Source organism: Dendrobates tinctorius, unplaced genomic scaffold, assembly GCF_039654945.1.
Source record: "Dendrobates tinctorius isolate UK_male_01 unplaced genomic scaffold, ASM3965494v1 ptg000015l, whole genome shotgun sequence".
Lineage (NCBI taxonomy): Eukaryota > Metazoa > Chordata > Amphibia > Anura > Dendrobatidae > Dendrobates > Dendrobates tinctorius.
Genome location: NW_027361683.1, coordinates 11,095,786 through 11,167,874, shown reverse-complemented (window position 1 = coordinate 11,167,874; position 72,089 = coordinate 11,095,786).

The window sequence follows — 72,089 nt, the reverse complement described above, 5'->3', positions numbered from 1 at the left end:
AACTGTCAAAAAACCAACCAACGTGCACAAAAACCTTCACCCAAAAAACCTCTATAATGGGGGTTTGCCTAGAAGTCCCTAATATGTTGTCTAAGCTCACACCTTCTTGGCTGCGGAGGTTGGCACCCTAGGGGGGATGTGTTTGGCACCCCTGCTCAACGTAGACTGTCCCTAGGGGCCCTGGTAAACCCTGCGCCACTATGGGATCCCGCTACCCGGATAGTAAAGGAACCCCTAACAATATACATAAATCACACCTGAGCCTAAAGAGACCCTGTACCCCGAAACTGAGATAGATTAAAAACAAAGTGAAGAAACACATTTAGGCAGATAACGGCATTCAAATGATGAGACGAGATAATCTTTCCACGCAACAGGTCTGTTAGATAAAAGATATTATATTCAAGGAAATAATCCTCCTAAATTCCACTTTTCAACAGACCTTAGACCAATCAATTTGCATGTATACGGTCAGTAGTTTGAACCCGTACCAGACAGGGTATATATATATGAGACATATGCATTATATTAGAAAGATATTCAGATGGCATCAAGGTCGCGATTGATAGATATATTTAAAGTCCTTAAAAGGGTATTACTATCATTTCACAATGTTGCATCCGGCACCCAGTGCCACAATAGATAAGTGAATATTTGCCACCATACTCAGTAGCAAGGGGACACTATCAGCCCCATTAAACCACTCCGGTTAACATCAAAAATGACCAAATGATGATTCATCAGCTGATATAGTATTGGTACTCATCTGCTAACTGTCCTTCAGAATCACCGCTTCAATGCATTTCTCCTCTCTTGGCTCATCAGGAGGCCCGATATAGCAACATCATGTGTCCTGGTGTAGAATGATATGAACGCCGATACCTAATCCCTCCATTTTAAATAGACCAACAGGAATCCTCCTTCCTGCACCACGGACCGGAAGTTCCCAAATGTGCAGTAGCACAGTGAAGAGGCATAATACGCATGTCTAAGTTGGAACGCACATTTCATCTATATTAAATATCCGGTACCTCCTTCCTGTGTCCCTGATGGGGAGTTCGCACTGCGCAGCCGCGCCAGGAGGACTGCAGTGTGCGCAAGCCCAGGATGGAGTGCATCACTTTCACTTCCTAAGTATTGCCAATTCTGCTACCGGGTGACAGCTAAGCAGTATAGCAAAAGAGTATATATTCTAATGTGCATGCCTCGGCTGGAATGCATGTAAATCACATGCGGTGTGCCGCTCCACGTGACGCGCCACATCTGGGTAGCGCTTGTGCGATGTGGCTTCTGCAATACTGCACCGAACTCATTCCTCACCATAGAAACGTAGATAACAGCACACAACAGAAGGCAAACCCCCAACACATACGTCCATAAAGGGACAATCTAATGCCCTCATAACAACAGATGCGTTCATCACAGTGCACATACTGATATAAAGAAAATACGGCACGCTAATAAATTGGCACAAATAAACTCCAACCTGTAACAGTTGATATCCATGAGCATAATCAAAATTCAATATACCATCCATCACATGATTCACAATAGATAGTAAAGAAGAGATAGAATAATTGAATTCAATTTTCTACCATATTTCATCTTATCATATCAAAAAAGTCATGGTGAATTAATCAGTTAGATGCCCTTAAGTAAAATGGAGAGATCTCAATAGTAAAATGATGCTTCACGGCAGTCTGTGAGTCCACTATCTAAATTAGTGGAACAAAGAACAAAACTTGTAAAAGCTAGCCCCCTGTAAACAGCCCAAATCAATGCCATAATGTGTGAAAAAAGGAGGAGATACAGAAAACAGGCAAAGGACATTTGTTCGCTAAAACCTTTAGGTACCAATGCCTCCATCCTAAAGATCCATTTCATGATTAATATTTCAGATTGGACTGGGACTCGAATAAAAGTGCTCAAAAACTCAAATTGTGCAACAAATGTGTTTTACACCAGGAAATTGATAAAAACACCATGATCAATCAAGCCCCAATATTTTACTAGTGACACCTGCTTATTATTGCCTCTTGTTTGATAGTTTTTAGAAACAAAAAATCCACAACAAGCCATTACAGGTTTTGTCCTTTTTCTGATCTTAAAAAAAGTAGGTCACCAAGCAAGTGCAAAGACATTGCTTTTTCCAGAAGATAAATAATAAATAAAGCTTAAAATGAAAAAAAAAAAAGAATGAGTATGCTGGCCAACCAAGAAATACACATTTCTAAGAGACTCCTAAGAGATAAATATGACCATAAACACCTTACCATTACTATCAGTATCCATGTATTTATGACATATTCTTCCTTTTCGTCAATGACTGTCAACTCTCAAGAATAAAATATGCTGAAATGTCCTAAAAAGCTCCTCTGAACATAATATTTTCTGTCCAGTCTTTGTTTGCTTGATTACCTTGGATTGTTGTCAGCAACTGTCAAAGTTACACACCCTAAATCTCTTGATTTTACAGAAGAAAAGTGGATAGGTAATATTTGGGGTGAAGGAGGCACGCTGTCGTTTTTTGCAAACCAGAAATCCCTCCTTTGTTTTGTTGATTTCAATCACACAGTGATGTAGCCGACCAAAGCGGTGTGACATTCGGTAAATAAAGAGGCTTTCATTTCGGAAAGCTTTTTCTGTGCTCCCCTTTGGAGTGAATAATTTACATGTATACGCTTTTTTTTTTCATTGAAAGCACAGTGGGACTACAGATTTCCCTGAGATTCGAGTGAAAGCCCAGGACTTAGAAAATACGAGGGAGGGGCGCACTAGATGCTTTGATTGCAGGAAAATACTTTCTCTGAGCTATTTTAAAGGAAGGGAACAAAATCTCTGTATGCACTGGATCATTTGAACCAGCCTTCCTCGGGGTCAGTTTAGAGAAGTCAACAGTTTCATTATATCTTAAAATGCTTGCTTTCTTTTGTAGGTAAAACGACAAACAAACAAGAACCTCAAAAAGAAAAAGTAAGATATTCATAGCTTGAGCACATCGGAAAAGAAATGTTTGATAGGTGAAAGCCGCAATAGAGCATATATTTATTCCTTTTTCCTTGTGATCTCCTACGTGGCACAGCTGGGACATAAAGAGTTTAATAAGCTAATTAACATCCTTAAATAAATGTTGTCACGCTTGAGGCAGAGATTGGAATATTTTTATTTTTTCTCTGGAATAATTATGATTAATATAGTTCTCTGAATTTGTAGGTTTGGTGCTTGATTCAATTCCAAGTTGGCTAACTAGATAGATACGATAGGGAGACAGACAGATGGATAGTTAGATAGACAGACAGACAGACAGACAGATAGATAGATAGATAGATAGATAGATAGATAGATAGATAGATAGATAGATAGATAGATAGATAGATAGATAGAGATAGATAGCAATAGTTTAAGGGGTTGTTCAGGACTCATGTATTGATGGCCAATCTTTAGATAATTCATCAATAACAGATCAGTGGTGGTTCAACACTTGGTGTCCCCACTGATCAACTATTTATAATTACCAGGCCGGCCAGATGTATTCTGTGTACAGAGCCATTGTAGCACAATTACAATATATTGTGAAGTATTTTCAGGCACTGGAGCTCAACTCCTATTGAAGTGATTGGGAGCCAATCTCCTGTACTGGATAATGGCCTCCAGACAGTTAGCTGTGCTGTTCCAGCTCTGCACAGTGTGTATACTAACCAGCACAGGAGCTCCAAAAAGCTGATTAGCTAGAGTGATATGTCTATCACCCACTCTGAAATCATCCAGCCTCCCTTCAATATGGGGTAGTTGTCCAATCTCCTTTGCAAAAAAGCACCCCTAAAGTATTTTGTTACCCCCACCATGCTTCCTGGTTAGAATGGTGTTCTTAGTGTTGTACTCATCATACTTCTTCCTCCAAAACAGTTGAGTGGAGTTGATTCCAAAAAGTTCTATTTTAGTCTATTTTGGTCTCATCTCTCATTGATACTGTGTCTCTGTTTGAGACTGTGGTCCCAGCTCTCTTTAAATCATTGACCACATCGTCCTGTGTAATTCTGGGCTTATTCCTTACCTTTCTCAGAATCATTCTTTCCCCATGAGGCGAGATCTTGCATGGAACCCCAGACTGAGTGGGTTGACAGTAATCTTGATGTTTTTCCATTTTCTATTATTTGTACCAGCAGTTGTTGCCTTCTCACCAAGATTGTTTCCTATTGTTTTGTAACCCATCCCAACCTTGTGCAGGTCTGCAATTTTGTCCCTGGTTTCCATAGACAGCTCTTTGGTCTTGGCTATGGTGGAGAGGTTGGAGTGTGATTGAGTGTGTGGACAGGTGTCTTTTATACAACTTACGAGTTCTAACAGGTACAATTATTACAGGTAAAGAGCGCAGAGTAGGAGGACTTCTTAAATAAAAACTAAAAGGTCTGTGAGAGCCAGAATTATTGTTGGTTAGTAGGTGATCAAATACTTAATTCATGCAATAAAATGCAATTTAATTATTTAAAAAGTATGCAATATGATTTTCTGGTTTTTATTTCTAGATTCTGTCTCTAACAGTTGAAATGTACCTACGGTAAAAGCTACAGACTTCTACAGTCTTTGCAGGTGGGAAAACTTGCAATATTGGCCATGTATCAAATACATATTTCCCTTACTGTATATGGGATCCAATTTTGGGCTCCACATTTTAAAAAGGATAATGGAAAATGAGAGTCAGATCAGTGTCATCAACTAGATTTTTACAAGGGATGCAAGGCTTCTATTAAAATGAGAGGTTATAAAAGTTGGGCTTGCTTAGCCTAGAAAAAAGAAACAACAGAAGTGATCTCATTTATATGTATAAATACGTGTGTGGTCAATGCAAAGGACTGGCACATGTTTTATTCATTCCAAGGACCATGGGACATTCATTGCATGAGGAGGAAAGGTGATTCCAGCAGCTAAATAGGACAGTTAGAGCAGACAGGCTGGGTAAAACATAATCTAGCAATAGATAATGTATAGAGAAAAGTTGGTCTATATGGATCTGTTTTATTTCCACCTATGGAAAAAATATGAAATTAAGACTTGTATAAATACTATAAATTTACAGGGAATTTCGCTAAAAATTTCCGCAATTTTACCACAAACTTGCAATAAACTTTACTCTTCACATGCCTTAAAAATCTGGACAGATATTTTGTACTATCCGAATGGGGGAAGTTGTGACTTAACGAATATTCCAAAGTGACTGTAACTGCCTATTCATGTATCCATAATCTGCTACACTATCTGGTTTATGCAGAAGTAGTTGCCTCCAATAGTATCATTATTCTTTCATAAGCTGGGTTTCATAAAACGCATTCAATATTCATGGACGCCCTTATCGTTGCCAGGCATCTGGAGCTTTCTGTTTGTTAAGTGATTGTTTCGAAATGAAGGATGAAGACTTTAGAGATCTCACTGTCCAATGATTATGACTTTTGTCTGATAGTGGTATCTTCCTACATGCGTCAGAGAGGGGATTTTTGCTAAATTCAATATCAGTGTATGGCCAACAGTGCAGGGGGAAGTGAGTGGCCAAAATTTAAAGAAACTTCATTAATGCACGCTTAGCTTTTAAATGTAACTTAGGCTAGGTTCATAGTAGCGTTTCTCAGAGCTGCAGAGGGCTGCCGATGTCCTCCGTGTAGCTCTGTCCATTGCTGCACCTCCGTCGGTCAGCTCCGCCTACGTCTGAAGGCGGCCTGCATACCTATCTTTAACATTAGGTACGCAGGCTATGCGGATGTATGCGGATGCGACTGCATGCGTCGTTTTGATGATTCAGTGAAAAAAAATCCAACTTGTTGCGTTCATCGCGGGTCTCCGCATCGTCAAAACGACACATGCGGTTGCATCTGCATATATCTGCACGACCTGCATACCTAATATTAAAGATAGGTACATAGGCCGCATGCGGCTGTAGGCGGAGCAAACTGGAGGAGGTGCGGCAATGGGCAGAGCTACACAAAGGACGTCCGCAGCCCTCCGCAGCTCTGAGAAACGCTAGTGTGAAACTAGCCTTAGCTGATTTATTCAAACCAGCAGACCGTGACCGAGGTCTATGACCTACTATCATAGAGATGCTTTCGTTCTGATAGATTTGACCTACCCATAGGTTACATAGATGATCACTTAACTGAATGCCCGGGATGGAATACATTTCCCATGTAGCAGTGATCTGGATGTGACAACTCCATCACTGAAAGAAAATCACACTAGTTAGGAAAATGTGAAGTAGGTAATGCCAATGAAGCTATTAGTCTATTGCAATTAAATTACAAATTAATATATAAAGTATTAAACAGCAATCAAGTTATTAAAATAACTGAAAAAAATATAGCAGCAACATAGTACAGAGCAGCGTACTTCAAGGAGACATAAAAAAGCTAATAAATGCACGCCACGGCTTTCATTTAGTCGTAGACTACTCATTCATTGCATAGTGTTGTAAGATTTTATCACCTCGACAGCCTGAAGCATCAATACAAGGTCTCACTCCAGCGCTTCTTTTGCTGCTTCTCAGCAGACAGACAATCAGCAAGTACGGACAATACCTTGCTAGGTTCTTTTTAGGGGGAGGTATTTAATCAATTTCGTTATAATGCAAAATTCTCTGCAATTTTACACAGCATGATCGCTGAACATTGCTCTGTAGCTCCACATGGCTGAGTCTTTAATCAGCTGCGCAATCATCAGGGAAATTAGGGAGATGAGATTTTGGATCCAGCAGTAGGGTGCCCGGAAGCTTTCAGAACACAAGGCGAGTATCTTCTACTGTATATGTATACAGTATATTTGTATAAAGATATGTATATATAACTATGGGTTATATATATATATATACATATAGTTTAGATTTGTAATTTATGTATAAAGAGAGATAAAATTCTATTTAAGGCAAAAGGTTGAAAACATTTATTCTTGTACCTAACCATATAGGTAACTCCCAAATATTGCATTATTTTCAATGAAAACACAAAAATGGGTTCACGCATATAACAAAGTCACTTACACATGGCAGTATTTTGCTCATCATATTGTATTTGTGATTCAAAACCATTAGTGGAAGATAATTTACGATGGAAAAAAAATGCCTCTTCTACGTTACAAAGCCAATGCTGATATATGGATTACAAACACTAAAGCTAATTTCTCCCTAAAATAATGCAATGTGATACAGACCTAAGGTGGTTGAGGAACAGTCCACTGTTGAACAATGAAAAAAGCAAAATTATCTGGCATTTGCGCAATTTAGTTTCATTTTTTATCAAATTGTAACAAAAATTGATATTAAAAGCTAGAAGTAAAATTGCAAGAAAATTGTTTGAAAGTAAATTTTAGGAAACCCATAGACACATACTGAAAACCTGCAGCAGAAAGCAATAGCAGCAAAAAGCTCAAATAGACCCATGAATTCAACCATAACGGGGTATCATCATCAACTATTTTACTACAATTTCCCACTGCAACTAATTATATCAGCTAGTTACACCTTCACAAATATATGAATAACCCCAAATACAAATGAATGGAAATTAAAATATTTTATTAAATTCTCTTATTAAAAAGACAAAAAGGAAAAAAACCAGCAGCAATAGACATATATAATACCAACTAGGAGTTGGAGAGGCATTGGGCACTGGTATATATAATCTTGTTTACATATTATGCACTTTAATTCAGATGTATCTGTTCACTATATTGCACTTTATGAATTGTCCTATGAGGATTGTATGTTATCAAATTGTATTTGCCCTATGTCCACCATGTAACGCCTAATGTTTATGGTATTATATATGTCTATTGCTGCTGGTTTTTTCCTTTTTGTCTTTTTAATAAGAGAATTTAATAAAATATTTTAATATTTCCATTCATTTGGATTTGTATTTGGGGTTATTCATTTATTTGTGAAGGTGTAACAAGTTGTATCATGAATATCCCCTTATGATATTTATCGGGTGGGTGATCTCACCAAGTTGTTGATATAATTATATCAACTAATAATAGATAAATATTGCAAATGATTTCATGTACATATGTGATACTGTAAATGTAAAACTACAAACACCCTAAAATATCTTACAAATATGAGTGCAAAAATAATTTTGTTAAAGATGGAATTAATAGAAAGCAGCAGGACATGAACATTATGGCCATTGGAAATGCAAAAGAAGCAGTGGCTTTACGGGTCATTTGCGCCGTATTGTTGTTGACACTGGTACTGGTGAATTCTTCCAGGGATAACAACATGCCCCAACCTTCCAGACCGAACCCTCAAATAAAGCAGACTGACCACAAATTTATCTTTGGAATAATTTTGGCCACAGCAGCCTTTTATTTATTTAAATAACAACATAATAAAAGAACTCTAAATAAATAACATTTTCTTTAAACTAGATGGGAGGAGTCCTTGAAGCTCCGAAAATCTGGTAAATACCAAATATGAAGTGAACAACCACCAAATTGTATTACCGCCAGCCGTTACCCCACTGGCTCGGGAGCACCATAACCACAAGTATACCAATGTTCACGCCACCCATCCTGGGGGATTTGACCACTTAGCCGACTTCCCCACCCCATTTCACCAGATCCCAAAATAGATTTGATTCCGAATGTAGGAAACCATAAAGCCTATGAATCCCCGTACCAATTTTTAAACCAACTCCAAGGACTCCCCCCAGCCGCCACAATGTGGGCCTTTGAACACTTCAAAGGCCCGAGACCCCACCACAATGAAAAGCCATGGCCCTTTCAATGCCATTCTGTAAACCAAGTGCCCAAATATCACCAGTACTCATCAACCCCTTTCTCCAAATCAAAATGTCTGACCACCAGACCCCCATTCCTAACAACAATCGCAGAAACCATTCTGTTAACTTTGATCCTAGCCTAAGTTTTTCCACAGACCTGGCATGTCGCCAACACTTTCACGGCACAATCTCAGACCAACCAATGGTAATCCCAGGATAAGACACCCACAACCGTAGTAAATCATGTTTCACATCCCTGACCAATTCCCTAAAAGGCCTGACCCCCAAGTCATTACCACCCACATGAAGAACCAAGATATCGGGAGCCTTGTCCAACTGAGCACTGCTCTGGAACTCATGCAGTACTGTGCACCAAGTCATCCCCCGAAAGCCAAGTCACCTGACGACTGCCGCACTCCTGGGCAAACCGAGCTGCTTGCCTTCCTTCCTCACATCGGCCCACAGTGCTCTCCAATGAACGTACGAATGGCCGAATATTCAAACAAGCAAAGGGGTAGAACCTATAATTTGGTAAAAAAAACAGACAACGTCATCAATAGGCAATCGAACATCAAGAAATTAAACCTTACCGACCCGCGTTTTGACATGCCTCCTCAGGCCTGACATAACCACGAAAACACCTCAACCGCCATCTGCCAATACGCTGAACTGCTTCAGCTCCAAGGCCACCTACCGCCGCCTCAGTTGCCGCCCCGATACGAAAGGAATGAGCATCAAAACGCAATTCATCCAAACCCAACTCTTGCAAAGCATGCCTGAAAATGGCGGTAAAATGATACCTGGACAAAAAGGAACCATCATCATGACATAACAACGGACCATCCGGGCTGGGCCGTAAAGAATGTAAATGCAATAAACAAGCCACCGGACACATTAACGAATCCTGAACTGGCCCAAAAGAACCAATGTGCCCCTGCCCTCTTGATCTGTTTTAGACCTAAGTAACCAAAACTCCACCCCACGCTCAGTGTGGACTACGTCCCTGACCAAGAGACCCCCACACAAAGATTTACTAGGCGCAACCAGTTCCCCCATCCTAAGCGCCCCAAAGAATGCCAATGAAAAAGTGAACCTAAAAAGACACCTCCAAGAAGGAATTACAACAATATTCCAAAACCTCCCCCAACTTCTCCAAAAGGCCAAACATGACCGGGCGCCTCGTATCACCCTGGCTCTTATTTCTTCGAAAGCCATTTACTGCCTGTCTGACTAAGAACAATTTTGTCAAATCCAGTTGGCCCCGCAATCTAAAACCAAAAGCAAAGGCGGCCATCATGCATGAGACTTTTGCCGAAGACAAACCTGCCAATGACCGATGTCCCAACCACGACAGCAAGGTGCCCACTTGATGCTCAGGTGGCACCGTTGTATTGCCAACTGTTTAGCAATAAGGTTCGGATACGGCTTTAAAGAAGGCACCACTTGGATATGACACAATTTTATTATACAATGATCAATTTAAATGATAAAACACCAAATTAATGGAATATATGATAATGATATAGCAATTACGGGAAATAGAAAATAGTATGATATTGCGTATACTTATATATTCAAACTACAAAGGTTTTGGTACATATACTCACATCAGAAAGAAGAAGAGAAAGAGTCATCACTAGGGGCATTTACATCATCTGTCCGGAAATACTTCAGCTGGAGAAGCGGTCAGCGAAGACAGAGAATGCTTCCTAGGATCTACACTGCGAAAAGCGTCCCCTTACACAGGTCCACAAAAGCTTCTGTTTTCAGTGACTGCTTCACCAGCTTTTATATGCTTTAAACAAAGGTTTACACGATATAATATTGTGTAAACATGAAAATACACAAGTTAGTTGCCTGATGTTCCAATCACATGACAGTGGCCAGTTATCATGAATAAATAGCATCAAACAAAACTTGCCTCTTCGGACTATTTACTCCTGTCCTAATATTAACATATGATAACAGTAAATCATACACTGGGGTATAAACCAGAACAAAGTTTCTTTCCAACAATATACTATGATCAGAACCCCAGCACAAAATATATATATATATTTCAGACTACAGTTAAAGAGATCTTTAAGATTGGATACACTATAATGGGTTTCAGATCGCCAACTATATTCCTGGTTCTACATTAGGCTTCCCCAGCCATATTTCTATGGCCTTATGTACAATAATGTGCAATTGTCTATTTGCCCGGTCCACTTTTAACCCCCATATGCTTTAAGACACAAATATCAGGTGATGCCTTGTCAATATACTCACATCATTCACTGCTCTTAAAATTCAAGTAAGTCAACAGCGTGCACAAAGGTTAATTCTTTCCAGTAATCAAGATTAACCCCTTCATCACCCAGCCTATTTTGACCTTAATGACCTGGCCATTTTTTGCAATTCTGACCAGTGTCCCTTTATGAGGTAATAACTCTGGAACGCATCCTAGCGATTCTGAGATTTTTTTTTCGTGACATATTGGGCTTCATGTTAGTGGTAAATTTAGGTCGATAATTTTTGCGTTTATTTGTGAAAAAATCAGAAATTTGGCTAAAATTTTGAAAATTTCGCAGTTTTCAAATTTTGAATTTTTATTCTGTTAAACTAGAGAGTTATGTGACACAAAATAGTTACTAAATAACATTTCCCACATGTCTACTTTACATCAGCACAATTTTGGAAGCAAAATATTTTTCTCTTAGGAAGTTATAAGGGTTAAAAGTTGACCAGTGATTTCTCATTTTTACAACAAAATTTACAAAACCATTTTTTTTAGGGACCACCTCACATTTGAAGTCACTTTGAGGGGTCTATATGGCAGAAAATACCCAAAAGTGACACCATTCTAAAAACTGAACCCCTCAAGCTACTCAAAACCACATTCAAGAAGATTATTAACCCTTCAGGTGTTTCACAGCAGCTAAAGCAATGTGGAAGGAAAAAATGGACATTTTAATTTTTCCAACACAAATTTCCTTTCAGCATCAATTTTTTCATTTTCACATGGGCAACAGGATAAAATGGGTCCTAAAATTTGTTGGGCAATTTCCCCTGAGTACACCGATACCTCATATGTGGTCATAAACCACTGTTTGGGCGCACAGCAGGGCTCAGAAGGGAAGGAGCGCCATTTGACTTTTTGAATGGAAAATATGCTGGAATATTTAGCGCTTGCCATGTTGCGTTTGGAGAGTCGCTGTGTGCCTAAACACTGGAGCTCCCCCACAAGTGACCCCATTTTGGAAACTAGACCCCCCAAGGAACTTATCTAGATGCATAGTGATCACTTTGAACCCCCAAGTGCTTCTCAAATTGATCCGTAAAAAAAAAAAAGTACTTTTTTTCACAAAAATTATATTTTAGCCTCAGTTTTTTCATTTTCACATGGGCAACAGGATAAAATAGATCCTAAAATTTGTTGGGCAATTTCTCCTGAGCACACCAATACCTCATATGTGGTCATAAACCACTGTTTGGGTGCACAGCAGGGCCCGGAAGGGAAGGAGCGCCATTTGACTTTTTGAATGGAAAATTAGCTCCAATCGTTATCGGACACCATGTCGCGTTTGGAGAGCCCCTGTGTGCCTAAACATTGGAGCTCCCCCACAAGTGACACCATTTTGGAAACTAGACCCCTTAAGGAACTTATTTAGATGTGTAGTGAGCACTTTGAACCCCCAAGTGCCTCACAAAAGTTTATAACATAGAGCAGTGAAAATAAAAAATCATTTTTTTTCCTCAAAAATGATTTTTTAGCACGCTATTTTTTATTTTCACAAGGGTAACAGGAGAAATTGGACCACAAAAGTTGTTGTCCAGATTGTCCGGAGTACGCTGGTACCCCATATGTGGGGGGGGGGCACTGTTTGGGTGCACGGCAGGGCGCAGAAGGGAATGAGCGCCATTTGACTTTTTGAAATGAAAATTAGCTCCAATCATTAGCTGTTGCCATGTCGTGTTTGGAGATCCCGTGTGCCTAAACTTTGGAGCTCCCCCACAAATGACCCCATTTTGGAAACTAGACCCCCTAAGGAACTTATCTAGATGCATAGTGAGCACTTTGAACCCCCAGGTGATTCACAGAAGTTTATAATGCAGAGCAGTGAAAATAATAAAAAATTTTTAGTCGGCAATTTTTTATTTTCACAAGGGTACCAGGATAAATTGGACCCCAAAAGTTGTTTTCCAGTTTGTCCTGAGTACGCTGGTACCCCATATGTGGGGGGACCACTGTTTGGGCACACGTCGGGGCTCGGAAGGGAAGTAGTGACATTTTGAAATGCTGACTTTGATGGCGTCATGTTACATTTGCTGAGCCCCTGTGTGCCTAAACAGTAGAAACCCCCCACAAGTGACCCCATTTTGGAAACTAGACCCCCCAAGGAACTTATCTAGATGTGTGGTGAGCACCTTGAACCCCAAGTGCTTCACAGAAGTTTATAACGCAGAGCCGTGAAAATAAAAAATCATTTTTTTCTCTAAAAAAAAATGATTTTTAGCCCGCAATTTTTTTTTCACAAGGGTAACAGGATAAATTGGACCCCAAAAGTTGTTGTCTAGTTTGTCCTGAGTACGCTGATACCCCATATGTGGGGGATGACCACTGTATGGGCACACGTCAGGGCTCGGAAGGGAAGTAGTGATGTTTTGGTATGCAGACTTTGTTGGAACGGTCTGCGGGCATCATGTTACATTTGCAGAGCCCTTGATGTACCTAAACTGTGGAAATCCCCCACAAGTGACCCCATTTTGGAAACTAGACCCCATAAGGAACTTGCCTAGATGTGTGGTGAGCACCTTGAACCCCGAAGTGCTTCACAGAAGATTGTAACGCAGAGCCATGAAAATAAAAAAAATCTTTTTTTTTCCTCAAAAAATGAATTTTAGCTCTCAATTTTTTATTTTCACAAGGGTAACAGGAGAAATTGGACCCCAAAAGTTGTTGTCCAGTTTGTCCTGAGTACGCTGGTACCCCATATGTGGGGGGGAACCACTGTTTGGGCACACGTTGGGTCTCAGCAGGGAAGTAGTGACATTTTGAAATGCTGACTTTGATGGAATGGTCTGCGGGCGTCATGTTACATTTGCTGAGCCCCTGTGTGCCTAAACAGTAGAAACCCCCCATAAGTGACCCCATTTTGGAATCTAGACCCCCAAGGAACTTATCTAGGTGTGTGGTGAGCACCTTGAACCCCCAAGTGCTTCACAGAAGTTTATAATGCAGAGCCGTGAAAATATAAAATCATTTTTTTCCCTCAAAAAAAATGATTTTTAGCCCCCAATTTTTTTTTTCACAAGGGTAACAGGATAAATTGGACCCCAAAAGTTGTTGTCCAGTTTGTCCTGAGTACGCTGATACCCCATATGTGTGGGGGAACCATTGTTTGGGCACACGTCAGGGCTCGGAATGGAAGTAGTGACGTTTTGAAATGCAGACTTTGATGGAATAGTCTGCGGTCGTCATTACGTTTGCAGAGCCCCTGATGTGCCAAAACAGTGGAAACCCCCCACAAGTGACCCCATTTTGGAAACTAGACCTTCCAAGGAACTTATGTAGATGTATGGTGAGCACTTTCAACCCCCAAGTGCTTCACAGAAGTTTATAATGCAGAGACGTGAAAATGAAAAAAACATTTTTTTTCCACAAAAATAATTTTTTAGCCCCCAATTTTTTTATTTTCCCAAGGGTAACAGGAGAAATTAGACCCCAAAAGTTGTTGTACAATTTTTCCTGAGTACGCTGATACCCCATATGTGGGGGTAAACCACTGTTTGGGCACACGTCGGGGCTTGGAAGGGAGGGAGCACCGTTTGACTTTTTGATAGCAAAATTGGCTGGAATCAAAGGTTGCACCATATCGCGTTTGGAGACCCCCTGATGTGCCTAAACAGTGGAAACCCCTCAATTCTAACTCCAACCCTAACCCCAACACACCCCTAACCCCAACACATCCCTAACCCTAATCCCAACCCTAACCATAAACCTAACCCCAACACACCCCTAACCCCAACACTAACCATAACACTAACCACAAGCCTAACCCTAATTCTAACCCTAGCCCTAATTCCAACCCTAACCCTAATTCCAACCCTAACCCTCTTTTCAACCCTAACCCTAATTCCAACCCTAACCCTCTTTCCAACCCTAACCCTCTTTCCAACCCTAACCCTAATTCCAACCCTAACCCTCTTTCCAACCCTAACCCTCTTTCCAACCCTAACCCTAACCCTCTTTCCAACCCTAACCCTCTTTCCAACCCTAACCCTAACCCTGATGGAAAATAAAAATAAAAATATTTTCTTTATTTTATTAGTTATGCCTACCTATGGGGGTGATAATCGGGGGGTTCATTTACTTTTTATTTCATTTTGATCACTGTGAGAGTGATCAAAATGAAATAATGGAATCTGCAGCCGGCAGATTCGGGCGGGCGCACTGCGCATGCACCCGCCATTTTCCAAGATGGCGGCGCCCATGAACCGGACCCGCCTGATACCGGGAGCGACAGGGGGACTTAGAAGGTGCCGGGGGCGGTGAGAGTTGGTGAGGGGGTTATTGGAAGCTGGCGGGGAGTGGAGGGAATGGGAGGGGGGGCAGATGATGACAGCGTCGGCAGATCGCCGCTGTCATTCAGTGGCGGGGGGGCGATCGCCGGTGGGGGGGTCGAATCGGTGTCTTCAGCCATGTCCGATGCTACAGCAGCATTGGCCATGGCTGGATTGTAATATATCATCAATTTTCATTGATGAAATATTACTATCGCTCTGATTGGCTGTTTCACTTTTAACAGCCAATCAGAGCGATCGTAGCCACGTGGGGGCGAAGCCACGCCCCCTGTGGTGAATTACAAAGCCCCCTGTATCTGCGGGTCAGGTAACCTTTCATTGACCCCGGTCACCCGACCCGCAGGGGGGCTTTGAATTCATGACACAGGGTATGCGTCATAGGTCGGATTGGCACCGACTTTCATGATGCATACGCTGTGTCACAGGTCGGGAAAGGGTTAAGCATTGTCTTTTGGTATACTCAACACTAAGGCTGCATCTCAATAGCCATTGTGGGTCTGACCTTATGAACCCTGGTTTTCAAGAACTGGACATGAGGCCTTCAAATGCTGACATTTCAGGTTCCTATATATCAATATACAGTAATTTCAATATGGACTCAAAATAGGCATTTTTTTATATAATTCACACTACAACCATACAAGCATTACCCTCCAGCAATCCTTCCAAGAGTCCCAAACCGCCTGACACACAGCCCAGGTCTTGGGGCTAGCGAAGCACTAATTAAGGAATCAGCAGCACGGATACCACACTCCAGAGTGCTTCTGGGCATTCCAAACCCTCGGATTCCGCCTCGGGCGCCAACACACGAAAACATTCCCACTGCGAACAAGAGAGAGAGTCAGCAATCTCATTCTTAACACCAGGAACATGAATTGCTGTTACCTTAGAGTTTACAGACAAACAGGACAAAACCAACTGGCGAAGCACCTGAGCCACCGGAGGCGAGGATGCCGAAATGCTGTTAATGGCACACACCACCCCCTTATTGTTGCAATTGAAGTGGACCCTCCTATTTTTAAACTCCTCCTTCCATAGATTGACAGCCACCAAGATCAGAAACATCTCCAATAGAGCGACATTCCTGACTAAACCAGATGAAACCCAGTCAGCCGGCCACCGCGCCGAGCACCATTGCCCATTGAAATAAGCACCAAAACTGACACCGCCAGCCGCATCTGTAAACAGCTCCAAAATATCATTGCCCACCATCTCCTCCATGATCAAGGAATGACCATTGTACTGCTCCAGAAATGAATGCCAAACTGCCAGGTTCGCCCTGTGATTTGCTGAAAGCTGTACAAAATGATGTGGTGCCCGAACGCCTGTCGTAGCACCAGCCAAACATCAAGAAAAAACTCGCCCCATCGGGATGATGAAACAGGCAAAGTTCAATTTTCCGAGCAATGACTGTAGATCCCTCAAAGTCAATTTCGTTAAATGCCTCGCCCTTGCCACCTCATGTCGTAAAGCAATTACTTTGTCTTCAGGTAAACGGAATTCCCACTTAACGGAGTCGATGGCAATACTCAGAAAACGCAGACAAGTACTCGAGCCTTCCGTCTTTTCTGGGGCCAAGGGTACATCAAACTTACCCATTACTCACTCCAACATTCTCAAAATGCTCAAACAGCGGGAAGGCTCACTTGGGCCTAAGCATAAAAAATCATCCAAATAATGGATGACTGAATCAAAACCAGAAACATCATGCACTACCCATTCCAAAAAATAACTAAACGCTTCGAAATATGCACACGACAGGGAACAGCCCATAGGCAAACAACTATCGATGTAAAACTCCCCATTCCAAAAACATCCTAACAATTTTGAGCTCTCTGGGTGAACCGGCAGCAAACGAAAGGCAGATTCAATGTCTGTCTTTGCCGTAAGAGCCCCCTTGCCACATGCCCTAACCCACCTTGCCGCTTCATCAAAAGATGTGTTAACCACCGAACAAAGTTCAGGGTCGATACCATCATTTACTGACATCCCCCGAGGGTAAGATAAATGATGTATGAACCAAAATTTATACGGCTCCTTCTTGGGCACCGCACCCACTGGTGACACCACTAGTTCTTCAAATGGAGGGGAACTAAAAGTACCTGCCATGCATTCCAGAGCAACTTCTTTTCCTAATTTCTCTGCAACCACATCCCCATGAACTATCGCCGAATGTAGATTTTTGAGAACCTGAGGAATAACAAAAGGCGGAGGGGGAATTTTAAAACCAACTGTAAAACCCGAAAGCAACAATGCTGCTTTATCCTTAACCGGGTACCTATTTAGATAGGGGACCATCTTTGCTAACATCACCGGAGTCTCCCCCTTGAGAATTAGCCCCCCCTGACTTGGGCTTTCCTTTCTTAAAGCATTTTGCATCCCCGTGTGATGCCCCCTTGCATTGGGAGCAGAGGTGCTTGAACTTACAATTGACTCCAAACCTACACTGACCGTCGTTAAACTGCCAACATAAACCTGACTTGTGACCCCCCGCCTGACCTCCGGACCCCGAAGTGGACGATTGACTGCTGGCGTGGCCGGGATATCCAGCCCCAACCTGAAAGGAATTACTAGGTCTATATGCTGCAGTGATCTTTAGCCACAGGCCTATGTCCTTCTGATCCCACCAGATTGCCGGCCTTATCGCCTTACGCTACCGAAACTGCTCATCGTAACGGAGCCAAGCCTGACCGCCATAACACCTGTGAGCTTCCCCGATGGAATCCATGTAACAGTAAAGGGAGGAACAACACTCTGGAGCCCTTTCGTCAATAACGCTCGCCAATATTGCAAAAGCCTGAAGCCAGTTAACAAACGTTTGAGGAATCAAATGCCACCTGCGCTTCTCCTCTTCATCCTTCTTACTCTAATCCTTTTACCTCTTGTCTAAATTAAACTTCTCCAAAGGAAGCAAGGAAAAGATCTCCACATACTCATCCTTCCATATCTTTTCCCGCACTTCCTTCTTTAAGTGTGCCCCCAATGGTCCCTCAAAACAGACATACACCTCCCCATGAGCCCTATCATCCAAATGGATCCGGCACTCCTTCTCTTTTTCCGTCTGTACAGACACGGACACCGGTGCTGGAAGACTAACTGAACCCACTACTGACCTGTTCGGACCAAACGCCTCCCCGGATAACGGAGCCATCCATGCCGCTAAATGCCCCGGCGCTGCCACCCCCCTTTCCAACTGACCCAGCAAATCCCACACACTTGACAACACTTCCCCTATGGACATATTCAAATCAGGCCCCGAATCACTCAAACCCCCTGCCCTCCGCCCCAATACCCTGACTTACAGTTGGGACGGGGTGCCTGCAACTGTTGAGATGCACAAAACATGGACCTATACTCACCAGGCTGCAAGGGGGCTGTGACCCCTCCAGCCGGCAGAACGGATTCCTGATGACCATCTGTCCCAACATCCGGAGGCCTCAAGCCAGAAGACAGCTCCCCAGATCTTGCGAGTTCCCCAGGCAAATGGACCAACTGGGAAGGGGAAAGCTGTACTGGACTGACAAGCAGAGTCTGTGCTGAACCGTCCGCAGCACTCAGCCCGGCATCTATGGCCCCCTGATCTCCAGTCTCATGTGTCCTTCCTGTCCCCCTTGAAGCAGTATGGCAGCCCATTGATGTAGAAGCAAGGGCTGACACTGCCCCATCAAACCGCGATGTGCCTGCGGCAGTTGTGAGTCCACAGCCCCCTCCTGGTCCCATGGGTGTCACAGGAGACCACAACACTGGAGCAACGCAGCGGCGCCCCCTGCTGACGTCAGGATTCCCATGCTGCACGGCATGTGTAGGCTTTGCCCCCCAGCCACCGCGCTGAAGGCCTAAGCATCGCCGCCGATGGCACCGGCCTGGCTATAGAATTCCTCCCAGGCCGGGGCCGGCTGGCGCGAGAATTTATCGGCACCCGGCCTGGAGGGTCCCTGGAGGGGTGACGTCGGGCAACAGCCTCTCCGGAGGCCTCGCGCGGCGAGGACGCCGCTCTCATGCAGGGGGTTCACCTGCTGGACCCGACGTCCTCAATATGCCAGTGATCTGCTCCTCCAGCCATCCTTGAGGCTGCAATGTGGCAGCAGCCCTCAGACTCTCCAGCAGTTGGTCGACCTCAGCCATGATGATGATGGAGGGACCGATTTCTGCCAGGGAGAGCGGGAAGTGGTAAGTCCCACCCCCCAACCCAGGCTTAAAAACGGCCCCCATAACACCGCCCCCTAATCAATATCCCCTATCCTCACCCCCCCATTGTCATGCCGACTTCCGCCCACGCCTGGGTGGTGGGGAGAACCCGGCTCTTGCTCCAGCCTTCACTTTTTTTATGGAGTTTTTTCCAGCAGTTTCAAGTTTATTTTTAATTTTTCTCCTTGTATATGATTAGTTTCTCCACCACATTCCGCAGGACAGTATGACCAATAGAGAAGAAATGGCTTACTTTAGCCATGAGAAAATTAAATTTATTTTATTTGACAGAAGTATCAAGTTTGTTGTTAATTATTTTTTCTCTGTTTAGGGTAGAATTTGTTTCCCAGTGCGGCATGACAATATTATTGATAACAAGAATTATGAAGAAATGGCTCCTTTTAGCAGTCAAAAAATATATTTCTTTTTATAGTAGCAGCTTAAAATTGTGTTGTTATCTTTATGCTGTGTGAGGTAGGGTTCCTTCCCAGAAGTAAAAAGACAGCATAGACATCGATGTAATAATGGCTTATTTTGGTTATAAAGATATATCCTTTTTTGTTGTTATTTTTACCATTTGCAGAATTGGCTTCCTTCACAGCAGCAGGATAGTATGGAACACGATGGACACACAGGAAAAGTCTGTCTGTAGAAATCTGTAGTAACTTCAGCAGTAGCACAGTATGGAACAGAATGGACAGGCAGTAGATGTTACACTTTTTAGTTGCAGTAGCTATACATTGTACAGAATAATGGAAATGCAAAACACAGTGGTAGTGGCAGCATTAAGAAATGCAGTATAATTGAAAGGCAGGACATATCATTTTGTATAGGTGCAGTAAAACTTGCGGTATCAACAGCATAATAAAGAACATGATGGACAGTCAGACAGCAGCTGTAACATCATTGATTAGGTAATAAATATCTATTTCCCACTGTTAGTATAGAAAACGGAGTGCAAATAACCCAGTTCGCCGGGAATGGTTCGGATCCTTGGTTCTGTTTAACTACCTGAGATTGTGCTACTAATTAATGAATTACGGTGACTCAAATAGCAATAATTCCAATCCTTACAAAAACAGAGAAAAACTTCATTAGTATAAATAACATAATAAAATACTATGGTAATACCCAACTTTGGGGTATTACATTAGCAATGGGAAATCTAATCGCTGGCAGGCAGCGCCAGGACAAGGTATTTTTGTGCCGTGGGCAGATGAAGCTGACGGTGCCCCTCCTCCACCCCGATGAACACTGAGCACCTAAAGGTACCTTTACATTTAGCGATGCACCAGCAATCCGACCAGCGATCCGACCCGGTCAGGATCGCTGGTGCATCACTAAATGATCGCTAGTGAGCTTCCACACAGGAGGATCTCACAGCGATGCAGCAGCGACGCAGCGCACGATACTCACCATTCACACACAGCGATCCTGACGTCCTCCCGCCCGCCTCCACGCGTCGCTCATCGGCCCCAGCAGGAAGTGACGACAAGAAATAGAGCCGGACATTCTCGCGCGATCAGCGATGGACAGCAGGGGAGCCAGTCGAAGGTAAGTATCACACATAGCGATATCGCTAGCGATATCGCTATAACGTCACAAAATCGGTGACGTTATAGCGATATCGATATCGCTATGTGTAAAACCCCCTGAAGTAAAGTAATGGGTCAGAGACTAAGATAAAAGGACACCTAAAGTCTCGACCCTTTTTCATGAAAAAATGCCTGCAAAAATAAAAAAAAATTATTTGATTTAGGGGTGAGGTTCAACAGGGAGTGGGGTTGTTTGGTTTCAATTAAAGTGTCCATCATTTGGTAGACACCCTAATGGAAATTAAACAGATAAAGGGATATGGATAAGTATGATTATTTTTAAAGAAGCACTGCTTCTCCACCTCCTCCCATCCACATTTATATTCTCACAATATATTGCAATCATCATTATATATCTCTGTGTATTTACAATCACTCATTTTGCCCTTCTAACCAGCTAATTCTTCCCTTTTCCACTAGGTCTATGACATCACGTGATTAACCCCTTAACCCCCAAGGGCGGTTTGCACGTTCATGACCGGGCCAATTTTTACAATTCTGACCACTGTCCCTTTATGAGGTAATAACTCTGAAACGCTTCCATGGATCCTGGTGATTCTGACACTGTTTTCTTATGACATATTGTGCTTCATGGTAGAGGTAAAATTTCATTCATATAACTTGCATTTATTTGTGAAAAAAAACGGAAATTTGGCGAAAATTTTGAAAATTTCGCAATTTTCCAACTTTGAATTTTTATGCCGTTAAATCACAGAGATACGGCACACAAAAAAACTTAATAAGTAACATTTCCCACATGTGTACTTTACATCAGCACAATTTTGGAACCCAAATTTTTTTCTGTTAGGAAGTTATAAGGGTTAAAAGTTGACCAGCGATTTCTCATTTTTGCAACACCATTTTATTTTTACGGACCACATCACATTTGAAGCCACTTTGAGGGGTCTATATGGCAGGAAATACCCAAAATTGACACCATTCTAAAAACTGCACCCCTTAAGGTGCTCAAAACCACATTCAAGAAGTTTGTTAACCCTTCAGGTGCTTCACAGGAATTTTTTGAATATTTAAAAAAAATGAACATTTAACTTTTTTTCACAAAAAAAATATTTCAGGTTCATTTTTTTTTATTTTACCAAGTGTAAAAGGAGAAATTGGACTGGAAAAGTTATTGTGCAATTTGTCCTGAGTACGCTGATACCTGATATGTGGGGGGGGAACCACTGTTTTGGCTCATGGCAGAGCTCAGAAGGGAAGGAGCGCCATTTGACTTTTTCAATGCAAAATTGGCTGGAATTCAGATCGGACGCCATGTCAAGTTTGGAGAGCCCCTGATGTACCTAAACAGTGGAAACCTTACAAGTGACCCCATTTTGGAAACTAGACCCCCCAAGGAACTTATCTAGATATGTGGTGAGAACTTTGAACCCCCAAGGGCTTCACAGAAGTTTATAACGTATAGCCATACAATTAAAAAATCATATTTTTTCCACAAACATGATCTTTTAGTCACCAATTTTTTATTTTCCCAAGGGTGCCAGAAGAAATTTGACCCCAAAAGTTGTTGTCCAATTTGTTCTGAGTACGCTGATACCCCATATGTGGGAGAAAACTACTGTATGAGCACACGTCGGGGCTCGGAAAGGAGGTTGTGACGTTTTGGAATGCAGACTTTGATAGAATGGTCTGCGGGTGTCATGTTGCTTTTGGAGAGCCCCTGATGTACCTAAACAGTGGAAACCCCCCACAAGTGACCCCATTTTGGAAACTAAACCCCTAAGGAACTTATCTAGATGTGTGGTGAGCACTTTGAACCCCCCCCCAGTGCTTCACAGATGTTTATAACAACTGGGCGTGAAAATAAAAAAATCGTATTTTTTCCACAAACATGATCACTTAGTCCCCATTTTTTATTTTCCCAAGGGTAACAGGAGAAATTGGACCCCAAAAGTTGTTTTGCAATTTGATCTGAGTACGCTGATACCCCATATGTGGGAGAAAACTACTGTATGGGCACACGTCGGGGCTCGGAAGCAAAGTAGTGACGTTTTGGAATGCAGACTTTTTTGGAATGCTCTGTGGGTGTCATGTTGCCTTTGGAGAGCTCCTAATGTTCCTAAACAGTGGAAACTCCCCACAAGCGATACCATTTGGGAACGAGAGCCCCTAAGGAATTTATCTAGATGTGTGGTGAGCACTTTGAACCCCCAAGGGCTTCACAGAAGTTTATAATGCCCGGGCATGAAAATAAAAAAAATCATATTTTTTCCACAAACATGATCATTTAGTCCCCAATTTTTTTATTTTCCCAAGGGTAGCAGGAGAAATTGGACCCCAAAAGTTGTTGTCCAATTTGTCCTGAGTACGCTGATACCTCATATGTGGGAGAAAACTACTGTATGTGCACACGTCGGGGCTCGGAAGGGAAGTAGTGACGTTTTGGAATGCAGACTTTGATTGAATGGTCTGCGGGTGTCACGTGCGTTTGGAGAGCCCCTGATGTACCTAAACTATTGAAACTCCCCACAAGGGACCCCATTTTGGAAACTAGACCCCCCACGGAACTTATCTAGATGTGTGGTGAGCACTTTGAACCCCCAAGTGCTTCACAGAAGTTTATAACGCCTGGGCGTGAAAATAAAAAAAACATTTTTATCCACAAAAATGATATTTTTGCCCTCAATTTTTTATTTTCCTAAGGGTAACAGGAGAAATTGGACCCCAAAAGTTGTTTTGCAATTTGTCCTGAGTACGCTGATACCCTATATGTGGTGGTTAATCACTGTTTGGGTGAATGGCAGAGCTTGGAAGGGAAGGAGCACCATTTGACTTTTTCAACGCAGAATTGGCTGGAATTGAGATCAGACGCCATGTTGCATTTGGAGAGCACCTGATGTGCCCAAACAGTGGAAACCCCCCAATTATAACTCCAACCCTAACCCCAACACACCCTAACCCTTGCCCTAACTATACCCTAGCCCTAACCCTAGCCCTAACCCTAACCCTAATGGTAAAATGGAAATAAATACATTTTCTTTTAATTTTATTATTTTTCCCTAACTAAGGGGGTGATAACGGGGGGTTTGATTTACTATTTATAGCAGGTTATTATTTTTGGCAGCTGTTGCATGCTAAAAGACACTTTTTATTGTAAAAATAGTTTTTGCATCACCACATATTGAGAGCTATAATTTTTCCATATTTTGACTCACAGAGTCATGGGAGGTCTTATTTTTTGCAGGACGTGTTGACGTTTTTATTGGCATCATTTTCGGGCACGTTACATCTTTTGATCGCTTTTTATTCTGATTCTTGTGACGCAGAATGAATAAAAACCAGCGTTTCATGAATTTCTTTTGGGTGGGTGCGTTTATCAATTTTACCGCAGGCGGAACGGTGTAAAGTACTTTTATTCCTCGGGTCAGTACGGTTACAGTGATACCTCATTTAGGTCGTTTTTTTATGTTTTGTCGGTTTTATGCAATGAAAACAATTTTATATAAAAAATAATTATTTTTGCATCGCTTTATTCTGCGAGCTATAACTTTTTTATTTTTTTGCTGATGATGCTGTATGGTGGCTCATTTTTTGTGGGACAAGATGACGTTTTCAGCGGTACCATGTATATTTATATGCGTCTTTTTGATTGCGCGTTATTGCACTTTTTGTTTGGCGGTATGATAATAAATCATTATTTTTTGCTTCGTTTTTTATTTTTATTTTTTAAGGGGTTCGCTAAAGGGGTTAATTAATGGGACAGTTTTATAGGGCGGGTCGTTACGGACGCGGCGATACCAAATATGTGTACTTTTATTGTTTTTTTTTATTTATTTACAAAAAATGAATTTATTAGGGAATATTTTTTTTTTTTTTATTTAGCGATTTTTTTAAAATTATTTTTACACTTTTTTCTAACTTTATTACATTGTCCCAGGGGGGACATAGCTGTCATGTGACAGATCGCTGATCTGTCACATCACAGATCTCTGTGACAGATCAGCGATCTGTCACAGGCACTGCACAAGGCTTCCCCCTTGCCTGTGCTTTGCAGGCATGAGGAAGCCAGCTCCCTGCAGGCCCCCGAAGGTCCCCGTCGCCATCTTGGATTCGGGACCTGCAGGGATGGAGCCCCCCACAGCAGCGCTGCACATTGCGCTGCTGTGGGGGGCTCAGGGAAGCACGGAAGTTGCCCCCTCCCTGCCGATGCTTCCCTTTAACCCCCAGTACACCGCGATCGTGTTTGATCACGGTGTGCAAGGGGTTAACGTGTCGGGGCGGTCCATGACCGCCCCTGACACATTGTGCCGGGTGTCAGCTGTGATAATCAGCTGACACCTGGCCGCGATCAGCGGCGCTCACCACGTGGGCGCCGCTGATCGCTGTGACGTACTATCCCGTCCCTGGGAATTAAGTCCCAGGGCACATGGACGGGATAGTACGTCACATGGCAGAAAGGGGTTAATAGTTGACAAGCTGAATCCTTCTAAGTCAGGCCCATATAATTGTGTATCTCCTAAACCTACAAATCCAAGTATGTCCTAATGAATGGTAAAAAGATGCTGGGGATTGTTCTTATCAGTCGTTTCCAGACTGCGGACCATAAAGGAACCACAATACTGATGAGAAGTAGTCAGTATAAACAAGTAAACATTTACATCCAGGTACCTTACAGCTTACCTTCTCTCTGATTGGGTCTGTGATGGTGTAATATGCTATGTGGATATCATTTTGTGTATATTTCTATTTCACTGATTTTCATAGTGTTTTTCTTGTTGCCTTGTATGTCTGCAGCCTGACCGTATCTATGTCTCTTGATGACCCCCTGTAGTGTCTTAATCCCCCAGGCACCTTTATCAGGTCTGGGAGGCCGGAAAACCATCCCAACCTGTCTGTCTACTCCTGGACATAGGGAGGGGGCTGGAAAGGACAGGAGTTGGGATGTCATTTCCTGTGTGGAAAGCATCGTGTGAACACAGCACGTGAGACAGAAGGGGAAGCATTTGTACTTTTTATCCTCTGGAGGCTGGATTTTTGGACTCTCATCTCCCTGGACATTTTATCCTGATTGTGGTGGATTGTTTATGAACCTTCTAATTTTGCCTATAATAAAGGTCTTGGGATTGTTCACACTTCCCTCGCTCTGTTGATTGTGTGATACCAGAGAAGGACCGTGTGAAAGGCTTGTTTCTTTTTTTTCATCCCCATCTTGTCCAGATGCCATGATGACTTTTCACATCCACACCTTGTCTCTATAGGCTTCACTTTTCTCTGGCCTTCTGCAGCACATCTCGATACAGTGTTCTTTAAAACTAACAGTGGTATTAAAATGCCCTCTGTATAAAAAATATTTCTCCATATTATGGCCTAAATAAGCCTCCTATGATATATGACCTCCACATTATCTGCCTGAGCTACACCCGCCACAGTCTGCCATTATCAGCTATAAACACCACACTGTCCGCCCTTACGAACCACAGGCTATATCTTGGCTGTCCCTTTCTCTAGTTTTCCCTTTCACACTCTATATCTCCACACTGTCCTCTCGCCATGCTATCCTCTCTCCATACTGATCCTCCATTTCACGTTGCCCCTCTCCATATCCAATCTTTGCCCCGTTTTATACTATTCCCTCACACTGCCCACCACATTGCAATCTCCAAACTGTATCATCCCCCCACACTGTTCTCCTACACGATATGATGGTGTCCACAGCCATTCATACAGTGTGATATGCACAACATCCCCCAATATACATTATGATGTGCACCACAGCCCCCAATATAAATTATGATGTCCCCCACAGCCACCTATACAACATGATTCCCTCCCCACAGCCCCCTTTGCAATGGTGCCCTCACATATTCTATATAATAATATTCTTTATTTTTATATAGCGCTAACATATTCCACAGCACTTTACAGTTTGCACACATTATCATCACTGTCCCTGATGGGGCTCACAATCTAAATTCCCTATCAGTATGTCTTTGGAATCTGGGAGGAAACCGAAGAACCCAGAGGAAACCCACGCAAACACGGGGAGAACATACAAACTCCTTGCAGATGTTGTCCTTGGTGGGATTCAAATCCAGGACTCCAGCACTGCAAGTCTGTAATGCTAACCACTGAGCCACCATGCTGCCCAGTGGCTCAGTGGTTATATAGCATGATGTCCCCACAGCTCAGGAATAATGTCCCCTACAGCTTCCCCACAGTTTTTAATATAATATGATGTCCAACCACTCATTTGTTCTCCACAGCCAGCCCCTCTCATGTCCCCCACAGCCAGCCCCTCTTATGTCCCCCACATCTATCCCCACATAACATATGTCCCCAAAAGCCAGCCGCACATATGTCCCCATAGCTGCATCTCTTATGTACCTCATAGTTAGCCCCTCTTATGTCCTCCACATCCAGTCCCTCATAGGTCCTCCACATACAGCCCCTCATAGATCCTCCACATACAGCCCCATATATGTCCTCCATATCCAACCCCTCATATTTCATCCACATCCAGCCCCTCATATGCCTTCCACATCCAGCCCCTCATATGCCCTGCACATATAGTCAGAATATACTTAGAAATGCTGTCGTGGCAGCAGGAGTTGGGAGATTCTGCGGCGGTGCCAGTCTGACGCTGCTGGACAATGATCACACTCCCTTCCCAGGCTGATGCCCCTGGTGCGGCTGGTGCAGCAGGTGCAGTAGGCTTGGCGGTGCTGCTCTGTGGTGCGGGGGGTCTCTGTCAGCATTTTGTGAAAGCCCAGAGACCCTGAACATCCACTGCTTCAATGTGGTGGCCTCTCATCCAGAGATCTCACTGCCAAGATCTCAATCTGAGCATGCGCCGCCCCCCGTTAGCCATTTTCCCAGAGGCCACCAGATCGCAGCATTGGATATGTGGGGCCTCTGTGCTTTCACAACATGCCAGCAGTGCCACCCACACCACAGAGCACCACCACTGCACCTGTTGCACCAGCGGCACCAGCCACACCAGCCTGGGATGAGATTTCCCAAAGGCCACCGCATAGCAGCAATGGAATATTATGCAGGGTCTCCAGGATTTCACAAGATGCCAGCGGAACCTCGAGCACCACCACCGAACTTGCCGCACTAGCCTGGGATGGGATTTCCCAGAGGCCACAGCACCTGCCGCACCAGCCTGAGATGGGAGTCATTTCACCGTTCCACCGAACATCTCTTGTGACCCCACTCCACCAGCGCTGCTGATCCCCCTGGATAAGCTGAATTCGGACTGTAAGATGGACCCCCATTAGACTCATTAATTTTTTTCCCTATTTTCCTTCTGAGAATTTGGGGTGCGTCTTATGGCCCGCTGTGTATTATAGTCCGAAAAATGCGGTATGTCCCCCATAGCCAGCCCCACATATGTACACCATAGCCAGCACCTCTTACATCTCACTTTCATTAGCAAAATGTAAAAAAAAGGCTTATACTTACCTAATTCCTGCTTCCTGTACAGCAGTAGATGCTGGATGGTGCGATCATATCACCATATTGTGCCATCTGACATCCCCTGCATGCACCTTCTCCAACAGTGCTCAGGCTAAAAATGGCCTGTATTCTGCTGGAGTTCCTGGCAGGGCAGGGAGATGAGGACAGCTCCTCTGTTCCTGACCCTGTGGGCTCTGAAGGACATTGCCATAATTGCAGCTCCATATACGTATGCACATTGCTCAATGACAATTACGAGAAGTGGCCCACACTTTCTTCCACAGAGTAGGGACCACTTTTTGAAGAAATCCGAATCTGCGCACATGCTACTATTCATTTAAAGTCAGAGGAATCCAGTAACTTGTCAGAGTGTGAGTTCAGTTGGCACAGAAACAGATAATTGGCTTCTTAAGGTTGATACATCAAAATGTTTAATCCAGGAAACTGGTGGAAAGCAAAATGTTTTACTTTCTCACATCAGTCCCAGCCATCTCCACCAAAGTGAGTGGAGCATGGATAACTTGTGGCTCTGCTAACCAAGCCAATGCAAAAGAAGCTACACCTCTTTGCCTGATGAGGTGCATGGAGATGTATACACAGAGTATTGATTTCTGGCACACAATTAGGTATGGAAAACTGATTAATGAAAGTGTAGAAAAAGCAGCAGATGATGTTGATGATGATGATGACAGTGACTATGTACTACTTGTGGATTTGGCCTGATCACTAGAGCCATGACAGTACAGAGGATAATCTTGCTCATATAGCTCTTCTGTCCTGCCTAACAGATCTCTCCCTATCAATTAAAGGGAATTTTTCTGCAGGTTCTTGTTATGTAATCTGATGTCAACATGAAGTAGACAATAAAACACAGATTTCAGCTATGTGTCACTTATCAGGCCGTGTGCTGTTATTTACTTAAAATGAAAGTTTTATCACCTACAACCCCTGGCAAAAATTATGGAATCACCGGCCTTGGAGGATGTTCATATCGTTGTTTAATTTTGTAGAAAAAAAGCACAGACATGTGTAATGGCCTGCAAATAGTTCGGATATTAATCCAATTAGAAATCTTTGGTGTAAGTTGAAGAAAATGGTTCATGACAAGGCTCCAACCTGCAAAGCTGATCTGGCAACAGCAATCATTGAAAGTTGGAGCCAGATTGATGAAGAGGACTGTTTACACTCATTAAGTCCACTCCTCAGAGACTGCAAGCTGTTATAAAAGCCAGAGATGGTCCAACAAAATACTAGTGATGTGTTGGAGTGTTTTTTTGTTGGTTTGTTTTTCTCGATTCCATAATTTTTCCCTCAGAATTGAGTGATTCCATAGTTTTTCCCCTATGCTTGGTTTAACCCCTTCACTACCAAGGGTGGTTTGCACGTTAACTACCGGGCCAATTTTTACAATTCTGACCACTGTACCTTTATGAGGTCATAACTCTGGAACGCTTCTATGGATCCCGGTTATTCTGACAATGTTTTCTCGTGACATATTGTACTTCATGTTAGTGGTAAAATTGCATTCAAATAACTTGCGGTTATTTGTGAAAAAAACGGAAATTTGGCGAAAATTTTGAAAATTTCGCAATTTTCCAAATTTGAATTTTTATGCCCTTAAATCACAGCGATACGGCACACAAAAAACTTAATACATAACATTTCCCACATGTTTACTTTACATCAGCACAGTTTTGGAACCAAAATTTTTTTTTGTTAGGAAGTTATAAGGGTTAAAAATTGACCAGCGATTTCTCATTTTTGCAACACCATTTTATTTTTAGGGACCACTTCACATTTGAAGCCACTTTGAGGGGTCTATATGATAGAAAATACCCAAAAGTGACACCATTCTAAAAACTGCACCCCTTAAGGTGCTTAAAACCACATTCAAGAAGTTTATTAACCCTTTAGGTGCGTCACAGGAATTTTTTGAATATTAAAAAAAAAATGAACATTTAACTTTTTTTCACAAAAAAAATACTTCAGGTTCAATTTTCTTTATTTTACCAAGGGTAACAGGAGAAATTGGACTGCAAGACTTATTGTGCAATTTGTCCTGAGTACGCTGATACCTGATATGTGGGGGGAACCACTGTTTCGGCGCATGGCAGAGCTCAGAATGGAAGGAGCGCCGTTTGACTTTTTCAATGCAAAATTGGCTGGAATTCAGATCGGACGCCATGTCACGTTTGGCGAGCCCCTGATGTACCTAAACAGTGGAAACCCCCCCAAGTGACCCCATTTTGGAAACTAGACCCCCCAAGGAACTTATCTAGATATGTGGTGAGAACTTTGAACCCACAAGGGCTTCACAGAAGTTTATAACGTACAGCGGTACAATTAAAAAATCATATTTTTTCCACAAAAATGATCTTTTCACCCCCAATTTTTAATTTTCCAAGGGTAACAGGACCCTAAAAGTTATTGTGCAATTTGTCCTGAGTACGCTGATACCCCATATGTGGGTGTAAATGACTATTTGGGCGCATAGCAGAGCTCGGAAGGGAAGCAGCGCCATTTGACGTTTTTGACTAGAATTGAGATCGGACACCATGTCGCGATTGGAAAACCCCTGATGTACCAAAACAGTGGAAACCCCCCAACAAATGACACCATTTTGGAATCTAGACCCCCAAGGAACTTATCTAGATGTGTGGTGAGAACTTTGAACCCCCAAGGGCTTCACAGAAGTTTATAACGTACAGCAGTACAATTAAAAAATCATATTTTTTCCACAAAAATGATCTTTTCACCCTCAATTCTTATTTTTCCAAAAGTAACAGGACCCTAAAAGATATTGTGCAATTTATCCTGAGTACGCTGATACACCACATGTGGGGGTAAACCACTATTTGGGCGTATGGCAGAGCTCGGAAGGGAAGCAGCGCCATTTGACTTTTTGGCTGGAATTGAGATCGGACACCATGTCGCGTTAGGAAAGCCCCTGATGTACCAAAACAGTAGAAACCCCCCACAAATGACACCATTTTGGAAACTAGACCCCCCAAGGAACTTATCTAGATGTGTGGTGAGCACTTTGAACCCCCCAGTGCTTCACTGAAGTTTATAACGTCCGGGCGTGAAAATAAAAAAATCGTATTTTTTCCACAAACATGATCTTTTAGTCCCCATTTTTTTATTTTCCCAAGGGTAACAGGAGAAATTGGACCCCAAAAGTTGTTGTCCAATTTGTCCTGAGTACGCTGATACCTCATATGTGGGAGAAAACTACTGTATGGGCACACGTCGGGGCTCGGAAGGGAAGTAGTGACGTTTTGGAATGCAGACTTTGATGGAATGGTCTGCGGGTGTCATGTTGCGTTTGGAGAGCCCCTGATGTACCTAAATAGTGGAAACCCCCCACAAGTGACCCCATTTTGGAAACTAGACCCCCTAATGAACTTATCTAGATGTGTGGTGAGCACTTTGAACCCCCCAGTGCTTCACAGAAGTTTATAACGACCGGGCGTGAAAATAAAAATATCGTATTTTTTCAACAAACATCATCTTTTAGTCCCCATTTTTTTATTTTCCCAAGGGTAACAGGAGAAATTGGACCCCAAAAGTTGTTGTCCAATTTGTCCTGAGTACGCTGATACCTCATATGTGGGAGAAAACTACTGTATGGGCACACGTCGGGGCTCGGAAGGGAAGTAGTGACGTTTTGGAATGCAGACTTTGATGGAATGGTCTGCGGGTGTCATGTTGCGTTTGGAGAGCCCCTGATGTACCTAAACAGTGGAAACCCCCCACAAGTGACCCCATTTTGGAAACTAGACCCCCTAATGAACTTATCTAGATGTGTGGTGAGCACTTTGAACCCCCCAGTGCTTCATAGAAGTTTATAACGACCGGGCGTGAAAATAAAAATATCGTATTTTTTCAACAAACATCATCTTTTAGTCCCCATTTTTTTTATTTTCCCAAGGGTAACAGGAGAAATTGGACCCCAAAAGTTGTTGTCCAATTTGTCCTGAGTACGCTGATACCTCATATGTGGGAGAAAACTACTGTATGGGCACACGTCGGGGCTCGGAAGGGAAGTAGTGACGTTTTGGAATGCAGACTTTGATGGATTGGTATGCGGGTGTCATATGCGTTTGGAGAGCCCCTAATGTACCTAAACTATTGAAACTCCCCACAAGTGACCCCATTTTGGAAACTAGACCCCCCACCGAGCTTATCTAGATGTGTGGAGAGCACTTTGAACCCCCAAGTGCTTCACAGAAGTTTATAACGCCTGGGCGTGAAAATAAAAAAAACATTTTTTTCCGCAAAATTATATTTTTGCCCCCAATTTTTTATTTTCCTAAGGGTAACAGGAGAAATTGGACCCCAAAAGTTGTTTTGTAATTTGTCCTGAGTAGGCTGATACCCTACATGTGGGGGTAAAACACTGTTTGGGCACATGGCAGAGCTTGGAAGGGAAGGAGCACCATTTGACTTTTTCAACGCAGAATTGGCTGGAATTGAGATCAGACGCCATGTTGCCTTTGGAGAGCACCTGATGTGCCCAAACAGTGGAAACCCCCAATTATAACTCCAACCCGAACCTCAACACACCCCTAACCCTAATCTGAGCCCTAGCCCTAACCCTAGCCCTAACCCTAGCCCTACCCTAACCCTAACCCTAGCGGGAAAATGGAAATAAATACGTTTTCTTTTAGTTTTATTATTTTTCCCTAACTAAGGGGGTGATAACGGGGGGTTTGATTTACGATTTATGGCGGTTTTTATATTTGGCGGCTGTCGCACGCTAAAAGACGCTTTTTATTGTAAAAATAGTTTTTGCATCACCACATATTGTGAGCTATAATTTTTCCGTATTTTGACCCACCGAGTCATGTGAGGTCTTATTTTTTGCGGGACGAGTTGACGTTTTTATTGGTACCATTTTCGGGCACGTGACATTTTTTGATCGCTTTTTATTCCGATTTTTGGGACGCAGAATGAACAAAAACCAGCTTTTCATGAATTTCTTTTGGGGGGGTGCGTTTACACCGTTCCGCGTGCGGTAAAATTGATAAAGCGGTTTTATTCTTCGGGTCAGTACGGTTACAGCGATACCTCATTTAGGTCTTTTTTTATGTTTTGTCGGTTTTTTGCAATGAAAACTATTTTATATAAAAAATAATTATTTTTGTATCGCTTTATTCTGCGAGCTATAACTTTTTTATTTTTTTGCGGATGATGCTGTATGGCGGCTCGTTTTTTGCGGGACAAGATGACGTTTTCAGCGGTACCATGCATATTTATATGCGTCTTTTTGATCGCGCGTTATTGCACTTTTTGTTCGGTGGTATGATAATAAATCATTATTTTTTGCTTCGTTTTTTATTTTTATTTTTTAAGGGGTTCGCTAAAGGGGTTAACTAATGAGACAGTTTTATAGGGCAGGTCATTACGGACGCGGCGATACCAAATATGTGTACTTTTATTGTTTTTGTTTTTTTTTATTTTGAAAAAATGGATTTATTGGGGAATATATTTTTTTTTTTTTACTGATTTATTTAGCGATTTTTTTTTTAATTATTTTTAACACTTTTTTTTTTTTTTTTTTTACTTTATTACCTTGTCCCAGGTGGGACATCACTGTCCTGTGACAGATCGCTGATCTGTCACATCACAGATCACTGTGACAGATCAGCGATCTGTCACAGGCACTGCTGCAGACTTCCTCATGCCTGCGCTTTGCAGGCAGTGAGGAAGTCAGCTCCCTGCAGGCCCCCGTCGCCATCTTGGATCCGGGGGCCTGTAGGGAAAGAGACCCCCGCAGCAGCGCTGCACATTGCGCTGCCGTGGGGGGCTCAGGGAAGCACGGAGGGAGCCCCCTCCCTGCCGATGCTTCCCTTTAACCCCCGGTACACCGCGATCGCGTTTGATCGCGGTGTGCAAGGGGTTAACGTGTCGGGGGCTATGATAATTAGCTGACACTCGGCCGCGATCAGCGGCGCTCACCACGTGGGCGCCGCTGATCGCGATGACGTAATATTCCGTCCATGGTAATTAGGTCCATGGTCACATGGACGGAATATTACGTCAATTGTAGGTAAGGGGTTAAAAAAGTAACCATTACTGACTACCACATTTTTTGTTCTTGATTTCTTTTAGTGTTTCTTAAAGCCAGAAAGTTGCCATTTGAATTGACTTTAGTTTTGTGCCATGTCTGTGATGTACTTTTTATCTACAAAATTAAACAACTGAATTAACATGCTCCAAGGCCGGTGATTGCATAATTATTGCCAGGGGTTGTATTATCATTGTCCAGATTACAGCAGTTACAGCAGTGCATGAGACCTAGTCTGACTCCGCACTCTCCTGTGATAGGCAGTTCACTATCAGTGGACAATGTACATAGAGAGCTTAGTGTGGGAAGGGTTAGCTTTCGCAGCTCTGCTGAATGCTAAATCTAAGAACTCTGATTGAGTCACAATTACTCCACCCAGTAAACTAAGTGATACATCATTTGAAACAGGGTCTCTTTGCCAACATTGTGCTGCTCTCAGATGAGGAAGCAAAATCTACTTACAGATTCCCTTTAAATCTATTTTCTCCACCTCACTCCCTAATCCTCACTGCTGTCATGCTGTCACACAATATTTGTATACTTTTTTGTGTGCCCAAAGCCATGTGATCCTCCTTTTCTGCATTGCAGTATGTAAAATGGCAGCAGGCATTTTAGATAAATCGACCAACAGTTATATTGAAACATTCAAGTCCACTGACTTTGGCAAATTTCTCAAAATTCGTTTTAAAAGTGACTCATTGCAAATCAGTTTTCACATATTCTGCTGCCAATTTGCTCTTCTCAACTGCCCACCTATTGGAGAAACATATGACGCGCCCAAGGGGCCATGAGATACTCGGTACCGAGCCCGTTAACTTCAATGGGAGATGTCACAGTGGCGGTGACCCGGTCCGTGGCCCCAAGCAGTCATCTAGTGATTCATGACGCTAGTTGGAGTGTTTGACTGTAGTATAGCCAGCACTGCAGATGATCCCTGGGGAGTAGATGGTGAAGGAAGTGCAGATGTTAAAACCCTCTCCAACCAGGGCAGGACCCCCAGAGATTGTGATGCAAGTAGAAGGCATGGAGTAATAAGGCAGGAGACAAGGAAAGTCACTTTATCATTTACTGTAGTTCAGGTGCAGTTCAGAGGAGATATTACAACTCTCACTGGGTTACAGTCTGCTATGGAGAATGGGAGTTATCTTTCCTTGCTATGACTCAGTGTAACCTCCTGCTATTCTAATCCCTTCTGGGACCAAGGCTTTCTAGAGTATAGAACTTCCCAGTATTGCCTCTACTCACTGAGTATTTCGCCTTCAGCAACTTGCAGTTTGAATCCTTTGTGATGCAGCTCAAGTTCCCACTTGCACTGTCCTTCACTGATTCCAGGTTATTGCAGTATTTCTGAGGTAAAACACTTTTCTGCTGGTTGTGTAATCCCACGCAGTCTCTCAGCTTACCACCCAGCTCTGAAAGCATGGATGATCTAGGGGCTGGTTCCCTGCTTCTTAGCTCTCCCTCCTGGATCAGCCACATGTCATCATGGCATTCAGGCATTCCTCCTCCTTCTCACTGAGAACAACCAGTCAGCCCCTCCCAGTTAGGGTATGTCTGCAAAGCTCGCAGCTTCAGACAAATGAGGGAATGAGACAAATTGTGTGTGTGTCTAGCAGAGAAAGCATAACTCCCATTGCTCACAAAACACATACAGAACAGTACATATTTAACCCTTTTGTGGTGATAAAGATGCAGGGTGCCACATTCCCCCCAGTTAAAGGTAGCACGTCCTCGGGCTACACATGGAACATAAGCACATAACATAACAGTTAACTTGAGTATAAGTAAACAGTCACATTAACTGAGTTGAAGTCATGGATTACAAAACCACTTCTGATTGTTTGGATCGTCCCTGAGTGCAATTGTAGGGCACACAGACAATAATAGAACATTCACTGCACTGACTGTTTTAGATGGCTTCCTGCCAAGGCACAATGAACAGTTTTTCTTCTTGAGTTTAAGAGTCTTTACAAGAGTTCTTGTAGTAGAAAAAAGGCTTAATAACTAGTGAAATCTCACATTAGTCCACATGGGCACAATTTCTTTAACATTTTCAATAACGTTACCTAAAGCAAAGCACAATGTTAGTACAACTCAAAAACTAAATTATTAATCTTAGAATATTTTACAAATCATTTCTATAGCAAGAAGGGGTTTGGCCCTGTGTGCTACCCTGTGATCTGTGCAAGATAGGATTACTAGACGACTTCCTACGAATCTTTGAACCTTCCATGGGTACAACAGGTTCACTGCTGACTGTGGGCAAGTTTTCTGATTCTCTCTCATGCACAGCGTTAGTGGTTGGCATTAGCGCCTCATTGCTTCCAGAACAATTTGGTGTCACTGGTAAAGACCTTTGAGGGAACACCATCACTGGAACTACCACTGCATTGTTAACTTGTAGCCAGGAACTAGGGAATTCACCTAGAACAGTGCATATATTTGTATCAGTCTTTTCCTTTAACTGAGGATCTTCCTTAGTCTCAACTCTTTCACGCAACTGTGCTGGGCATACTTTCCGATTGTCTCTGGATACGGTAGTACACGTTTTTCCACCGTCTTTGGAGATGGTACATACTTTGCTGTTGTCATAGCTAGATGGTTGAATAGTGTAACACTGAGCCTCCCATTGGTCATCTAACTTGTGGTTTCTTCTCTTTTTCTTCAGCACTTGTTCACCTGTTGGTAAGGGAGTTGCTACAGCATGTCTGTGAAAGTTCCTTGACTGCTTTTGCCTAGCTTGCACAAGACTTTCGTCTACATATTGTTGAACTTTTTGATACTGCAGTTGTCTTTCTGTATTCCAATCAGTGTCCATTTGGCTGGATATGGTTTCAGGAGTTAGGACTCCCATTTCCAGGTCGATGGGTAGTTTACCTGGCCATGCACGCATCAAGTAAGCTGGGGCATATCCGGTTGCGCTGGTTGGGATATGATTGTACATTTCTATCAAATCAGGCAATTTCCCAGGCCACTGGTTCCTTTCTTCTAGTGGTAGGATCTGCAATAAATTGAGCACCAGATGGTTCAGATCTTTTTACATTCATAGAGGGAGCAAAATTCTTGAAAAACTTCTGCGTCGAAGGCTGGACCTCTGTCTGTCAGCACTTGATCTGGGTAGCCATGGTGTCTGCAGAAATATTCTTGGAATGCCTTTGCAGTTGTTTCTGCTGTTTGGTCTTTCACCGGAACGACCACTAGGAAACGGGAATAGTGATCCACTATTGTTAAGGCATAGGTATACCCTGCTCGGCTTGGGTTTAGTTGCACGTCGTCTCAGGCCACCAGTTCCAAAGGTTGTTTAGTGATGATGGGCTTCAAGGGGGCCCTTTGATTGGCAGAATTCTTTCTTCTGAGGTTACATGGACCGCATTCCCTACACCACTGTTCAATGGACCGTCTCATACCTGTCCAGAAGAAGCAGTCGCGGATGACTACTTCCAGATTTTTCCAACCAAAGTGTCCCGCTTGATTGTGGTAAGCTTCCAAGACCATGGGCACGTCCTTTTTGGGGACCACGATCTGCCATACCAGTTCATGTGTACGTGGGTTAATAGCTCTTCAGATCAACTTGCCTTCATAAAGGAACAGCTTCTTTCTCTCTTTCCACAACTGTTGGCCCTTTGCAGGCGCATCAGGAGCTGGAGATGAATCTGCTTCTCCAAGGAGTTCTTTGACCATATATATAGCCGGGTCACTGCTTTGCGTCTCTGCCCAACCATGGTGAGGTAGTGGATTAAGGGAAACTTTGTGAACGGCAAGACTTCTCCCTGTCACGTGGTTAGAGTCTTGGGAGACACCGTGGCAATGGAATGCTGGCATCTCTATTTCTTCCAGGTCTTCTAGATCCTCTGCTGGAACAGGAGCATTTGGCATACGGGACAAGACATCAGCATTGGCGTTTTTAGTGCCAGCTCAGTATTTAATGACAAACTCATAATTGGACAACCGAGCCATCCATCTTTGTTCCAAGGTGCCAAGCCTGGCGGTTTCCAGTTGGGTTAACGGATTGTTGTCCGTGTAGATGGTAAATTTGGATGAGGCCAAATAGTGCTTGAACCTCTCGGTCACTGCCCAAACTATAGCCAAGAATTCTAGCTTGAAGGAACTATAGTTGGTAGGGTTCCTCTCAGTAGGACGAAGCTTCCGACTAGCATAAGCAATGACTTTCTACTTACCCTGCTGCACTTGTGATAGGACAGCTCCTAACCCAACATTGCTGGCATCGGTGTGCAGGATAAATGGCTGATCATAGTCTGGATATGCTAAGATCTCTTCTCCAGTAAGTGCTTGCTTAAGGCTGTTGAACAACTCATCCAACCTATCATTCCACTCGATCAGGGGACTCTTGCCTCTGGCCTTTTTGGATTGGCCAACTAGGAGATCATGAAGAGGGGCTACCAATTTAGTAAAGTCTTTGATAAAGCGCCTGTAGTACCCCACTAGGCCTAGGAATTGTCTGACCTCTTGGATGTTGGTGGGTACTTGCCAGTCCCTGATGACAGTCATTTTGTCTGGGTCAGGTGCTACTCCTTCTGAACTCATGACATGGCCTAAATACTGCACTTTAGGCTTTAGAAGATGACACTTAGATGGTTTTACCTTTAAGCCGAAGTTGGACAACGCCTCCAAGACCTCTGCCAGGTGTTGCAGATATTCCTCATAGGTCCTGGAATATACAATCACATCATCCAAGTACAACAGCACAGTCTCAAAGTTCATGTGTCCCAGGCAACATTCCATGATTCTCTGAAAGGTTCATGGAGTACTGCTCAGTCCGAATGGCATGTAGTTAAATTCACATTGCCCCATAGGAGTAGTGAACACAGTCTTTTCTTTGTCAGCCACAGCAACAGGAACCTGCCAGTACCCACTGTTTAAGTCCAAAGTGGAGAAGTACCTAGCTGATTTTAATGCTGCTAAAGACTCCTCTATGCGTGGTAAGGGGTATGCATCTTTGTGAGTAATTTTGTTAAGCTGTCTGTAATCTACACACATGCGCATTGTACCATCTTTCTTTTTGACTAACAGGGGAACTGCCCAAGGACTGTAGCTATCCCTGATTGCCCCTGCTTGTTTCATTTCTCTTAGCATACATTTTGCACACTGATAATGAGCTGGAGGAACAGTACGATAACTTTCTTTGATAGGTGGGTGATCTCCTGTGGGGATGTTATGTTGAAACCCTTTTACCTGCCCAAAATCTAAGGGATGCTTACTGAAAACCCTCATGTATTCTTCTTGCACCACCCGTTGCACTCCATTTTTCTCATGTACAGGAGTGGAGTCGGTGCCAACCTGTATCTTTTGGAACCATTCATCCATCTAAACAGAAGAGCCATTGCCATCCATCGCTTCGGACGGAGTCAATGGTTCTACAGCGTGAATATCATTGTTGCTGACTGAATAGTTTGGCTACGGTTGCATAATGGGGCAAGCAATCTTCCTCCTCTCTACAGTTCAGAAAATGTACCGGAACCCTGCCCCTTTTAACATCAACAATTCCCCTGGCCGTCAGCACAGTAGGTCTGCTATCTGAGTAGACTGGTTGAAGGAGAGCTTGGTAGTCCCATCCTCTGATGCCTATGGCTGCTCTGCACCAGATGAGGGTCTCACTCCTAGGAGAAAGCATAATGGAGTGGGGATCACTCACCTTTACACTGCTAATCTCTCCACTACTTAACTCCACCTGCTGTTGCTGTACAAGGGCCTTGATATCTTTATTGAGGGCATGCTGTTCTTTGTATGGGGCCGACTCGGCTATGTCTTTCAAAATGGTGATGACCTCACTTAAACAATTTTCAATCACATTTGTGCACAATGTTATGATAGGCAGACACTCTCCTCTTTCCACCTCTACCACCACAAGACTTTGAGCTTTGAGCTCCACCTTCCCCACTTTATTGACAACTTCTTTTACCCCACCTGTGTCAGAGGTTGACCATAACTGGCTATTAATGACAAGTTACCATCAGTAAGTTGGGTGAAATCAGTCTCAGTCCAATATCTTTGGTACAGTGTGTGAGTCATTGTAGTTACCTGTGATCCAGTGTCCACAAGGGCAGTGAAGGGGATACCATTCACTACCACGGGTATAAGTGGATGTCCTCCAAAATACCTGTTTCTCCAGTTAGTTGGACCAGATTGTCTTACTCCTGGGGGTTGGTCCTCGGCCCAGGGGTCTCCCATTTAAAGGACATTCTCTTTCGATGTGATCCACTTTATTGCACCGTCTGCAGATGGGTCTCCCGAAAGTGTCAAATCGATCCGTTGTTCTCCTGCCGAAGCGAGTCAGTCATCGCTGTTGTTGCGGCATCCTCTTTGGCCGTCGCCATGGGAGATCATCCGGGCTGGATGCCAGTTGGATCCTCTCTGTGGGGGAATAAGTCTGGAGAGTCTGAACAGTTTTACATAGACCAGCCATATTTTTAGTCAGTTCCTGTACTTGCAGCTGTAAGTCTGCAATAGAATCATCAACTGGAGTCTGCATGTGCTGCACTGCAGGCACTTAGGGTGAGGATACTGCCCCCTGGTGGTATGTAACTGCTGGATGTTTAACTGGCTCAGTGCAGACATAGGTAGATTCTTTTAAGATATGGATGGATCTGTCCTTAAACTGAGCAAAGTCCATGTCAGTGTTCTGCAATGACATCATGCGAAGTTGTGCCTTACTGGAATAAGACAGAAGACCTTCTATAAACTGTTCTTTCAGCATTTTGTTCTCATCTCTTACACTGTCTGGATCAATTTGTTTAATGGCCTGCAGCGCCTCCTGCAGGTTAAGGGCATAGTCTCTGACAGTGTCCTGTGGTTTCTGTCTGCTGCTGAAAAATCGCATCTTTATATCTGAAGCAGTACGGGTGTCAAAAGTATCCTTTAGCTTAGCAAAATGTCTTTTACAGTCTTTTTATCAGTCGCTGGCCAAGATTTAACTTCTCTCTGAGCAGCGCCACTGAGCTGACTTGTAAGCATACTGACTTTCTGCTCCTCTGACATAGGGTAAATTTTAAACATGCTGCGCAGCTTCCCTTTAAAGTCACTTAAGGTGTGCCATTCACCATTGTACTGTGGCAGCCATGTCGCAACCGGTATATAAGGCATGGTGAAAGGCAATATGGGAGCTGCAGCTGCTGCACCCTGAGCATCGCCGGGATTAGACATCTTCCCCCCCAGTTAACCTTTGCAGGGGTGCAACTCACCATTTCAGCTGCTGCAGGTTGTTGCCTCTGTAGGACTTTAGGCACTCACGGTAATCCTGTTCGATCCTGTTCATGACTCCAAAGATGACGCGCCCAAGGGGCCGTGGGATACTCGGTACCGAGCCCGTTAACTTCAATGGGAGATCTCACAGTGGCGGTGACCCGGTCCGTGGCCCCAGGCAATCATGTAAAAGGGGTAGAGTTGAATGGGGATAAAGTTTAAGTAGTGATTCATGATGCCAGTTGGAGTGTTTGACTGTAGTATAGCCGGCACTGCAGATGATCCCTGGGAGAGTAGATGGTGATGGAAGTGCAGATGTTAAAACCCTCTCCAATCAGGGCAGGACCCCCAGAGATTGTGATGCAAGTAGAAGGCACGGAGTAATAAGGCAGGAGACAAGGAAAATCACTTTATCATTTGCTGTAGTTCAGGTGCAGTTCAGAGGAGATATTACAACTCTCACCAGGCTACAGTCTGCTCTGGAGAATGGGAGTTATTTTTCCTTGCTATGACTCAGTGTAACCTCCTGTGTTGTGAATTCGCTTTCTGGCTTCCCTCTTGTTATTACTGAAGGTAGTGGAGCTGGTCAGATTGACAGAGGGGTTGCAAGTTCTCTTTCTGGGCTCCCTCTGGTGCATACTGGAGGTAATGGAGCTGATCTGATTAACAGAGGCTTGCCACCTGATAATGAGGATGACAAATGGAGATCTGGGGTTTCAGATTGGGATTTAAGACAGCCGACTCCCTCTATCCCTGCTGGTGATTTTCTTCTTGCCTCCTGAGGTCTGATGTTTCCAGCTCAGTCCCTGCATGTTCAGCTAAGTGTTCATTTGCTATTCTGTTTGCATTTGATCTGGTTTTGTCTATCTCAGTTTTGTGTGGGTCAGACAGCTCTGGCTGGGGCTATGCTGAATCACCGTCCATATGTTACTGCTTGTGCCAGTTTGTTTTTGTCCCTTATTAGATTGGCCTCTTTTTGCTCTGCTTTCAGAATATACCAGAGTGCTGATAAAGTGGGCGAAGTCGTGCGACTTCAGTGTTTTTTGCATGAGACATGTTGGACTTTTTGCAGGGTTTTTTGCATGATTGCAGACAGCGTCTTTCCTTTCCTGTCCTGTCTAGTCAGTGTGGGCCCCATCATTTGCTCAGTCTATTTTCCTGCCTGCATTTGTGATTTCATCTTGTCTCACCGACAATATATGTTTAGGGGCTATATATTCCTTTGGGGTCTGCTCTGGGGCAGTTTAGATTTCCCCTTTCTTGCTTTCGGCTTAGTTAGCTCTCCGGCTGTGCCGAGGCATCTAGGATCATCGTAGGTACGCTCCACGGCTACTGCTAGTTGTGTGGATAGGATCAGGGGTCTGCAATCCGCTTAGTTACCAACCTCTCTGGTTTTCTGTGGCTTAGCTTGGGCTTGCTCTCCTCCTCGGTGACCCAATCATAACCATCCTGCTATTCTACACCCTTCTGGGACCAAGGCTTTCTGGAGTTTAGAACTTTCCAGTATTGCCTCTACTCACTGTGTATTTTGCCTTCAGCAACTTCCAGTTTGAATCCATTGTGATGCAGCTCAAGTTCCCACTTGCACTGTCCTTCACTGATTCCAGGTTATGGCAGTATTTCTGAGGGAAAACACTTTTCTGCTAATTGTGTAATCCCACGCAGTCTCTCAGCTTACCACCCAGCTCTGAAAGCATGGATGATCTAGGAGCTGACTCCCTGCTTCTTAGCTCTCACTCCTGGATCAGCCACATGTCATCATGGCGTGCAGGCATTCTTCCTCCTTCTTCACACTGTGAACAACAAGTCAGCCCCTCCCAGTTAGGGTATGTCTGCAATGCTCGCAGCTTCAGACAAATGAGAGAATGAGGCAAATTGTGCGTGTGTGTGTCTAGCAGAGAAAGCATAACTCCCATTGCTCACAAACCACATACAGAACATTACATATTTATCCCTTTTGTGGCGATAAAGACGCAGGATGCCACACATAAACATAATATTTCACAAAAATAGTTTCAGTCAAGATATCGTACCATGTTCTTGTCATGATCCATGCTGGATCAGGACTGATATAAAGCACAGGAAATTCCCACACAGCAATGGCATAAAGTGAGACTAGGGACTTTTTTTTTTTTTAAGTGGCGGAGGAATACAGTGCGGAAGGATACCTACCTTCTGTCATTGGATTCCTGCAGCCCGTAGAGAACGGCAGCAACAGCTGATGCTGCAGTTCTCTACCCAAGATCGTCGTAGGACACACTCGTGGACTGCTTCGGATCGGTGAGTATTTTTGTGGTTTGTTATGTTAATATTTATTCCGTAAAAGACAATGGCTTTGGGGAACAATGTGACAAGTATTGGTAAGTATGTTACTCTATGTTATATGTACTGTATGTCTATGTATGTATTGTATGAATGTATTGTATGTAGTATGTATGTAGTATATATGTGGTATGTATGTAGCATGTATGTAGTATGTATGTAGCATGCATGTAGCATGCAGTATGTATGTAGCATGCATGTAGTATATATGTAGTATGTATGTGGCATGTATGTAGCATGTAGTATGTATGTAGCATGCATGTAGTATGTATGTAGTATGTATGTAGCATGCATGTAGTATATATGTAGTATGTATGTAGCATGCATGTAGTATATATGTAGTATGTATGTAGCATGTAGTATGTATGTAGCATGCATGTAGTATATATGTGTTATGTATGTAGCATGTAGCATGCATGTAGCATGCATGTAGTATGTATGTAGTATGTATGTAGTATATATGTGTTATGTATGTAGCATGTAGCATGCATGTAGTATGTATGTAGTATGTATGTAGTATGTATGTGGTATGTATGTAGCATGTAGTATGTATGTAGCATGCATGTAGTATATATGTGTTATGTATGTAGCATGTAGCATGCATGTAGCATGCATGTAGTATGTATGTAGTATGTATGTAGTATGTATGTGGTATGTATGTAGCATGTAGCATGCATGTAGTATGTATGTAGTATATATGTGGTATGTATGTAGCATGTAGTATGTATGTAGCATGCAGTATGTATGTAGCATGCATGTAGTATATATGTAGTATGTATGTAGCATATATGTAGTATGTATGTAGCATGTAGTATGTATGTAGCATGCAGTATGTATGTAGCATGCATGTAGTATATATGTAGTATGTATGTAGCATATATGTAGTATGTATGTAGCATGTAGTATATACAGTATGTAGTATGCATGTTGCATGCATGTAGTATATATGTAGTATGTATGTTGCATGTAGTATATATGTAGTATGCATGTTGCATGCATGTAGTATATATGTAGTATGTATGTTGCATGTAGTATATATGTAGTATGAATGTAGCATGTATGTAGTATGTAGTATGAATGTAGCATGTATGTAGTATGCATGTTGTATGTATGTAGCATGTATGTAGCATGTAATTTTTTTTTTTTTTTTTTTTACATTCAACACATTAGCCGGATGATGGGACTACTACTGTCCCATCATTGGCTAATGTGTCAATCACTGTCATGGTAGCAGGCATCGCCCGATGGGACTTGTAGTCCCATCGGACGATGCCTGCACAGACCCCCGAAGCCTGCACAGACCACCGGCAGGCCGGCACAGCCCCCCGGCAGGCCGGCACAGCCCACCGGAGCCTGCACAGACCACCGGCAGGCCGGCACAGCCCCCCGGCAGGCCGGCACAGCCCACCGGAGCCTGCACAGACCACCGGCAGGCCGGCACAGCCCCCCGGCAGGCCGGCACAGACCATCGGAGCCTGCACAGACCCCCTGGCAGGCCGGCACAGCCCCCCGAAAGGCCCGTACAGACCCCAGAGAGGCTGTACAAGGCAAAAACAGGGTTTTTCTTATTCCGATACCGGAAGTCCCATAGACTTGAATGGGACTTCCGGTACCGGAATCGGCGATACCGATACTTTTTTTTAAGATCGGCCGATCCATTCCGATCCGATACTTTGAAGTATCGGATGGTATCGCTCAACTCTAGTGCTTAGGTTTGGTTTTTGCCCCCGGTGGCCATTAGGATTATTGCACTGTGGTGTCTTTTGTTCTAAATTTGCCCCCAGTGGTGGTGAGCATCATTGCACTCTGTTTCTTTAGCTAAGTGCACATGTTTATAATGCAGGTGTGATGGCTGGCTCTGCTATAAAAGAGTCACAGGTGTGCCAATCAGCGTTGGTGATATTATTCATTTCCAACCATCCCTGGTGGAGGAAGGAGCTGGAGAGAGCTCCTTGCAGCTCGGTCAGAGCCCTGGTGTGGAAGGAGTCAGAGGGGATTTCCTTGCAGCTCTGACAGAGCTTGGTGGCAGCTTTTCAGCAGGAGAGCTGCATTCTGGTGGTGTTGCGAGGAGCAAGAGCAACAGAGCAGAGCTAAGTGGTGTTCCCCATTTTGTCACTTTCCCTTGTGTGTGTTTCAGTGCAGTGGTGGGATTAGTTTCTGCACCGGCCATTACACTAGAAAGGGGTAGGTGCAGGGTGAGCTAGGGTTTAAAGGTATCCTGAGCGGCGCCCGGTGCGGAACCGGCCTAGGGATCGGTAGGAGTGTAGACACGCTGACTCAGGGGAGTGCAGGAGGTCTCCATGTCCCCGCTCCTTATCGCAGGGCCCACCATTGTTATTGTTTCCCTGGTGTTTCTCCTTATTATTTAAATTCGCCTGCTGGAGGCAGTGTATCCGGCTGCATGTCTTATTATTTAAATTCGCCCTGCTAGAGGCCGTGTATCTAGGGTCGCGTGGGTTATAAATTCACCCTGCTGGAGGTGGTGTGTCCAGTCACATGTCGATCATGACAGTTCTGATATAGTGTTACATTAATGACTTATCAGTGGCATGATTTGAATCTCATACAGTTAGGTCCATATATATTTGGACAGAGACAACATTTTTCTAATTTTGGTTCTAGACATTACCACAATGAATTTTAAACAAAACAATTCAGATGCAGTTGAAGTTCAGACTTTCAGCTTTCATTTGAGGGTATCCACATTAAAATTGGATGAAGGGTTTAGGCGTTTCAGCTCCTTAACCTGTGTCACCCTGTTTTTAAAGGGACCAAAAGTAATTGGACAATTGACTCCAAGGCTATTTCATGGACAGGTGTGGGCCATCCCTTCGTTATGTCATTCTCAATTAAGCAGATAAAAGGTCTGGATTTGATTTGAGGTGTGGTGCTTGCATTTGGAAGGTTTTGCTGTGAAGGAAACAGCGGTCAAAGGAACTCTCCATGCAGGTGAAACAAGCCATCCGTAAGCTGCAAAAACAGAAAAAACCCATCCGAGAAATTGCTACAACATTAGGAGTGGCAAAATCTACAGTTTGGTGCATCCTGAGATAGAAAGAAAGCACTGGTGAACTCATCAATGCAAAAAGACCTGGGCGCCCATGGAAGACAACAGTGGTGGATGATCGCAGAATAGTCTCCATGGTGAAGATAAACCCCTTCACAACAGCCAACCAAGTGAACAACACTCTTCAGGAGGTAGGCGTATCAATATCCAAATCTACCATAAAGAGAAGACTGCATGAAAGTAAAAAAAAGAGGGTTCACTGCACGGTGCAAGCCATTCATAAGCATCAAGAATAAAAAGGCTAGATTGGACTTTGCTAAAAAACATCTAAAAAAGCCAGCACAGTTCTGGAAGAACATTCTTTGGACAGATGAAGCCAAGATCAACCTCTACCAGAATGATGGAAATAGAAAAGTATGGCGAAGGCGTGGTACAGCTCATGATCCAAAGCATACCACATCATCTGTAAAACACGGCGGAGGCAGTGTGATGGCTTGGGCATGTATGGCTGTCAGTGGCACTGGGTCACTAGTGTTTATTGATGATGTGACACAGGACAGAAGCAGCAGAATGAATTCCAAGGTATTCAGCGCCATACTGTGTGCTCAGATCCAGCCAAATGCAGCCAAACTGATTGGTCATCGTTTCATACTACAGATGGACAATGACCCAAAACATAAAGCCAAAGCAACCAAGGAGTTTATTAAAGCAAAGAAGTGGAATATTCTTGAATGGCCAAGTCAGTCACCTGATCTCAACCCAATTGAGCATGCTTTTCACTTGTTAAAGACTAAACTTCAGACAGAAAGGCCCACAAACAAACAGCAACTGAAAACCACCGCAGTGAAGGCCTGGCAGAGCATCAAAAAGGAGGAACCACAGCGTCTGGTGATGTCCATGAGTTCTAGACTTCAGGCAGTCATTGCCAACAAAGTGTTTTCAACCAAGTACTAGAAATGAACATTTTATTTACAATTATTTAATCTGTCCAATTACTTTTGGTCCCTTTAAAAACAGGGTGACACATGTTAAGGAGCTGAAACTCCTAAACCCTTCATCCAATTTTAATGTGGATACCCTCAAATGAAAGCTGAAAGTCTGAACTTCAACTGCATCTGAATTGTTTTGTTTAAAATTCATTGTGGTAATGTCTAGAACCAAAATTAGAAAAATGTTGTCTCTGTCCAAATATATATGGCCCTAACTGTATGTCTCAAGAGCCCCCAACTACTGCAGATCTTTTATAGTAATAGTCTTTGTATGGTCCAAAATGGACCTTTTGGTCTCCGTAGAATCCATTGCCCGGCCTATAATTGTTATATCCATGACCTTTACTCACATGTCAGTATTTGTTCATAGAGTTGCAATAATTATCAACAGACATTGAAAATTAATTTCTTGCTAAAATGTACAATGTTTTTGTAGCTTGCAGTAAACCAACTAAACATGAACAATTGATATATCTCAACACAATTAATATAGCAAAATAGTTCATTCAAATGCAGCGCAAAATGCTATTTCTAATAACAGCTGTATTCTCAGAATTATTCAATCCTCTGAATTGCGCCCCTCATAAGAGCACATGTGCAAATCAAGTGTTGTCTCAAGTACACCTGATGATGATACTAATCAAGAGCTTCATTAATTGCTTTAGGTATGCTAAAGATAAAACACATCAAAACAGAGTCTGCTGACTGTGATACTTTATTGCTCTCACAGTGGTCTGTCCTGGACTCCATGAAAATCTTTTGGTGTGATTTGAAGAAGCTGGTTGTAGCACACAAAGCCAAGTATATTAGTGAACTGGAGGTTGTTGTCAATGAGGAATAGACTATGATTTCTCAAGAACACTGACAAAAGATGAAGCATGGACATCACATTTAAAGCAGGTCACTCCGGCCCAAAGATCCTCTACTAAGTACTAAATATACTTGTCATGAAGGGGATGAATTATTCTGAGATAGCAGTAGTCATTTTAAGTAGATAGCATTGTGTGATGAATTTGGAGAAATCCCTTTTCATATTAATTGTGTTGAGCTACTTTGAGGCTGCGTTCACATGCCGCTTTTTTTGCATTTTCTAATGTGCGATTTTGCCGTGAAAATGCAAAAAAACATCATCCTATGCAATCCTAGGGGATTCCACAATGCTGTGCTAATGCTGCAGATTTTCCCGCAGCGGAATCGGATTACGGAAAAATACGCAGCATGATCATTATTTTGAGGAATCGCAGCAATTCCGCCACATAGGATTGCATTGTTCTGCTTACTTTCCACATGTGGCTGTGCCCATCATGCGAAAAGTAAGCAGAACATTTGCGAATGGTACCCACGGTCCAGAGGAGAGGAGACTGTCCTCCGGGCTGTGGGTACCATATCCCTGTAAAAAATAGAATTAAAATAAAAAAAATCGGGTTATAATTACCTTCCGATGTCCTGCGCAGCGTCCCCAGGCTTCAGCGATACACACGGCAGCTCCCGTTCCCAGTAATGCATTGCAATAATGACCTTTGCTGACGTCGCTGTCTCACGATACCGTAGCGGTATCGCGACATCATCAAAGGTTATTGTCGCAATACATCACTGGGAATGGGACCTGCCAAAGCATCGCAGAGGGCTGTGGATGCTGCTAGGGGCGTCGGAAGGTGAATATAATCCGATTTTTAATTTTTTTTATTATTTTTAACATTAGATCTTTTTACTACTGATGCTGCATAGGCGGCCTCAATAGTAAAAAGTTGGTCACACTCGTCAAACACTATGTCTGACGAGTGTGACCAACCTGTCAATCAGTTCTCCAAGCGATGCTACAGATCGCATGGAAAACGTTAGCATTCTGCAAGCTAATTATGCTTGCAAAATGCTAGTTTTTCTGCTGGAAAATCACGGGAATTTAAAATGCGATTTTCCCGCAGAATGGAATTCCAGAATTCCTGCAGTAATTTCCGCCGGAGTTCCGCTACATGTGAACTTAGCCTAAAAGGTTCTTGTTTCATTGGCTTATTGCAAATAGCTGAAAATTTGTAAGAATAACTAATAATACTAATTTGCAATGGAGGTTGAATAATTTTGATTGCAAATGTACTCCCTATACTATAACAATTGTGGTGCATAGTTTCTTAGATTTTATTTTGTAGTGTTGCAATTTTATTTCATCTTATAAAGTTAAAAACAAATTGACATCAAGGTTCCACGAGTTTGAACTGTGTTCCTGCAGCATTTCACTGTCCAATCAGTGCTAAGAGTGTGGCCACGTTCACAAGTTCAGTATTTGGTAAATATTTTACATCAGCATTTGTAAGCCAAAACCAAGAGTGGGTGAAAAATGCAAAACTGGTGTACGTTTTTCTATTATACTTTTCCTCTGTTCCACTCCTGATTTTGCCTTACAAATACTGACTAAATACTGAACGTGCGGAACGTGTGGAATGTGCGGAACGTGCGAAAGCGGCCTTTTATCAGATTGTGTGGGGATACTCCCCTTTGACTAGTGAAATAGTAATAACCAGTTATCAATTTGATTGTAAATTTCTATGAGGATAATGGCTCATTGCAGAGTTCCAAGAAGAAATGCCACAGAATTGATGCTTCATGGGGACAGAGCAAATGAGGTATTCTTTGTTCCCATTAAAGAAGTGTAATAAGAAACAGTGATACCACTGAAAAGCCCTTGCAGGATGTGCCATTAGTGAGAAGAGACTGCCAACTGCTGGACAGATGAAATCAAGCAGAACCAAATTGTGCTGGAAGTTTTGCAGGAACAGCAAGTTCCTGTGCTGGACCTGATCAGTTGACCCACAGGAAGAACTTCCTTGATATAAGAACCTTGTGTGCCAAATCGCAGGCAGATTTGTCACACCAGAGAAGAGAGTGGACCTCCAGGGATGCCGTTGAGGGTATCAAGCTTCAGTGGAAAGTGTACACCATCAAGGTGTCAGTCATCACCTTACGGGGCCAAGATTCTGTTCAGGAGGACTCCAAGTTCCACCTGCACAAGTCAGGACCAGGATTCGTGCCCTATGTCAGCAAAGCTCAAGAGACCAGATATTGCCCATCAAGAGTCGAGGCCTAGTCCACTCCATTTCAGTCCTATGAGACTTCTGTCCATGGTCAAGCCGAGAAGATCCATGAGGACAATGCAACACGTGGGACATGACTGAAAATGCTGACAGAGTGCATGTGAGTAGGGCCGTCACTTCCAGCTATCCTCTATGGTACCTGGGTCAGCGGGGATTAGGTTCACAGGTTGAGAGGGGGCCAGTTTGGGGCATGGGATTATCAATGAGCTCTGATACACTATGTCAGAGAGAGATGTACAAGGGGGCGAAAGAAATGCTGGCCCATATGCTGTGCAACAGTGTAATATGTGAGAGCCATAGGCTTTGGGTGGCCCCCATCATGTTAGCTTAGAAAAAGGACATCACCTTGAGATTCTGTGTAGACTACCAAAGACTGAACACCTGCACTGTACATGACTCATATTCCTTGCCCAGAATAAAGGAGCCCTTATCGGCATTTGAAACAGCAAAATATTTCTCCTCCCTCGACTTGGCTAGTGGCTACTGGCAAGTTCTGATGGTTGCGAAAGATCGATCAAAGATAGCCTTTGTTCTCCCTATGGGTCTGTTTGAATTCAACCAGATGCCTTTCAGCCTGACGAATGCATCAGGAACATTTCTGCATCTGATGGAAAGATGCTTGGGAGATCTGAATTTTGAAGTCACTTTGATATATCTAGATGACATAATCACATATTCTGCCACTTTTGAAGATCACTTTAACCGGCTGGAGCAAGTATTGGAGCAGGTTAAAAGTTTAGCCCTTGAAGTGTTACCTGTTTAAGCGGGAAATTGTATACCTGGCACACACTGTGCCTATTGCTGGAGTTTACCCCTCCGCAGAGAAGGTGGCTGAAGTGTAAAAGTGCCCCATGCCAACCAACCTGAGAGAATTGATAGACTTTCTTGGGCAAGCCGGATACTACCGCAGGTTCATAATAGACCTTGCCAAGATGTGGTACCACTCAATCTGTTGTGGGGAACAGCCAGAGGAGTCAAGCAATTATCAATCCAGTGGGATCCATGACAAGAGGAGACGTTTCAGGCACTGAAGATGCCTAGGTCTTGGCATAAGCTGACTTCTCACAGCTCATCATGCTGTACACCGATGGGAGTTTGTGCGGATTGGTTGAAGTATTGGTGCAGGTACAAGAAGGAAGAGAAAAAAATGCAAAGCTCAGTGCACTAGAACAGCGGTGGGTTGTGAGGATGTCCTAATATCAGTATAGAATCTACTATCGGTCTAAGTCCCAAAACCCTTATGCAGATGACCTGTCCAGAGTTAATCAGGCCAGAATGAAGAAAGACATAGATGAAGGGCTTGAAGGTGACAAGATTCTGGATTTTAGGCAGTTCGTTGTGGCTGTAGTAACTGCCCAGGATTCTAAAGAAGGGTCCAGACCCACCCAGATTCTGGGTCATACCAGAGACAAATGGACACACTGTAACAGTCTGATCAGGAGCTGATGAAGCTGAGGAACTTTGTCACTCTGGGGCAAAGGCTGGATCAGGAGGCTAGGACCGCTTCACCCCAAGAACCCTACAGATCTTGGGCCAGTGGGAAACGCTCTTCCTGAAATATTGCTTGCTATGTTGAAAGATTTAACTTTCTCAAAATGTCATTGTTATTTGGCAGGTAGTGGCCCCAGAAGCACTGGTAGTACAGCTGGCTATAGAAGTTCATGAGGGGGCTGCCACTTCAGTGTAGAGAAGACCTTTAGGAGGTTGCAATGACTCATATACTGACCTCAACTGCGTCTCTAAGTAGTTGTTTGCCGAAGATGTCGCTGGTGTCCTGAACAAACCCCCGGAACAGAGATCTCCTATTCAGGTGTTCCAAGCCTCTGCGTCCTTGGAGGTTCTGATGGTCGACTACTGGTTGATCGGAACTTTGCACAATGGCTTTGGATACTGCTTGGTGATGTTGATGTTGGTGACTCACACTTATGATCAGATGGCCGAAGCTGCAGCCAGAGCCATCTGTTGGGACTTCATCGACATATATGGGTGCCGAACCAAATTCACTCCGACCAAGGGGACTGCTTCCAGGGATGAGTGATGGACAAACTGTATCATATCTACATAATCGATAAGTTGTGAAACAGCCGCATCATCCACTGCAAGCGTGAAAATGTTCTCACGCTCACGGTGCTGTCAGAATTGTCTGGTTCTCACGCGAGCGCCATACAACTTTTCCCACTGTGCTCGAGTTGACATCAGTGAGATGAACTGATTTAATTGTCTCCCAGGACCTTTCTGATGGCACTCATGGTAACGTCAGTCAGCTCATAGGGGTTCACCGCGAGATACTGAGCAGCAGAAGCACATGCTGTTCAGTGTCTCTGCTGGATGGTCTGCTGCATAATCACGTCATGCTACAATGCAGCCTGCAATCTAGCTGTAGAGCTGTATTAGAGTTAGACCTGTCATCAAATGGATTATTATCTTCTCTGCAGACAGGTAAGGAATATTGTGGTTTATTATTTTAATTCTGCTACAGGAGAAATTGGCTTCTGTGGACTGGGCGATGAAGTGAGTATGGCATAATTTAGATCTATTAAAGGAGTCTTACAACATAGACACATTTGACTCTCACATTTCCAGCACTGTTCCCATCTATTCCTTAGCTGCATAACTGCCTCTTTCTACTGATACCCTAAGGCTGGAGTCACACAGTGACTAGCAGTGATGTTACTGATGCTGCGCAGTCTCCCAGCCTGACCTGCGAAGAACTCAGCAGCATGGAAAAATTAACTGTCACTTACCCATTCTCAATAGTTCACCTCAGGTTAGGATGTGAGGCTGCGCTGATGCCACTGATGCTGCCGCCGGCAGCTTCTCATTCATTCATCAGTGGTTTACAGCCCAGGCGGTAGCAATAGCACCGCTCCCGGACGTAAACTATTTAACCCCAGATATGGATTATGCCGTGGGACTGTTTGCTGGACAGGAATGGTATATTGTTGTTTTTTTATTATTTATTTATTACAGGAGATCGAGGGCGTCGTTTGGATTAGCAGAAGAATAAAGATGGCAATGCTGTGTGGTCTTTCATTTCATTAAAATACTTTTTTTCTGCCTGTGTGTGTTGATTTAACCCTTTACAAACTTTAGGATTAGTAATGGATAGGTGTATTTTTGACACCTGTCCATTACTAAGCCAGGCTTAATGTCACCTTACAATACAAAGATGACATTAACCCCTTATTACCACATATGCCTCCACTACAGGGCAGTGGGAAGAAAGAGGCTAAGTGCTGGAATTGGCGCATTTTACAGATGCGCCTCTTCTGGGGTGGCTGGGGGCAGATTTTTTAAGCCGGGGGGCGCAATAACCATGGTCCCTTTCTAGGATATCAATATCTGCCCTCAATCACTGGCTTTCCCTCTCTGGCACAGAAAATTGCGCAGGAGCCGATGCCAGTTTTTTCTGTGAATATATTCTTTTATTAAATATATACAGGTCACAAATTTTACACACACATACTACTAACAGCATTAGACACTGACATATATAAATCTAACTGTTCGGCATAGGTTTACTGTATGTAAACCATGTCTCCTATCCTATCGGGTTGTGCAATGATTTCACAGAAGCCGACAAATGAATTATGAACTCATTCTATGCCGAGGTGGAGAGCATTTTTATTGGTATATGGTCTCCCATCCTGGTATGTGCTGCCACCCTCCTATCCTGGTATGCATGGCACCCCTCATTCCTATCCTGGTATGCATGGTACCCTCACCCCCCCAATCCTGGTATGCATGGCACCCCATTCTTCATCCTGGTATGCATGGTCCACTCAGCCCCCAATCCTGGTATGCATGGTCCCCTCACCCCCTATCCTGGTATGCATGGTCCCCTCACCCCCAATCCTGGTATGTATGGACCCCTCACCCCCTATCCTGGTATGAATGGTCCCCTCACCCCCTATGCTGTTATGCAGGGTACCCCTCATCCCCCAATCCTGGTATGCATGGTACTTCCTCATCCCTATCCTGGTATGCATGGTCCTCTCACCCCCTATCCTGGTATTCATGGTTCCCCTCATCCCCCAATCCTGGTATGCATGGTACACCTCATCCCACAATCCTGGTATGCATGGTCCCTCACCCCCTATCCTGATATGCATGGTCCCCAAATCCCCTATCCTGGTATGCATGGTACTCCCTCATCCCCCGATGCTTGTATGCATGGTACCCCTCATCCCCAAATCCTGGTACACATGGTACTCCCTCATCCCTATCTTGGTATGTATGGTCCCCTCACCCCCAATCCTGGTATGCATGGTACAGCTCATCCCCCAATCCTGGTATGCATGGTACCCCTCATCCCCCAATCCTGGTATGCATGGTACCCCTCATCCCACAATCCTGGTATGCATGGTGCTCCTTCATCCCCCAATCCTGGTATGCATGGTACTCCCTCATCCCCCAATCCTGGTATGCATGGTACCCCTCTTCCCCCAATCCTGGTATGCATGGTACCCCTCTTCCCCCAATCCTGGTATGAATGGTCCCCTCACCCCCTATCCTGGTATGTATGGTACCCCTCATCCCCCAATCCTGGTATGCATGGTACCCCTCATCCCCCAATCCTGGTATGCATGGTACCCCTCATCCCCCAAACCTGGTATGCATGTACTCCCTCATCCCCACAATCCTGGTATGCATGGTACTCCCTCATCCCCCAATCCTGGTATGCATTGTACCCCTCATTCCCCAATCCTGGTATGCATGGTACCTCTCATCCCCCAATCCTGGTATGCTTGGTCCCCTCACCCCCTATCCAGGTATGCATGGTACCCCTCATCCCCCAATCCTGGTATGCATGGTACCCCTCATCCCCCAGTCCTTGTATGCTTGATACCCCTCATCCCCCAATCCTGGTATGCATGGTACCCCTCATGGCGCCGAAATGTATTTGTAATTTACATATTTAAATTAATCTGAAGTGGGCACTGTGGCACCTGCGCACACTGCGCTGTCTGGCGCCGTTCTCTTCAAAAGGTCTGAGGAGTGTGGGATTGTGCGGCCATAATTGGCACCCGATTTTGGCGCCACAATCCGCCGTCTCCTGACTTCACGTCAAATACCCTGGTAATGTTTTGTGCCTGCTGTAATGACAGGAGAGGGCGGGTTGTTGCTCCGGAATTGGCGCCTCCGCATTCCTCTCTTTACGGCGCCATTGTCTTGAAGACACACTGCAGTGTGTCTTCCCCAAAATGGCGCCGGAAAGCGCGGAAGGCGCATGCGCCGCTTCCGGAGCAACAACCCGCCCTCTCCTGTCATCACAGCAAGACGCAAGACCCCACGGACACACCGAATCGGTAAGGTGTCGTGCCGGTGGGGGAATGCGTCTACCACGACCTCCTGGGGGGTGCGTCACTCTGTCTGGAGCCAGACTGAGCAGGCACGTTGCGCTTGCGCAATCTATAAAGGCTTCGGACAGAGTGATGCTTAGCCCGTTATATTATAGATATATATATATATATATATATATATATATATATATATATACTGTATATGTTGTGAGAATCATGTGGGAATAGTGGATGAGGGCAGGTATATCTCGCCCAGATTCCTTTCCTATGTGGCCTAGTCTGGTCAGTATCGCACCTGCTTGCTAATGAATAATGGGAGGTGGATATAAAAGGCTGCCAGATGGTTGTGTGAGTGTCTCAGCCTGGGAACACAGAGAGCCTGTCTGTGTGAGAGACACACGTGAGTGAAAGCAGTGCCCACTGCAACTGTGGTTTGGCTGGACGGGAGAAGCCCGCCAGTTGGTAGTTAGGTTGTCCATTGTTTAGTTAGTGCCGGACAGGCAAGGATTTGTTTTATGTTTTATTTCCTTTTGCATTGCTTTCACCGTTAATAAACCTGACCCAGGGTCAGTTACACCCGAATCCCAGCTCTGCGCCTGAGTTTCATGCTGAACGCACGTGACCTTTGACCCCAGCAAAGCCGATTCCGGAGTGTTTTATCACATTGTGGTGGAGAACGCTGGCATCACGTTGCAAGCATGAGCATGGAGGACGTGGTGAAAGCGCTGGTACAGTCCACCACCGTCCAGCAAGAAGCTAATCGGGTGATGATGGCCCAGCTGAAGGAGTTGGTGGACATGACAGCTACCGATCGTTCGCTTCTCCAGCAGGTGGCGCAGCGCCTGGCAAGCTTACCTGAGGTTAACCTGGAAGCAGAGTCGAGAGTGATTCACGTGAGTCGGTACTGGCAGAAGATGACGACCGAAGATGACGTCGAGGCATACCTGACCACGTTTGAACGGATGGCGGTGCGAGAAAAATGGCCGAAGGCACGATGGGCCGGCCTGATTGCCCCGTTTCTTTCCGGTGAGGCCCAAAAGGCGTATTATGACTTGGAACCTGAAGCTGCGCAGGACTTTGACAAATTGAAAGCCGAGATCTTGGCCCGGCTGGGAGTGACGACCGCTGTCCGTGCACAGAGAGTGCATCAATGGACTTATCAGCCGGATAAACCACCGCGGTCACAGATGTTCGACCTGATCCACGTGACGAAGAAGTGGCTACAACCCGAGGTGTTGACAGCGCCAGAGATAATCCAGAGAGTCGTCATGGACAAGTACCTGAGAGCTCTACCGCCAGCCCTGAGGAAGTGGGTAAGCCATGGAAATCCTACGACGGCAGATCAACTGGTGGATCTGGTTGAACGTTACTCCATGGCGGAAGGACTCCGAGACGACGCTACCCCACCTCGTTCTTCATCATCTCCACGTGGAACCGGTAAGACTGTTCCAGGGAGTAGGGGAGATGGAAAAATCCCTAAGACAGTGGGGGAGGAAAACAGGACTGCCCGCACTGCGAGGCCGAGAGTAACGAACTATGGTCTAAGCAAGGGGCCCATTAGGTGTTTCCGCTGCCAAAAGATGGGACACATTGCTGCGAACTGTCCGGTCACTACTGAACCCATGCAGTGCGACGTCACAGACTCAAAAAAACGCATGTCTATGGTTGCACGGGTAGTGAGTGTGAATGCCGGTCAAAAGGATGTGGAAAAACACTTGTGTGATTTAACTGTTGATGGCAAAAATGTGGTGGCATTGTTAGACTCGGGAAGTGTGGTGACTCTGGTGAAGGCCAGTCTGGTGTCAGCCCCGACTGGACCATCAGACAAATTTTCTGTAACATGTGTGCATGGAGACACCTGTTCGTACCTCACCACGGTCATATGCATTACTACTTCCTATGGGTCTGTGCAACATAAAGTGGGACTCGTCCCGGCGTTATTGCATGATGTTATCCTGGGCCGGGATTTTCCCCACTTCTGGCAACTGTGGGAGAATCAGTTGATGCCCTCGGGTAATAGTGTACATGATTCTTCTCCCAGGGCACGTGTGGGTCCCGAACCCCTGGAAGAGGTCTCCCCGGAAGACTCGGGGGAAGAGTCTGCGGGAAATGACCTGCAGTTCCCGTTTTCAGTCATGGCGGGTGATACGGAGGAGACCGGGGAAGAGGAGGAGGCCGACAGCCGTCCACCTCCCCGTTTGCCGGATTTAGAAGTTCAGAAAGATGACTTCCAAAGCGAGCAAATAAAGATCCTACCCTTTCTCAGTCTAGGACAAATGTAAAAGTGATAAATGGGGTACCCTTAGAACCTGGCTCTAGGCTGGCATATCCTTACATGGTTCTGGAGAATGATTTACTCTATCAGATAGAGAAAAAGGGGGGAAGATACGATGCAACTATTAGTCGTGCCAAAACCCTACCGGCGGCAGGTGCTGGACCTGTCCCACGGACATGTGATGGGAGGTCACCTGGGAGTCCAGAAAACTACCGAAAGGATATTACACTGTTTTGTTTGGCCAGGCATGCATCACGATATTCGTGTATATTGTGAGTCTTGTCCTGACTGCCAAGTCTCTGCACCTAAGCCCCGGTTCTGTAGCCCTTTGGTACCCCTACCTATTATTGAAGTCCCGTTTGAGAGGATTGGGATGGATTTAGTTGGGCCCCTTCCACGGTCTGCACGTGGACACCAACATATCCTGGTCATCTTGGATTATGCCACTCGTTACCCGGAGGCCATCCCTTTGCGTAACACGGCCACCAAGATGATTGCCAAGGAACTGGTGCATGTGTTTAGTCGGGTCGGTATACCAAAACAGATACTCACCGACCAGGGGACCCCCTTTATTTCCAGGGTAATGAAGGAGCTCTGCCGATTGTTACAAATCGAACCGTTACGCACATCCGTGTATCACCCTCAAACAGACGGGTTGGTCGAACGGTTCAATAAAACTCTGAAGCAGATGCTGAGAAAGGTGATAGACAAGGATGGGAAGAACTGCGACTATTTACTTCTGTATTTGCTTTTTGCCATCAGGGAAGTACCCCAGTCTTCCACGGGATTCTCGCCTTTTGAGTTATTGTACGCCCGACGTCCTCGTGGACTGTTAGACGTTGCAAAAGAAACCTGGGAGGGTCAGGTCACTCCGTTTAAAACAGTGATAGATCACGTCACACAAATGCAGGACCGTATTGCGGCTGTTATGCCTATCGTCAAAGAACACATGATACAGGCTCAAGGAGCCCAAAAAAGAATCTATGATAGGGGCGCCAAGATCCGTACGTTTGCACCCGGAGATAGGGTGTTGATCCTGGTCCCCACGGTGGACAGTAAGTTCCTGGCAAAGTGGCAGGGCCCCTTTGAGATTAAGGAAAGAGTTGGTGAAGTGAACTACAAAGTATACCAGGCAGGTAAACGGAAACCTGAACAGATTTATCATGTAAATCTGATAAAACCCTGGAAAGATCGGTCTGCCTTGTCAGCGGAGCTGGCCCGTCCCGTCTGCTCGCATACCGTACCGGAGGTACGGGTTGCAGAGACGCTCTCGGAGCGGCAAAAGACTGAGGTCAGGCAGTTTCTACTTCACAACCAAAAGTTTTTCTCAGAAAAACCCGGGCAGACTACGCTAATGAAACATGACATCGTAACGGAACCTGGTGTCACAGTTCACGTAAAGCCCTACCGAATCCCGGAAGTGCGCCGTGAAGCCATTTCCCGAGAAGTGAAGGCAATGTTAGAGTTAGGTGTCATTGAGGAATCGCACAGTGCTTGGTCCAGCCCGATTGTGCTAATTCCTAAACCGGACGGCACCATCCGGTTCTGCAATGACTTCAGGAAACTGAATGCGGTCTCAAAATTTGATGCCTACCCTATGCCCCGGGTCGACGAGTTAATAGATCGGTTTGGAAAAGCCCGGTATATTACGACCCTAGACCTAACAAAGGGGTATTGGCAGATCCCTCTGGCGGAGGCTGCCAGAGAAAAGACGGCATTTGCTACCCCAGAAGGTCTATTTCAGTATGTGTATATGCCGTTTGGACTGCACGGGGCACCGGCGACCTTCCAGAGACTGATGGATCGAGTCCTGAGGCCACATAGGCAGTACGCTTCGGCCTATTTGGACGACATTGTCATTTACAGCTTGGACTGGGAGACTCATCTCCAGAAAGTACAAGCTGTGATTGACGACCTGTGGGAGGCAGGTCTAACCGCAAACCCCAAGAAATGTCACATCGGGCTAGAAGAAGCCCGGTATTTGGGGTATGTAATTGGGAGGGGTGTTGTTAAACCCCAGGTTGATAAGATTCAGGCGGTTCAGGACTGGCCACAACCTGTCAACAAGAAGCAGGTGCAAGCCTTCCTGGGGATCGCCGGCTATTATCTCCGGTTCATACCCAATTTTGCAGCCATCGCTACCCCCCTGACGGATCTTAAAAAAGGGAAAGACTCCGTCATGATTAAATGGAGTTTAGCGGCTGAAGAAGCCTTCCATAGCCTAAAACGGGCACTTTGCTCTCAGCCAGTACTGGTGACTCCAAACTTCCGCAGCGAGTTTGTGGTACAAACGAATGCCTCTGATACCGGTATCGGGGCCGTACTCTCACAAGTGAGGGACGGAGTGGAACACCCAGTCCTCTATCTCAGCAGGAAGCTGAATAAACACGAGCAAAGGTATGCAGTCGTAGAAAAAGAGTGCCTCGCCATTAAGTGGGCTCTAGAGGCCCTCAAATATTACCTGGTGGGCCGAAAGTTCAGGCTGATCACTGACCATGCCCCTCTCAAGTGGATGCACTTGAACAAGGAACGGAATAGCCGGGTGACCCGGTGGTTCCTTGCCCTGCAGGCCTACACTTTTACGGTGGAGCACCGCCCAGGGGTACAGATGGGAAATGCAGATGCCCTGTCCCGAGTGCACTGTTTGGCGGGTGTCATTGCTCGACCGGAGTGGTCTGAGCAGAGGGGGGGATATGTGAGAATCATGTGGGAATAGTGGATGAGGGCAGGTATATCTCGCCCAGATTCCTTTCCTATGTGGCCTAGTCTGGTCAGTATCGCACCTGCTTCCTAATGAATAATGGGAGGTGGATATAAAAGGATGCCAGATGGTTGTGTGAGTGTCTCAGCCTGGGAACACAGAGAGCCTGTCTGTGTGAGAGACACACGTGAGTGAAAGCAGTGCCCACTGCAACTGTGGTTTGGCAGGACGGGAGAAGCCCGCCAGTTGGTAGTTAGGTTGTCCATTGTTTAGTTAGTAAATCAACAGCCGCGGAGACACCATCACATGTTTCTCAACGCAAGCAATGACTAGCCAGGTCTTTCCCCGGGAAGGAACAACCACGGGAAGGGCAGTCTCCAATGAAGGAAACCACCTATGCCAAAACATGGTATCCATCCACAGACAGCTGTTTCGGGGTATTGCCCCTCATCAGTGTGGAGTAGGAAACTGGCTAGTAGGAGCAATGCCTAGTGAAAGGCTATGAACATAAGGATGAGTGACCTCATGGAGATCAACATCCAACACTGCGGAGACACCATCACATGTTTCTCAACGCAGTGATCTAGAGCAATGCCCCCATCCCTTATGGGAAATATGCAAAAGCATGTAAATCAACAGCCGCGGAGACACCATCACATGTTTCTCAACGCAAGCAATGACTAGCCAGGTCTTTCCCCGGGAAGGAACAACCACGGGAAGGGCAGTCTCCAATGAAGGAAACCACCTATGCCAAAACATGGTATCCATCCACAGACAGCTGTTTCGGGGTATTGCCCCTCATCAGTGTGGAGTAGGAAACTGGCTAGTAGGAGCAATGCCTAGTGAAAGGCTATGAACATAAGGATGAGTGACCTCATGGAGATCAACATCCAACACTGCGGAGACACCATCACATGTTTCTCAACGCAGTGATCTAGAGCAATGCCCCCATCCCTTATGGGAAATATGCAAAAGCATGTAAATCAACAGCCGCGGAGACACCATCACATGTTTCTCAACGCAAGCAATGACTAGCCAGGTCTTTCCCCGGGAAGGAACAACCACGGGAAGGGCAGTCTCCAATGAAGGAAACCACCTATGCCAAAACATGGTATCCATCCACAGACAGCTGTTTCGGGGTATTGCCCCTCATCAGTGTGGAGTAGGAAACTGGCTAGTAGGAGCAATGCCTAGTGAAAGGCTATGAACATAAGGATGAGTGACCTCATGGAGATCAACATCCAACACTGCGGAGACACCATCACATGTTTCTCAACGCAGTGATCTAGAGCAATGCCCCCATCCCTTATGGGAAATATGCAAAAGCATGTAAATCAACAGCCGCGGAGACACCATCACATGTTTCTCAACGCAAGCAATGACTAGCCAGGTCTTTCCCCGGGAAGGAACAACCACGGGAAGGGCAGTCTCCAATGAAGGAAACCACCTATGCCAAAACATGGTATCCATCCACAGACAGCTGTTTCGGGGTATTGCCCCTCATCAGTGTGGAGTAGGAAACTGGCTAGTAGGAGCAATGCCTAGTGAAAGGCTATGAACATAAGGATGAGTGACCTCATGGAGATCAACATCCAACACTGCGGAGACACCATCACATGTTTCTCAACGCAGTGATCTAGAGCAATGCCCCCATCCCTTATGGGAAATATGCAAAAGCATGTAAATCAACAGCCGCGGAGACACCATCACATGTTTCTCAACGCAAGCAATGACTAGCCAGGTCTTTCCCCGGGAAGGAACAACCACGGGAAGGGCAGTCTCCAATGAAGGAAACCACCTATGCCAAAACATGGTATCCATCCACAGACAGCTGTTTCGGGGTATTGCCCCTCATCAGTGTGGAGTAGGAAACTGGCTAGTAGGAGCAATGCCTAGTGAAAGGCTATGAACATAAGGATGAGTGACCTCATGGAGATCAACATCCAACACTGCGGAGACACCATCACATGTTTCTCAACGCAGTGATCTAGAGCAATGCCCCCATCCCTTATGGGAAATATGCAAAAGCATGTAAATCAACATAGGTGGTTTCCTTCATTGGAGACTGCCCTTCCCGTGGTTGTTCCTTCCCGGGGAAAGACCTGGCTAGTCATTGCTTGCGTTGAGAAACATGTGATGGTGTCTCCGCGGCTGTTGATTTACATGCTTTTGCATATTTCCCATAAGGGATGGGGGCATTGCTCTAGATCACTGCGTTGAGAAACATGTGATGGTGTCTCCGCAGTGTTGGATGTTGATCTCCATGAGGTCACTCATCCTTATGTTCATAGCCTTTCACTAGGCATTGCTCCTACTAGCCAGTTTCCTACTCCACACTGATGAGGGGCAATACCCCGAAACAGCTGTCTGTGGATGGATACCATGTTTTGGCATAGGTGGTTTCCTTCATTGGAGACTGCCCTTCCCGTGGTTGTTCCTTCCCGGGGAAAGACCTGGCTAGTCATTGCTTGCGTTGAGAAACATGTGATGGTGTCTCCGCGGCTGTTGATTTACATGCTTTTGCATATTTCCCATAAGGGATGGGGGCATTGCTCTAGATCACTGCGTTGAGAAACATGTGATGGTGTCTCCGCAGTGTTGGATGTTGATCTCCATGAGGTCACTCATCCTTATGTTCATAGCCTTTCACTAGGCATTGCTCCTACTAGCCAGTTTCCTACTCCACACTGATGAGGGGCAATACCCCGAAACAGCTGTCTGTGGATGGATACCATGTTTTGGCATAGGTGGTTTCCTTCATTGGAGACTGCCCTTCCCGTGGTTGTTCCTTCCCGGGGAAAGACCTGGCTAGTCATTGCTTGCGTTGAGAAACATGTGATGGTGTCTCCGCGGCTGTTGATTTACATGCTTTTGCATATTTCCCATAAGGGATGGGGGCATTGCTCTAGATCACTGCGTTGAGAAACATGTGATGGTGTCTCCGCAGTGTTGGATGTTGATCTCCATGAGGTCACTCATCCTTATGTTCATAGCCTTTCACTAGGCATTGCTCCTACTAGCCAGTTTCCTACTCCACACTGATGAGGGGCAATACCCCGAAACAGCTGTCTGTGGATGGATACCATGTTTTGGCATAGGTGGTTTCCTTCATTGGAGACTGCCCTTCCCGTGGTTGTTCCTTCCCGGGGAAAGACCTGGCTAGTCATTGCTTGCGTTGAGAAACATGTGATGGTGTCTCCGCGGCTGTTGATTTACATGCTTTTGCATATTTCCCATAAGGGATGGGGGCATTGCTCTAGATCACTGCGTTGAGAAACATGTGATGGTGTCTCCGCAGTGTTGGATGTTGATCTCCATGAGGTCACTCATCCTTATGTTCATAGCCTTTCACTAGGCATTGCTCCTACTAGCCAGTTTCCTACTCCACACTGATGAGGGGCAATACCCCGAAACAGCTGTCTGTGGATGGATACCATGTTTTGGCATAGGTGGTTTCCTTCATTGGAGACTGCCCTTCCCGTGGTTGTTCCTTCCCGGGGAAAGACCTGGCTAGTCATTGCTTGCGTTGAGAAACATGTGATGGTGTCTCCGCGGCTGTTGATTTACATGCTTTTGCATATTTCCCATAAGGGATGGGGGCATTGCTCTAGATCACTGCGTTGAGAAACATGTGATGGTGTCTCCGCAGTGTTGGATGTTGATCTCCATGAGGTCACTCATCCTTATGTTCATAGCCTTTCACTAGGCATTGCTCCTACTAGCCAGTTTCCTACTCCACACTGATGAGGGGCAATACCCCGAAACAGCTGTCTGTGGATGGATACCATGTTTTGGCATAGGTGGTTTCCTTCATTGGAGACTGCCCTTCCCGTGGTTGTTCCTTCCCGGGGAAAGACCTGGCTAGTCATTGCTTGCGTTGAGAAACATGTGATGGTGTCTCCGCGGCTGTTGATTTACATGCTTTTGCATATTTCCCATAAGGGATGGGGGCATTGCTCTAGATCACTGCGTTGAGAAACATGTGATGGTGTCTCCGCAGTGTTGGATGTTGATCTCCATGAGGTCACTCATCCTTATGTTCATAGCCTTTCACTAGGCATTGCTCCTACTAGCCAGTTTCCTACTCCACACTGATGAGGGGCAATACCCCGAAACAGCTGTCTGTGGATGGATACCATGTTTTGGCATAGGTGGTTTCCTTCATTGGAGACTGCCCTTCCCGTGGTTGTTCCTTCCCGGGGAAAGACCTGGCTAGTCATTGCTTGCGTTGAGAAACATGTGATGGTGTCTCCGCGGCTGTTGATTTACATGCTTTTGCATATTTCCCATAAGGGATGGGGGCATTGCTCTAGATCACTGCGTTGAGAAACATGTGATGGTGTCTCCGCAGTGTTGGATGTTGATCTCCATGAGGTCACTCATCCTTATGTTCATAGCCTTTCACTAGGCATTGCTCCTACTAGCCAGTTTCCTACTCCACACTGATGAGGGGCAATACCCCGAAACAGCTGTCTGTGGATGGATACCATGTTTTGGCATAGGTGGTTTCCTTCATTGGAGACTGCCCTTCCCGTGGTTGTTCCTTCCCGGGGAAAGACCTGGCTAGTCATTGCTTGCGTTGAGAAACATGTGATGGTGTCTCCGCGGCTGTTGATTTACATGCTTTTGCATATTTCCCATAAGGGATGGGGGCATTGCTCTAGATCACTGCGTTGAGAAACATGTGATGGTGTCTCCGCAGTGTTGGATGTTGATCTCCATGAGGTCACTCATCCTTATGTTCATAGCCTTTCACTAGGCATTGCTCCTACTAGCCAGTTTCCTACTCCACACTGATGAGGGGCAATACCCCGAAACAGCTGTCTGTGGATGGATACCATGTTTTGGCATAGGTGGTTTCCTTCATTGGAGACTGCCCTTCCCGTGGTTGTTCCTTCCCGGGGAAAGACCTGGCTAGTCATTGCTTGCGTTGAGAAACATGTGATGGTGTCTCCGCGGCTGTTGATTTACATGCTTTTGCATATTTCCCATAAGGGATGGGGGCATTGCTCTAGATCACTGCGTTGAGAAACATGTGATGGTGTCTCCGCAGTGTTGGATGTTGATCTCCATGAGGTCACTCATCCTTATGTTCATAGCCTTTCACTAGGCATTGCTCCTACTAGCCAGTTTCCTACTCCACACTGATGAGGGGCAATACCCCGAAACAGCTGTCTGTGGATGGATACCATGTTTTGGCATAGGTGGTTTCCTTCATTGGAGACTGCCCTTCCCGTGGTTGTTCCTTCCCGGGGAAAGACCTGGCTAGTCATTGCTTGCGTTGAGAAACATGTGATGGTGTCTCCGCGGCTGTTGATTTACATGCTTTTGCATATTTCCCATAAGGGATGGGGGCATTGCTCTAGATCACTGCGTTGAGAAACATGTGATGGTGTCTCCGCAGTGTTGGATGTTGATCTCCATGAGGTCACTCATCCTTATGTTCATAGCCTTTCACTAGGCATTGCTCCTACTAGCCAGTTTCCTACTCCACACTGATGAGGGGCAATACCCCGAAACAGCTGTCTGTGGATGGATACCATGTTTTGGCATAGGTGGTTTCCTTCATTGGAGACTGCCCTTCCCGTGGTTGTTCCTTCCCGGGGAAAGACCTGGCTAGTCATTGCTTGCGTTGAGAAACATGTGATGGTGTCTCCGCGGCTGTTGATTTACATGCTTTTGCATATTTCCCATAAGGGATGGGGGCATTGCTCTAGATCACTGCGTTGAGAAACATGTGATGGTGTCTCCGCAGTGTTGGATGTTGATCTCCATGAGGTCACTCATCCTTATGTACATTGTTTAGTTAGTGACGGACAGGCAAGGATTTGTTTTATGTTTTATTTCCTTTTGCATTGCTTTCACCGTTAATAAACCTGACCCAGGGTCAGTTACACCCGAATCCCAGCTCTGCGCCTGAGTTTCATGCTGAACGCACGTGACCTTTGACCCCAGCAAAGCCGATTCCGGAGTGTTTTATCACAATGTGTATATATATATATACTAGCTGAAGAGCCCGGCGCTGCCCGGGCATAGTAACTAACTGTGGTTAGTTATAGCAAATTATAATTATCCTCCATCCCATAGTCCTGTGCCCATATACCCATCATACATATCCACGATCCCATAGGCCCGTGCCCATATACCCATCATACATATCCTCCATCCCATAGTCGAGTGCCCATATACCCATCACACTTCCTCCATCCCATAGTCCCATGCCCATATACCCATCATACATATTCTCCATCCCATAGTTCCATGCCCATATACCCATCATACATATTCGCAATCCCATAGTCGAGTGCCCATATACCCATCACACATCCTTCATCTCATAGTCAAATGCCCATATACCCATCATACATATCCTCCATCCCATAGTCCCGAGCCCATATACCCATCATACATATCCTCCATCCCATAGTCCCGTGCCCATATACCCATCATGCATATCCTCCATCCCATAGTCCCGTGCCCATATACCCATCATACATATTCGCAATCCCATAGTCGAGTGCCCATATACCCATCACACATCCTTCATTTCATAGTCCAATGCCCATATACCCATCACACATCCTCCATCCCATAGTCCCGTGCCCATATACCCATCATACATATCCTCCATCCCATAGTCCAGTGCCCATATACCCATGACACATCCTCCATCTCACAGTCAACCATTATGACATCATAATGAGTGGCGGGGCTTGCAACCTATGATGACATCAGCGTCACCATGGCAACCATTGTGACATCATAATGAGGGGAGGGGCTTCATACGCACACACTTTTTCCCCATTATCTAGATAGGGGCATTATGGCATCATAATGAGGGGCGGGACTTGACGCACACATACTTATTCCCCAGTATGTAGATAGGGGCGAAATTGTTTGGTGAATTGGATTGCGCGGGGTTAAAATTTCGCCTCACAACATAGCTTAGGACACTCTCGGGCTCCAGACGTGTGACTGTGCCAAATTTTGTGGCTGTAGCTGCGACGGTGCGGATACCTATCCCGGACATACATACGCACGGACATACACACACACACATACATACATACACACTTTGAGCTTTACATATTAGATTTACTATATATATATATATATATATATATATATATATGTATGTATACATACTGTATATATATATATATACACACACTGTATATTATATATATATATATATATATATATATAGTAGGGATTCGACTCGCTTAGGTGCAGCGGGAGACAAATATGCGACAGGTTCTTCCCAAAGTTCATGAGGATTATTTGCATCATAAACCCACAAGGCAGCACATTACCAAAATAGCCTCTAGCTTAGGCCAAAGAACACAAATGTCCGTGGTTGGAGACTCGGACCGAGAGTCTCAGCACATGCTGGGAGCTGTAGTCCTCCCCATATACAACTTTCTGTAGTGTCCCACCTGAACACATGGAAGTCTGTCCACACTCTGACAGACTCTCTCACCCTCTCACATGAGCCAAACACCTCAATTACATAGCCCTGTAACCACACCCACAGGTGATCACATGGCTATGACATCACTAAAGGTTGTATTGCACATAGACACACACAGGCTTCCCTGACACAGTGTAACAGAAAGATCAGCAGTACCTCTGCTGATCAATACCCCCTGGAGCCTGCATCCCAAGGCCACCCACCTTGAGACCCATAACGGTCATTTAGGACCCTGCTCCTGTTACCACACTGAATGTGCCTGTACACCCATCCTGGGACACCCACACAGCGCCCCCTAGCGGACATAGTGGTCACTACACCACCTACCTCCCCCCTCTGTTCAAACTTGTGGGGTTGAACACATGACATCACCCAGGGATCTTGAGACCGGGCACCCATGTCAACTTGCCCTACAAGTCGAGAAGACCATCTCCGTCTGTTTCGGTAGTCAAACTGCTTCATATTCACGTTAGGCCTCCCCCACCCCCAACGGTCGGTATCTCGGCCTTGGGCTTTTGCCTTCCCGTCAACATCCGTCTGTGTGACCAGACACTCTTTAGTCTCCACCTGTCTGCAGTATGCTCCATCACCCGACCTTTCTCTCACTGGCAGGCCCTCCCAGTCACAACTGGTCATGAGTCCCATGTCCAGTTGGGCTATCTGGCTGGTCTGAGTCTGACCCTCTGTCGCTATGTCCACTACCGGGTCTCGTGCCTACGTTGCTAAGATTAGAACGGCCACTTGCGGACTCTCGACGTTCTTGCCTTCGACTACCTGTCCTTTCATTCCTTGGAGGATCCCTTCGGGTCCTTACACCTTGGGTTGGAGGTGGATGCCACCTGACATTTTGTATCTGCTTATTCATCTGCAGTCGATCCTGTCTTAGCTGCTCTATCTCCTTCAGGTACGCTACCCGATATTCCAGGAGCATGCGGAGCTTCCCAATGCTTTCCACCTCCACCGAACCAACCACAATGACAGGAACCATGTCATCTTCAACAGCGACTTGGATTTCACCAGCAGGTGGGATCCTCACTCTCTTCACACTGGATCGATTCACCATCTCCTGCATCACCTTTCCAAGTCTGCCAACGACTTTCCCCACCAGATTTCTGGGTACCGGAATTATGTCTTCCACAAAGCCCAGCCGACTTTGAGCTTCCCTTGCAAGCTCCAGACGTCGAGCAGCTTTCCTATTACGCTCCATGAGCATCTGTTTCGTGCGGAGACATTGTAGGTGCATCTCCTTCAGGACAGCCACCCTTCTCTCTGTGTCTTCCGTTTCTGCCAGTATCACCAACTGGTCTGTTTCTGGTGCCCAGCTCACACTATAGGCCTTTACTGCCTTTTTAAAGGTCTCATGCACACCTTCGCTGGCACACGCTTCTCGCACGTCTTCGGGTACCTCCATCACGCACTTGAAGGTCATGGACTTGCTCTCACCCTGGACAGATGGCTCTGGGTTCCCCACGGACACTTCCCTCAAGGTATCTGCCAAGACCGGGTGACTGTCCTGTGCAGCTCTTGGCTCACCATCTTCCTGAGATTTACAGTTTTCAGGACCCTTTTCCAACATGGGCTTTGGCAGTTCTACTTTGCTATCAGTCGGGCACGGCCGCTGTACGTCTTCGCCCATCCACTTCTTCTCCCGTAGAAGACCTTTTACTACTCCACTGAGTTCTTGCAGAACTTTATCTCGCTCCTCTGCCAGGTAGCGACGCTCATCCTCTCTCCGGAGAATCTCCTGTTGATGCTTCTCTTGGGCCTCTCTGAGCACCTCCATATCCTTCACTATACCTTTGTTCATAGTTTGACACGCTGACAGGTGCCCTCTGAGCTCAGAGACTTCCTTCTCCAGCTCATCCACTCTGTGCTCAGCTGCTTGCCGTAGGACTCTTTCCCGTTCGAAATGTTCTGTTACAGTCTCCTTTATCAGCTGTATCTCACGATCCTGCTCTCTTTTGTCCATCACGTGTCTCACCACTACCTCTTTAATTATATCGCTAAAGGGTACCACTGGGTCAGTCACCCCAGTCGAGTGAACCCTCCAGTTACCGTCCAGCACCAATGTGTCTAGTCCAGTCGTCTCATCTCCCAGCCCACCATCTGTCTTATCACGAGACGTCAGGTCCGTCAGTTGGGCAGATGTACTTCTTCCTCTGGTCATTTCTACCTCTGACCTGTCCATGTCAGGAGCCGTCACTGTCTCAGTGTCTGCTTGCCGCACAGTCGAAGAATCTCCATCGTCTGACCAAACGTCATCAAACAAAACAAAGTCCCGGTGCCTCTCAAAGGTATGCACTAAGTTTGGTGGCATACTACCACCTTGGCACTCCCCCTTTGTCATCTCAATCAGGACTCTGTCCACTTTATAATTCACAACGACCCCGTGGACGCAGCGAACTCTGACATTTTTCTCGGTCAGAGCTAAAACGAGTGGAGTTCCTGTCAGAGTCACCTGACTCTTTGAGTCCAGCCGACCAGGGACTCCTTCCCGATGCAGCATCACGGTACACACCTGCGGCCCATCGTCACTATCCGGAAAGGATATCCCACATTCTGACAAAGTCATACACACACACTGCGGTACTCCAGACATACCCAGAGTCATCTAGTGCTGTCATTTCTTCAAACTTGGCCCTTTTCTGGACCACTACCCCACTTTGGGTTGCCGCCCCCTCCCGGGACTCCACGCCTTTTTGGGTTACCGTGCCAATTTGGGACTCCACCCCCTTTTGTGCTACTACCCTGATTTGGGTCACCGCCCCCTTTTCGGACTCCACCCCCTTTCGGGCTACCACCCCGATTTGGGCCACCACCCCCTTTTGGGACTCCACCCCTTTTCGGGATCTCCCCATGTCTGTCCTGCTGAACTTCTTAGGCCACAGTTCACACAGTAGAGTTTATGCCTTTTTCTGGTGCTGGCCCTTTAAGCACGACACCACACCACTTCCTTCTGGCACTGCCTCAGCTCCTGCCGTCACTCACAAGCAGCTGCTGGTGTCTCTGCAGCTCCTGCTGCGCCGTCTTCGTGGACGCGCCTATCCACCGGAAGCCGCTTGTCACCCTCAAAGATAAAAAACCCCACAAAAGTGCGCCCATAGGGCCTTACCAGTGCAGGTATAATGGGTTATGAA